General features: G+C 46.5%; 1 protein-coding gene and 1 non-coding gene across 2 annotated transcripts; one reads left to right on the top strand and one right to left on the bottom strand.

Annotated features, from left to right (window-relative positions):
* Positions 1 to 32,670: 32,670 nt before the first annotated feature.
* On the top strand, positions 32,671 to 47,779 carry LOC124103074 (neurotrypsin-like). Its single transcript, XM_046459565.2, has 6 exons — positions 32,671 to 32,777; positions 33,978 to 34,183; positions 37,004 to 37,082; positions 37,704 to 37,826; positions 45,414 to 45,694; positions 47,113 to 47,779. Exons 1-6 carry the CDS (start codon positions 32,671 to 32,673, stop codon positions 47,418 to 47,420), a joined length of 1,104 nt encoding a protein of 367 aa, XP_046315521.1. The 3' UTR covers positions 47,421 to 47,779.
* Positions 47,780 to 50,014: 2,235 nt separating this feature from the next.
* On the bottom strand, positions 50,015 to 50,145 carry LOC124103137 (small nucleolar RNA SNORA24). Its single transcript, XR_006855113.1, has one exon. It is a non-coding gene; the product is annotated as a small nucleolar RNA SNORA24 (small nucleolar RNA).
* Between the last annotated feature and the right edge of the window lie 21,944 nt (positions 50,146 to 72,089).

The following is a 72,089-nucleotide window of genomic DNA, read 5'->3' as shown; positions in this document are numbered from 1 at the left end:
CCCCGGGACTCAGGCAGCCTCTGTGCCTGCCCTTCACGCCTCCTGAGGCGCCTCCGAGCCGCCCCACCCACAGCGGGCCAGGACACGGGGCCAGCCCTCCCTGAGCCAGCACCTTCCTGGAAGGACCCTGACTCTGGGCCACAGGGAATCTCCACCCAGGCCAGGCACGCCAGGCCCTGAATGGGACAAGGCTGTCCACAGGTGAGTGGACAGGCCAAGAGCAAAAGTCCAGGCACCCAGATGCCCTCCTCCACCACATGTGGGTGACAAGTCTCTGACCAAGCCCCAGGCCTCTGCACCACAACCTCAAGCGCATCTGGTCCTCAGAGCACCCATGAGCAGAGGCTGTCAGGCAAGTGGAGGGTCAGTGACGAGGTACCAGGCCAGCCATGGGACAGGGGCACATGTGAGAAGCTCACAACAGCAGCCTCATTAGAGCATAGCCAGCACAGTCACGCCTCGGCACCCTCAGGTGGCTGGTCCCCTCTGAGGGTGGTGGAGTCGCGTACTCGATGGTACACAACCCACAACTTCACATCTTATGCAGATCACCTACCGCCACAGGAAGGCTGTGTAAATCGCTGTGTTCTCTCTGGTTTAGAGAATAATGACAAGAAAGAAGGTGCATACATCTTTCTTAAATACTTTTGATCCGCAGTGGGTTGAATCTGCAGATGCAGCACATTAAAGACGAATCTAAAACAAGACAGCTCAGGAGCCCTCCTCCCCAGCTTTGAGCATCCGTTTTCTTTGATGCATAACAAACACCATTAACCGCAGCTTCCTCCACCAGGCGCCTAGCCTCACAGTCCCAGGGATCAGGACTCTGGTTTGGGCAGCTGGGCTGTCTGCCCAGGGTCTCAGGAGGCTGGAATCGAGGTACCATGGACACACAGCCGTCTTCACTGGGGGAAGCGCCACCTCCCAAACCCCTGGCTGCCGACAGACACACCTCCAGGTGGCTGAACCACGAGGTCCCTGTCAGCTGAGCTCCTAGGGTGGCTCTGGGTCCTGGCTGGAGGGCCTGCAGAGTGGACCACACAGCCCTGGTCCTCCAGGCCAGCAGGAGGCCCTGGAGGAAGCTGGAGTGTTACCCGATAAAACACAGTCACAGCAGTGACTTCCCTGTCACCTTGTCATATGCACGACCCTGTCCAGGAAGGGACTCTCCATGTCACAGTCCTGTTGGCACCAAAAGGAGGGATCCTGCAGGGTGTGTCCCACCCTGGAGCAGGAGTGTGGGGGCCATCCTGGAACCCTACCAGACCCGTCACTTCCCCTGAGGAACGTCGTCCCCAGCCAGGCGCAACAGTGCACTCCTGCAACCCCAGCTGCTCGGAAGGCTGAGCAGAAGGATGGCAGGTTCAAAGCCAGCCCCAGCAACTCAGCGAGGCCCTAAGCGACCTAGTGAGACCCTGTCTCAAAATAAAAAAGGGCCAGGGATGTGGCTCAGTGGTTAAGTGCCCTGCGTTCAATCCCCAATACAAAAGGAAAAGAAAAGAAAAGAAAGAAAACATCTTCCCAGCCGGTAACTGACTTTCCCACCTACCTAGGAAAAATACCTGCCGTGTCCCTCTCTCAGATCACAGTTTGCAGGGTCAAGTTCTCTGCTCACAAGCAACACTCTGCACACAGAAGTCGTTATTCACAAAGTTTCATTTCTTTAAATGGGGACTTGGTGCCATCTCGTCTGGAGAGAGATTTTCCTTCCAAAGGACCCAGGGCCCTTTGAGGAAGCTCTACGGGCTCAGGGCAGGCCGTCATGGAAGGTGACCCTGGTGAGCCAAGGCAGCAACAGGTGTTGGGGATGCTGTGACTTCAGCCAAATTGAATTCTGGGTACTACCGATGTTTTAAGCTTTTAAGAATATCTGTGAAGGGACAGAGGGAGGAAGAGTATAGATCAGGGGGGAACCGTACGCTCAGTGGCCTGCTAACGTGGCTGTGCAGATGTCCCTAGGGTTTCACTCCACAGGGACCAGAGGGTCAGAGCCATGCTCCAGCACAGAGCTTCGGGGCGGGTGCAGTGGAGAGAAGGAAAGCAAATCCCCATTTTAAGAGAGAGAGAGAGAGAGAGAGAGAGAGAGAGAGAGAGAGAGAGAGAGAGAGAGAGAGAGAAAGCTAAATATATTTGGAAAACAAACTTAGAAATTGGTGGCTGACTCTTGTTTGAGTATGTGGTCAGCTCTTTCTTAATTCAATTTTTCTACAAATGAATGAACTCACTGCATCATTTTAGATGAGGAGAAAAGGTTTTCCTCCCTCAGAACTTCCTGAGGCCTGGGGACTTCCCAGGATCCGCCGCCCTCCCTCCCGGTCCCTCCTGTAGGAGTGGAGTGTCCCCCAAATGCTGACCAGGTTTTGGTCAGAGACACCAGCTTTGCTCTCAGGTCCTTGTTTTTGCATCCAATTAAATTGGCGGTTGAAGACTGACAGGCCACAAGTCAATACTATTCATGGGCAGACTTCCCTGAGGACCGGCATGGTGAGCCCAAGCTGGACACCCTGCCAGGGTGTCTGGAGACTCGCTGGCCTCCTCCTCCAAGTTTCCTCTCCTCACTCTGCTCCCTGTGCTGATCCTGGCTCAGAAGACAGTGGACATAGGGAATCTCCAGTGCAGAGCACACAGGACCAGGAAGGTCCCAAGCTCCGCTCTGACCTGCGCTCTCTCAGGCACAGACGCAGGGCCTGGCCTGCCGGGGACCCACAGATACCAGGAGCAGGTGCTCCTGCTCCCTCCTAGGTGTCAAGACAATGGTGCTCAGGAGCTGGTGTGAGCCAAGACCCCCTGGCTCTGACAAAAGAAAAAAGCCCACTGCCCCCCCGGCCTGCGGAGGTCAGCCAGCCTGTGACCTGTGGCTGCGGGCCCTACTGCCGCTCAGCCACCGGGACAGTGAGCTCCACACGCACAGCCACAAGTGCCTGCCTTCTCCCTTAATCTCCACAGATGCGAGCTACACCCTGTGTCTGTGCGTGCACTTCTAATATGGGTTTGCCTGCCTTTCCTCTCTCTTAACTTAAATCAATATTCTCATGTTAAATTTTGGAAGAACTAATTTTTAAGCCATCTCTAGGGATCTTTTGTTTTCTATTTTATGAATTTTGCTTTTGTATTTGTTATAGTCCCTCTTATACTTTATTTGGAATTATTCATTGTTTATTTTCTATTTTTAATTTAAGAATTATTTTAGTAATTACTCATTTAAACGGACACAGGTAAGAATGTGCTTCCACAGCTACTCTGATGAGTATCACATTTATGGTCACACAGAAATGTCACTTTTTCGTCAAATTGGCCTTTAATATGTAGTCTAGATCTGTCCTCAAAATAAAAGCCTATTTCTGTACTATAGGAACAGATCTAAATGAGTGTATCATGAATAAAAAGATACACATCACACGTCTGCCTCTATAATAGATCACAGCCCAGCAACTCAGGAAAAGCACAATGAGGAGTGTCACCATGAGATGACCGTCTCCTGATGCTGACAATCGTCTTCCTGTGTGACCTCATGTGTCCTTACATGTGCGTACGCATACATGCAAACACACACATACTCACACACGCACACACTCATATACATGCCTGAACCTCACGCTGAAAAGGGACCATGTTCCAAGCCCCGTGGTTTCATATGAACGTGAGCTTCATCTCCAAACGCATAGCTTGGGAGTGGCAAAGTAGTTTTTCGACTTTTTTCTATAATTTTACTTTTTACTATTGTCGACAAAGATGATCAGTCTTTAATACATAAATTCTTTGGATTTATGGAGCTCTCGTTTTGATTTAGTCCATAAGCAACACTTTGAACCTTGTACTTGTGATGATCGAGTGCACCCTCTGTCTCTCACTTGCCACTGTGGGTGTGCGCTCGAGACTACCGGTGTCCTTTGCTCTACAACGTCACCAACCTTGTCAACCTCATCTACCAGCTCTGAGCAGCTCCCGGTGGTGACTCCCAGTGTGGCCACTGAGTTTTCAATTTTACTTGTAATCCTCTTGAGTTTTGTCATATATCTTACACAGCTATAAAGTTAGGTGCATACAAGTCTGTGATTGTAGTGAGTTACTTATAGATGATTTCTTTAATCAACCATTTTATCTGTAATAGTCACTAAAATATGATATTATTTATTTATAAATAAAATCAAAATTATTCATGTTAATATTTTCCTGGTATATATTTCTCTGTGACTTTGTCTCCAACCTTGAAGTATAGCCGTGTTTTAAGCATGTGTCATGATGGTACGGAGCAGGATTTTTTAATATTGCCTCTGCCTTTTAATAAATGAATTTTATCTGTTTTCAGTTGAGGTTGCAGATATATTTCTGTCACCTTGTTCTGTATTTTCCAGTTATTATTTTAAATTTTATGTTACTTTGCTCTTCTCTCTTTCATTAGATAAATGGTCTTTTCAACCCGTTTTTCCTCTACTTGCTTAGAAGTCGTATATTCAATTCTATTATTTTGGTAATTATTTTTATACTGTCTAACATGCCTTCCTTGTGTGTTTTCCAACAAAATGCAAAGTTGGACAATTTTCACCTGCTCCTTACAAGCCGACCGTTGTCCTGTGGAGTCCTCTCCCAGGTTCCTGGCTGTTATTGTCCTGCATTTGCAATACACTGGGCTTGGAAATTAGGAAGAAACGCCAACAACAGCCTCACACACCTGACTGGCCGTGTCCTGACCTCCTTCGCTCTCTCTGCCCGGCTCCCGCCCGAGTGCGCTTCTCTGTGCTGAAGTGCATCCTTCAGGGGTTCTTCAGACATGGTCTCTACCTCGGGCGTCTTGGTGTGGCCCTCCCTCTGGATGAGGGTGTGCAGCGTCCCCCGGGCTGTCTCCTGCCCCTCCCCGGTGCCGCGCTGCCCTCCAGCAGTGGTGGTTCTCTTGTAGGTGACAGAGAAGCGACCTCCACTTTTGTCGTCCTGGGTGGGTTGCTTGCGGTTCCTGCTCCTCCCTGCTCAGCTCTCAAGGTCCCCTTTGTCCTCTGTGTATTCTTCAATGTTTTATCAATGCCGCGTAGTTGCACCTCACAGTGGGGTTGGTTTTGACACGTGGAATGCACTCGCTCCACCCCAGTCTGCACTACGCCCCCTCCCCCGGCCCCTCCCCAACCCTGACACTGTACTGCAGTGGACTAGGACATGTGCTTAGCACTCGGGGTTTCCTCGGTGTGAGGACACGTGACCTGGAGCCCCGGCTGCCCTCTGACCTCTGCTCACACCTGTCCTGGACAAGGCCCACTGCCCGCGCCAAGCTGCGGGGAGTGGGTGGGGTTCCAGCACTGTTTAGTGATCCCCATTCCTTACACCACGTGGGACTTAGGGACAAGTTCCGTTGGCCATTATAAAGACGTTCTATGGTCCTGGTCCTGTCCTGGGACACCCACTTTAAAAGGTGCGATTGGGGACAGCTGTTTGGTGGCCAGCTGTGGACCTTTTCACTGTTTCTGTTCCCTACTTGTATTTCATTTGATGTTGGAACAGGAATTCTAAGATCTGTCTTCCCTCCATCATCTTCAACTTAAATCCCCACCTTAGTTTTACAGTCAAAAAACAGCAGTGAGTTATGTCTCCAGGTCCTCTGCTGAGATCCTCCTGGGAAGAGATGCTGTGGCCCATCACCTTGGCATCTTTCCCTGCTGACCTTATGACAGGACCTCCAACAGAGCAGACACCTGAGGAGTGTCATCACCCGGCGGAGCATGCTTAGGACCAGCAGCACCACATCCCTGCACAGCAGCAGCACGTGCAGCAGAGGGCCAGGGCAGTCTGCACTGTGTTCTCTAGGAAGGCACTCCTGCACACACATGCACACGCACACTCACAGACCTGCTCAGGCACACACATGCACACACGCACACACCTACACACATCACACACACACACATCACACACACACACCTGCACACACACACACATATGCACACACAGAGACCTACACACGCACACACATGCACACACACACACCTGCACACACATGCACACACACCTACACACACATGCACATGCACACTCACAGCCCTGCTCAGGCACACATATGCACACACACGCACACACCTACACACACATCACACACACACATATGCACACACAGAGACCTACACACGCACACACATGCACACACACGCCTGCACACACATGCACACACACACCTGCACACACATGCACATGCACACTCACAGACCTGCACAGGCACACACATGCACACACACACTCACACACCTGCACACATATGCACACACAGAGACCTGCACATGCACACACCTGCACACACACACACATATGCACACACAGAGACCTGCATACAGAGAGACCTGCACACACACACACACACAGAGACCTGCACACATTCAAGCACACCTACACACACACCTGTACACACACACCTGCACACACACACACACATGCACACACAGCCTACATTCTCCAGCACACCCGACTCTAGGCAGGAGTTCGTGGCACAGAACTAGAGTGGAGGCCTGAGTGCTCTGAACTACATGGAAGTTCTGTGAGAGGCTGGTGGCCCTGGGTCCTCTCTGCTTGCTAAGGCCAGAGAGATGCACAACCAAAGCTGTCCGTGCCCTTCAAGTCACCGTGCAACCCAGCGCTGCAGTGACCCAGCCGACACGGAGGCAGCCTGTTTGTACCTGTGTTCTACTTGTATGACAGGAGGAAACACCGGTGACACCAGGCCACCGCTGACTTGGCTCTTACGAGGTGGTTTTAGCAGGAAATGCACTTGTTTGGGAGCCAGAGGTCAGTGGTCTTCATCCCACCTCTGGGCTGTGGCTTTCTCATCAGAAAATGAGGTCTTCAGACAAAGTGACCTCTTCGCCCTGCCCAGGGTGCCGCACTCTGAGGCGGCTGATCTGCAGAGATCAGCAAGTCTTATTCCCACCGTCTGAGGTTTGACGTGGAAATCCCCTGGCTATGGAAGACCCCACCTCCCTGTGTCAGTGATGTCCCCTGCCTGCTGTTAACCATTGGTGACAACAGCAGCTCACCCTTGCAGGTGCTAACGGCCTCCACCCTATGCAAACATGTCTAAAAGCAAGTGACGGCAGCACGGGCTGCCCAGCCCACTCCACATGCCCCCGAGCGCCGTCCTCCAGAGCAGTGCAGAGCCACCAGAGGCCCTCTCCCTGCATGGGCATCCACTCGCACCCTCGCCTAGGCCACCCAAGATGACCTGTGGATCTCGAGGGAGCAGCACTCCATGGCCTCCCCAAAGTATCTGCATCTGGACGATAGCTGGACAGTCACCTTACCTTGAAGGAATCACAGTCTGGGAAGGGGGCTCCCGACAGAGGGCACACAGCATGGAACCCCAGAGAGCGCAGAGAGGGGGTCCATGGAGGGCAGGCGGCAGGCTGGGCAGCCTGCAGCCTGAGGTTTGCTGAGAGGCCCCTCGGGAAGGAACCATCCAGCAGAGGTGGAGCGGATCACACCGCCCAGGCGACTCGGAGCCCACGAGGAGGCGTGGGAAGCTCTCCAGGCCGTCAGCAATGAGTGGGGCTCCCCGGCCCGTCCTCAGCAGCCATCGCTCCTGGCCCCAGTATCCGTCCTCAGTAGCCATTGCTCATCGTCGCTCCTGGCCCCAGTGTCCGTCCTCGGCAGCCATTGCTCCTGGCCCCAGTGTCCCATCCTCGGCAGCCGTCGCTCGTGACCCCAGTGTCCGTCCTCGGCAGCCGTCGCTCCTGGCCCCAGTGTCCCGTCCTCGGCAGCCATTGCTCGTGACCCCAGTGTTGTTCCAGGAGAACAGGGAGGTGAGGTGCCTGGAGAGGAAATAAACAATGGCCGCTGGGAGTCTGGGGAGACGTTCCTCAGGCAACTGGTGCAGAAGCCGCAGGAGGAAGAAGGGACGAAGTTCCTGCAAATAGGGAAAAGAGCAGATGGGAAGTGGCTTCCACATTGTTAGCTGTGGCACAAACTATCCAAATCATCAATATTCACAGAAAACTGGAAATAGGCCGTAGCAAGTGTAAATGCACGTTGATATAATCACATTAACACACTCCAAAACCAACAGTGAGCCCTGGGACCCAGAGCCGCAGCAGCGTGGGAGCGAGCGGCGGTAGGATGGGCTCGGGATGGTGCTCTGTCCCCAGGGCCCCGGGAGCTGGGGGCCGTGGGGGCGGCTGCCCCCAGCAGGCTCTTCCCAGCAGGTTCCACATCTGCTTTCCTGTGTGCAAAGCCCTCCTGTTTCAGGAGACTCGTCAACCACGCTGCATCCCCTCTTCCAAGAGCTCTGACACTGCATTGTGTGACATTCATCTTGGACTTGAGGTGTGGCGTAGCGTTAAGTATGTGTGCGATTACCCTGAATCGCAATTAAGTCTGTTTTGAAAACTTGCAGCACCCCTTGGGAGAATCCGAGGCATGGCAGATTCAGGGATCATCTCTCGAGCCCCTGCATTAATTCTGAGAAGATGTGACACGCATCAGAATGCAGCTACGGTCGCTCCACCGCTGGCTCTGGAAACCTGCCCTGCAGTGTCACTAAAGCCCTGCACACGGCACGTGACAACCCCGCTTGTGTGCTCAGGGCACGGCAGCCCTGTCAGACTGGAGGCAGAGGGGAGTGGGCGCCAGATCACCGTGGGGAGGCGGAGAGAGAATTGATGAAAGGGAAGGGGTTGTTTCAGCCTCCGGGCGAAAGGCAGAAAGCACCGATTCTTCACCCAAAGGTTTCATCGCTCATCCCTGAATTCCACAGACCAAAGACACCCAACAAGAGGCAGTGAGTGCCCAACTTTAATAAGCCATTGCTGAGCACCTCATCCCACCAGACGCTGTCCCAGGCCCTGGGCGGAGCACTACTGGGGACACAAAGAGAAGTGAGAGGCGACCGCATCCCTAAGGAGCCCTCTGCCACACACACACGAGTAATCCAAGGCAGAGGACCAGTCAAAGAGGGAGCAGTCTCCACGCCAGCTGGTACAGCAGGGAGGGAGGCATTTCATCTGGACCTCGAAGAAAGGGAGAGGATTTCAACTCCCAGCATGGTGGGAGAGCAGAGCCACAGAACCCAGAGCCGGAGGGCAGAGGGCCTGTCCAGGGCAGTCCTGACCGGAGAGCAGGCAGGTGCCCAGGGCAGTCCTGACCGGAGGGCAGGCAGGTGCGAGGGGACAGGCTGGCTTCTGCCTGCAGCACCCTGCATTCACTCACACACGCTTGCACATGTGAGAATTCCCAGAGACTCACACGCACACACGTGCACATGTAAAAAAGCCACCTACACTTGTGCACACTCATGCTCACACTTGCACACACACAAGTGTACGTAATGTACACTTACACTTATGTCTGCATGTGTGTGCACACATGACTATGCCCACACCCTCACACATGCACACTCAGCTTGCACACTCACACCTCCTTCAGCTGGGGAGCCCCCCACATGGCGGCAGGCTCTCAGCCGCTCTAAGGGTTCCAGACAGCCGCAGAGCAGCCTGAGTGCAGGCAGCCGAAGCTCCCGGGGAATAACCCGGAAACGCGGCTGACGGGAGGGAGGTTACAATCCCAGGCAGCCCTGAAGCCATCGTGGGTAGGGGAGCATCCATCTCCCCTGCAGGTGTCCTCAGAACAGCCTGGTTCCCCAGAGCTGCAGAGACAGGCGCTCAGAAGCAGGAGCGGGTCAGGATTGGCAGGCAGGTCACAGGAGGGCACAGCACCAAGAGACACTGCCTGAAGGGGCAGAGCCTCAGCTCCCGAGTTCCCTGGGCCAGGGGACTCCTGGGCCACAGCCACCTTCCTGTGACTTCCTTCCTCGCCCACATTGCTCTGTGAGGTTTGGACTTGCCACCGGTGGACCCTCATGGACAGCAGGGCTGCACTCTTACTCAAAGTCCTAGATGCTTGCATGGATGCCGATTCAGTACAGAAATGTGTGTTTTACACTCCTCCCCTGGCCTGAGACTCACTAGACAGACCAGGTATAAAAGCCAGCTGTCCAGACATTCAAGGACAGAAAGCACAACCATTAAATACCATGATTTCAGACAGCCAGAAGATGGCAAAGAGAAAAATTAGAAGGGGAAAATACAAGTCCATCTCAAGGGTAAATGCGAAAGAGAAAAAAAAAAAACTGTTGTCAAACTGAATAAACAAATGAACTTAAAGACATCAAACAAGGTTCATACCCATAATGCAAGGATGGTTCTCATTTTTAAAATATTATGGTAACTTACCACATTAATATGTTAAAAGAGAAGAAATCTGCAGTTATCTTAAATGTAAAACAAGTCAATAAGTTTCAAAATCCATTAGTACTTTTTAATTAGCCACATCAATGTTTATAGCAGCTCAATTCACAATAGCTAGACTATGGAACCAACCTAGGTGTCCCTCAGTAGATGAATGGATAAAGAAAATGTGGTATCTATACTCAATGGAATATTACTCAGCTTTAAAGAAGAGTGAAATTATGGCATTTGCCAGTAAATGGATGGAGTTGGAGAATATCCTGCTGAGTGAAATAAGCCAATCCCACAAAAGCAAAGGCCAAATTGTTTCTCTAATATGCAGATGCTAATTCACAATAAGGTGGGGAGGGGGCAATAGAGAAGAATAGAGTTACCTTAGATTAGGGAGTGGGAAGTGATGGGAGGCGAGGGACGCGGATATGGGACAGGAAAGAGAGTGGAATGAGACAGACATTCTTACTGTAGGTATCTATGTGACTGTGTGACCCATGATTCTGCAACATGTGCACTCAGAAAAATGAGAAACTATATCCCATCTATGTGACACGTATCAAAGTGCATAAGTGCATTCCACTGTCACGTATAACTGATGAAAACAAATTTAAATTTTTAAAAGAGAGAAAAAGAAAACTTCTTTAATGGGAAACAGTGTGCCAGTGAGTGACCCAGATGAGTGTGTGGGACACGGGCCCCTCCCCATCAGGGAGGAGGCGCTGGCTCCTTCCCTGACACGGGGGCAGCTTCGTGGAGGAGCCCCTGGCAGCCCATGGGCAGAAGAAAGAGGTCGATGACGGGGAAGGAGGAGATGAAATTGTCACTAGGCAAGGAGTGAGATCATCGACACAGAACACCTAGACCTGCAGACACTGCGTCGGGGCACAGGGAACCCGCGGGACTGCTGGCCAGAAGCCCCCGCAGGGACGTGAAGCGGGTTTTAAAGGTGCCGCCAGGTTCTCAGAACCAATGTGGATATGCAAAACAGACTCAGCACCCCCCAAAGAGGGTCCTGTGGGCTGAATTTCAGGCACTGAGACGTCAGAATGTTAAGCAAGAACAGGTCGTGGTTCTCTAAGTTAGAAAAGAATCTGCTGATCTGCTCTGATATAAAACTCCTTACGAGTGGGAGCCAAGGACTTCGGGCAGAGAATGCTGATGATGTAGGAGAAGAAGGACTACAGTAGCCCCTGGCCTTGTCAGCACGGCAAGGACCACGGATTTTGTGCAGGACGCTGAGACCACGGGGTGAAATGGAGGCGGGGGGGCTAGCCATGTCCCGAGGAACCACCGCGGATCCCTGTTTCATTGCCGGGGGGGGGGGGGGGCACCTTGCTCATGGACACACCTGGAAATGCCACTGAGCCAAAGGACCGATCCCATGTCCCAGCCATGGGACAAGGGGCATCACGTGCCTTGTGACAGGTACAGCAGGGGGACACCACCACCATGCCATGCCCTGTCAAGATGAGCCTAACGATGGGGGAGCACACGGTCCAGGGAAAGTGGGGCACTCCACAGAGCACTTGGCCAGACTCCAAAAATATCTACGACCGTCATGGGAGAACGTGTGGCTCGTGTGGTCGCAGTGCTAGGCTAGGCGTGAGCCCATGACTGAGCTACACTCCCAGGCAATCGCTAGAGTGAAAAGACCAAGGTCACATGACAGTTCACTGTGACGATCTAATCCTCGTTGAGATCCTGAGTTAGATAAAGGGAATAGGCTAAAATCAATACTAGCAATAGGTCATCAGCAATATTTAAACATAGATTGAATATCGGGTGACAGTGGTATATCAGTAATAAATTTCCTGAGTGTGATGATTGTATTGTTTTTGTGTCGTAGAGTAGATTTGTTCTTAGTTGATAGAAATTAAGTCGGCAAAAGTAGTACGCAGCTATGTTTAGATAGACAGGAGGGTGTGTAGGTAGACAGGCAGAGAGGGAGGAAAGGAGGGAGGGAGGGGTGGATGGAAGGATGGAGTAGAAGGATGGATGGATGGATGGTGGAGATGGATGGTAGAGATGGATGATGGAGGTGCACGGTGGAGATGGATGGTAGAGATGGATGATGGAGGTGCATGGTGGAGATGGATGGTAGAGATGGATGGTGGAGGTGCATGGTGGAGATGGATGGTAGAGATGGATGGTGGAGATGGATGGTGGAGATGGATGGTGGAGGTGCATGGTGGAGATGGATGGTGGAGATGGATGATAGAGATGGATGGTGGAGATGGATGGTGGAGATGGATGGTGGAGATGGATGGTGGAGATGGATGGTGGAGGTGCATGGTGGAGGTGCATGGTAGATGGACAAAGCAAATGTGTGTGAAAGACGCTGATAACTGTTGGATGAACCTGGGTGGAGGTCTTGTCAGGGTTCATTGTGTGATTCTAATAACTTTCCTGTAAGGTTTAAATTTTTCAAAAGTAGGGAATGAAATAATATTATTTAAAAGCAAGAAGACATAAGATATCCAGTAAGAAATGTAATGAAACCATCAAGGTCATTATGGGAAAATTATACAGCCTTATCAAAGATACTAAAGACTAAGAGCCAAGAATCCAAGCATGAAAATAGGAGTCTGTAGAAACTGAAGGAAGCAAAACAAACTTACATCCACCCGGTCCAAGAAGATCTCCCTCTCCCTCTGAACCGCCCCCCACCGGTCACGGAGGGCCAGACGCAGACCTGCGAGAGGCTATGATGGGCTATATGATGACCTCCAAGATATCAGGCCCTAATCCACGGGACCTGTGGATGTGACCTTATGTGACAAAAGGAACTTTGCACATGGGATTGAGCTAGGAATCTTGAGATAGCGATCACCCTAGTTTATCCAGGTTGATGGGGACTGAATGGAATCACAGTGTCCCTAGGGAGAGGGACACAGAGAGAAGGCAATGTGAGTCGGCACAGAGAGACATTTAAGGATGCTGACTGTGAAAACAGAGGGTATGCAGCCACAGCCCAAGGACACCTGGGCTGCCGTGGGCAGCTGGAGGAGCAAGTAAGGGCCCCACACCTGCAGAGACGTCAGGCAGAGTGCAGCCCGCAGCACCTTGACCCCTGGCTTTCAGAGTCATGGGGAATGTATTTTCCTTGTTTTGAGTTGCCTGGTTCGTAGTAATTTGCTGCAGCAACCCCAGGAAACCCACACCACATCCAGAGGTGGGCAGGCGTGCACCACTGTGTCTTTGAGTTTTGAAAAATAAAGACAAGGGGACAAAAGTGGATACTATGTTGGCATCCCCAACCTCCTCCCAGAGCAAGGGGGCCAGCAGGCCTGTGTTATCAGCTCCGCATCCACTGGAGCCACGGCAGGTGCACCTTCAAACATGTGCCGAAGAAGGGACAAGTACGATCAGATTGGTGTAAGGTCCTCAGACTTCCCCTGCCTACACCCTGCAAAGGCAGCATCGAGGACAGGCCCTGAGGGAATATGGCCAGCAATTTGGGGGAGGTTGCCAATACACAGAAGCTGCTAGGGACTCTTGTGGGGCACAGAGACAATGGCAACAGGCCCAAGAGTCACCCACAAGAAATGCCGCTCATGATCAGCAGCCAAGAGTGGGCACTGACAGCGCATTCTCACCCAAGCAAAGACAGTGCAAAACAGACGGGGACGTGGCACGGCTGTGGAGCATTCTAGGGTCACCATCACGTGGCTGTGTGGGCACTGACCGTATCCGGCCTGGCCATCATGCATCCGGCCACAGGAAGATCCTGGACAGCATAGAAGTCCCTCACCCTGGGCACACCGAGGTGAGGATCAGCTCCCCAGCCGTGTGCAGGAGAGTAGAAACCAGTTTTCAAGGCAGCAGGGAGTGTGATCACCACTCAGGGACGGCTGCTCAGTGGTCACTAAACAAATCAGGTCTCCTGTGGGTGCCGTGGTGGTGTGCCAGGAATACCCGCACTCCCTGGCCTGGGCGTGAGGCAGGAGGGAGGGAGAGGGAGGGAAAACATTAGGACAAGGAGACCCAACACATTAGGTCCGAGGGAAGTGGGACTGGACCTGGCCACTCTCCTTACAGACCCAGGCACGTCCCCCAGCACGGAGGTTCAGGTGCAAACACGAGCCACTTTGCTCTTCTCCAACCTGATCATCTAAAGGCCTATTATGAAACTCTCACTTCACTTACAGTCACCTTCTCACTGCTGTGACTGAAAGGACCCCACCACAACAATCGTAGGGAGGCAGGTTTATTTGAGGGCTCACGGTTTCAGAGGTCTCAGTCCACACCCAGCAGGCTCCATTCCCTGGGCTCCAGGTGAGGCTGCACGTCATGGCGGAAAAGGGTGGCAGAGGGAAGCAGTTTGCACGACGATCCCGAAGCAGAGAGAGACTCCACTCTCCAGATACAAAATGTATACCCCATAGCCGCACCCCAGGGAGCCGCTTCCTCCAGCCACAGCCCACCTGTCTCCAGTCTCCACACAGCTGATCCCATCAGGGATTAATTAACTGATTAGGTTAAGACTTTCAATCATTTCTCCTCCGAACCTTCTTGTATTGTCTCGTACGTGAGCTTTTGGGGATACCTCACATCTGAACCATAACAACTCCCAAACTGGTGGTGCTTTCTGGAGTCGGTTCTTCCTGGCTGCATCTGAAGTCCAGCTGCTGTGCCCCAGAAGGCCAGCATCTCAAAGCACAGAGTGCAACGGTATTTGGATCTGGCCACCACTCCTCCTGGGTTCCTCTGAGATGTCCTCCCCACAGCCTGGATCTGCAGGGCCAGGATGGGCAAAGGCCGGGGAAGCTCTGGAAGCAGCCGCCGCCTGCAACCTAGACACGTGGGCGGGCACTGCCTCTGTAAGTGTGCTGGCCCTGCCCCTTCAAAGGCATTGCCCAGATGGGCAGAGCATTTCCTGCTCCTCTGGACACGGCCCCTGCACCAGCCTTGTTTCCTGTTTTCCCTGATCTCCTGGACCTGGGCACATCTGGCTGCACTACTTGGGCCTCCAATACCCTCCTTCCTCTGCCCGGTTCCAGGTTTGGGCTGTCGGAGGAGGAAAGCCAGTGAGCATTCCCACGGTGCAGGGCTCAGGGCCAGACAGCTGCAGGACTGAGAGGAGAGGTCAGAATGTCCCACAGGGTGACCTGCACGCCCCCCTGGCAGGGGTGTGGCTGGGGGCCTCAGTCACAGGGATGTGAAGCCCAGCGCCGCGTGCCTTCCTGGGCAGGGAACACAGAGCTCCACCCAGCTCTATCAACCTCGCTGGACGGTCCAAGTGCAGGGACAGACACAGACCTGCAAGACCCCGGGGAGCGGAGGAGTGTGGCTGCCAGCCTTCCGTGCTGAGGGGAACCGTCCCTCCTACGCCAGGGTCTGGGAGGAAGGAGGAGAGCAGCAACCGCAGCAGGAGGGCCGGGTGTGCACCACCGAGCACACTCTTAAAGACAGCGCAGATGGAAAGTGTCTTTCAGAGCAGGGTCCAGAGAAGTCCGTTACTGACCCTGGCTTGGTCCTGGTGGTGTCTCCCAGCCGGGGTACTCAGGAGCTCCGTGGCCACAGGGAATGGACTGCAGGAGAGGGAGGGGCAGAGGAGCAGGTGGCCACCAGAGGAGGCGCCCAGGCGAGGCGCAGGTGAGGAGGCACTCGGTGATGGACAGAGGCTCCAGTAGGAGAAGCTCTTTGCCACCGATGCTAGGCCAGGCCTGGCCTCCCTGTGGCGGCTCCAGCTGGCGCAGTGGTGAGCGGGCACCAGGCCCACCACAGCAGCCTGGGCTGGTGTTGTCAGGGGATTGCGTACGTGGAAACACCGGCTCACGCTGGGTTAAAGCCCACGGCTGCGGGGTTCTCCACGGAGAGATGGGATCCAGGGAACTCAGGACGTCCTTGGAGACGCGGCATAGGGAAGGGCATGAGCGGCCCCTCGGGATGCTGTGCCCAGGCCTCCCTCTGCAGGGCCTGGGGCTGGCACTGGGAGGAATGAGAGGCCAGACTCAGGAGCCAAGTTTAGTGGCCAGGGTCAGAGTCAGGGCCAGGGTCAGGGTCAGGGCCACGGTCAGGGCAGGGTCAGGGCCAGAGTCAGGGCCAGGGCAAGGCAGGGTCAGGGCAGGGCCAGGGTCAGGATCAGGGCCAGGGCCAGGGTCAGGGCAGGGTCAGGGCCAGAGTCAGGGTCAAGGCCAGGGCCAGGGTCAGGGCAGGGTCAGGGCCAGAGTCAGGGCCAGGGCCAGGGCCAGGGTCAGGGCAGGGTCAGGGCCAGGGCTAGGGTCAGGGCCAGAGTCAGGGCCAGGGCAAGGCAGGGTCAGGGCAGGGCCAGGGTCAGGATCAGGGCCAGGGCCAGGGTCAGGGCAGGGTCAGGGCCAGGGCAGGGCAGGGTCAGGGCAGGGTCAGGGCCAGAGTCAGGGCCAGGGTCAGGGTCAGGGCCAGAGTCAGAGCCAGGGTCAGGGTCAGGGTCAGGGTCAGAGCAGGGCCAGGGCCAGGGCCAGGACAGTAGTGACTGTGCGTGAGCCCGTGATCCTGTGTGAGCAGCAGGCTCCAGAGCCCTTCACAAGTCCAGGTTCCCTGATGCTCCAAAGTCAGTATCTGCTCCAAGGCTCAGTGCCCCCACCAGGGCTCCGCCTCGTGTGACCTGCTTCTTTCAGGTAAAACAACACGTAAACCTAATTAAGCACGCTTATTGACTTAGCTAAATGTACTTATGCATATCCTTTCCCGGCCACCTACATAATGTATGTGATTGGAAGGACATTTCCTTCTGTTCTGAGTACGAGACTTTATTAGATCATAATTGCCCAGGACTTATTATTGTAGCCGACTAAGCTCACTAATCTCCACAGCTTTCTCACAGAGGAGGAAACACGCCCTGGAGCAGGATGACAGAGGTAAAAGGAATGTCCAAGGCTGCAGGAGGGGTGGGAATTACAGAGGAGAACTTCCACGTGCTCACAGGAAGGCTGCAAGCTCCCCCAGGCTGGGGTCCTGTCCTGCCTCTTCAGGATTTCTGGGTGTTCAGCCAGGAAGGACAGAGTCTTCCTTACTTTTATCCCAATCGCTGGAACCAAGCCATGGAGTCCTTTCTCTGCTGAACTTTGGCTGAGATTAAAGCCCCGAGGCAATCACTGGAAAGACTAAAATTAAACACCATTTGCATAAACCAGCTCAGTGCTGGCCAGCCCTGCGGCACAGCTGCTCAGTCCTGTCACGGACAGCCTGCTGAGCCCCGCCTTCAGCAGAACAGGACAGTGCAGGGAAACGCACGTTCACAGGGGCTCTAGGGCAGTGGGGGGCACTGGAAAGAGGCTGGATCTCTGGACACAAAATTCCAAATAGAGACAGAATGATCTACCTCAAAGCCCACCCCGTGGTTCAGAATTTAATCTTCAGAATGTGCACTTAGGCCTCTAAAGACATACTTAGTTAAATGAAGATGCGGTCATAGGCCCTTCATCCAACAGGACAGGTGTCCTTGTCAGAGAGGGGAGTTTGTACGCGCACAGGGAGAACGACGTGTGTGCAAAGGTAGTGACTGTGGAGCTGTTTCCAGAAGCCAGGGAGCACTAGAGATTGCTGACCAACAGCAGGAGCTGCAGGGAGTTCAGGGGCAGATTCTCCTTACAGCCTCCAAAGGAACAGCCTTGTCAACACCTGGGCCTCAGAGCTGGGCCTCCACCGCTCTAGAGGATAAGTGCTAAGGTTTTAAACTGCCCGGTTGATGGCCCTTTGCTGCCACAGCCCCTCACCCCAGGAACCCAACACAGCCCTGAGTTCCCGTGGTCTGCAGATCAGTGCATGGACCAAGTTCCCCAGAGACAGCAGAGGGTGAGGGGGGAGGCAAGAGGAGGAAGGCCAGGGCCACCTCTGGGAGGCCTCCTCCTGTTTGGACACTGAGCCCCAACCTCCCTCTGGAGGGAAACTGAGCCAGGGATTCAGGACTTTGGAAAGGGCCAGGAGAAGCAGAAGAGTGACTTCACATGTGGCAGAGGTGGGCACGAGGGCCTGCGTTTGACTCCAGGGCAGAGAAGTGATGCTGGAGGTGGGAGCTCCCAGAGTGCCCGCCGGCACCCTCCGCACCCAGCAGCTCCGCAGCAGAGCTCAGGTCCACATGAGGACCCTGTTCATGCTCCCTGGGGTGGGAGAGTCTTGTTAAATGGCAGAGTCTGTCCTTGTCCCGAGGCCGTGGCACGTGACAGCACCCTTGGGAGGCAGGGGCAGCTTCGTCACTGGCCATGAATGGCAAGATGACCACAGTGAGTCCAGGAGGGCAGCTGTCTCGGTCATGTAATAACAGTCACACTAATGACAATAAGGGTAATAGGTACTAGGTGCCACAGAGGCACATGTGACTCTCGGCAGTTCCCGCATCATTAACTTGGAAGCCGTGTGGCCTGGTTATGTCCTCCCTTTACTGAGTGGAAGACAGGTCACTGGGTTTAGAACCTGCTCCCGGTCAGTAGTGGCAGAGCTGGAGTTTGAGCCCAGGGGGTGCGCACCCTCTGCCAGGGCTCAGACCCGCATGCCCACCTCATATGCAACAACCCTGCCTGGCACTCTTCCCCGTCCTGCTCAGAGCTCTTCAGGAGAACACGGTGGATCGTGGACAGGCTCAGGCAGAAAAAGACATATGCACCTTGTGATTATCATGGTGACCCCGCCGACCTCCACAGCAGGAGATACCCAGGAAGCCCCCGTCTTCTGGGAACTCACAGGTGCACCAGGCAGTAAACCAGGGAAGATGGCGGTGGCCAGCTGGGCAAGCCCTCTGGGAGGACCGAGCAGCTGGATAGAAAAGGCTACCTGCCTAGACCCAGACGAATGTGCCCAACTGGTGTCGACAGGGGAGGGCACCTGGGGAGAAAGAGCTCTTCCAATAGAGGGTGCGCTTCGACACGCATCCGTCTGAATCTCACACCTTCACAAAATGACCTCAAGGGGACCGCCAATCAAGATATTTGTGTAAAACTATACAATTTTATAAAGAAAAAATTGGAGAAAATCTCAAATCTAGGCCTGGGCAAAGCCTTCTTAGATACAGTCCACAAAATGGAACTTCGCTGAGTTGAATCTCATCAGAATTGAAAGCTTTTGCTTTGAGAAACACCCTGTTAAGGGGATGAAAAGACCAGGGACAGATGGGAGGACGTATTTGTAAATCACATCTGACAAAGGACCAGTATCTAAAATATAAAAAGAACTTTCAAAATTCAACAGTAAAAGAAGAAACAATCCAATTAGAAAGTGGGCACGTGAACAGAAGCTCACAGAGTGGAAACGCACACGGCCCAGATGAGCCGGGAGACTGACACACAGCTGCTGGAGTGGCTGAGGCTGGGAAAAACAGACACCAGGCGTGGGTGAGGATGCGGGAAACGGGGTGCTTCCTGCACGGCTGGTAGGGTGCACAGCACTGCGGCCACTCTGAGCTGGAAACGGCTTGGTGGTTCCTAAAGGAGGTGAACATGTGGCCACCAGACGACCCAGCAGTTTCTCTCCAGAGATTTCCCCCTTGAGAAATGGAGACTTGAGGGTTAGATTGTGCTCCCTTCAAAGAAATCCTGGCTCTTGCTTCCTATAGACATGGCTGCAATTGGGAATAGGTCTTTGAAGATGTAGCCAAGTCGAGGTCAGGTCACACTGGCTCAGTGGGACTGGTAGGCATGCAGGACAGACGAGAACATCAGGGGGTCAGAGGCGGAGACTGGGGGACGCAGCAACAAGCCGAGAATGCCCAGGGTCGCAGGCAGCACCAGCAGCTTGGGAAGGGCATAGAAGCCTCTCCCAGAACCCCCCGCAGGAGCCAGCCCCGTCTACACCTGCCAACATGGCAGCTTCTAGCCCCCAGAGCTGGGGAGAGCCCAGTTGTACTGTTTGAGGCCCCTTCCTGGTACTGTGTGAGAGCAGCCCAGGAAGAAACCATCTCCAGACACCACGCCGGTCTTTGAGCTCAGGGCTGCCTGCTGCATGCCTCTGTGGGGGTTGTTTCATTTTCTGTGCACAAGGCTGGAAACAATCTCAGATGCATACGCTGCACATGGCTTTTGTGTCTTGTTCTTTCATTCTCCAACATGACTTAGCCTGAGCTCAGACCAGGGCCATGTGCCCTCCTGGGTGCTGGCCTGTAGCAGTGCACCACACAGACATCGCTCCTGCCCTGTAAAACACATCCTAGTGCTGAAGGAGCACAATAGCAAGTGCACAAACCATGCAGCCCAGGTCACGTCAAGCAGAGTTGGGGACTGCCCACTGTGGCACTGGGGGCCAGGTAGGGCAAGCCACCCTGGTAGGGTCAGGATCTGAGGGGACAGGAGGATGGCAAGGAGCCACTCAGGCAGGAGGAGGATTTAAAAGCCCTTGAGCAGGAGCGAGCCTGCAGAGAGAGGGGAGAGTGGAGCCCAGGAGGAAGAAGGAGAGCGACACAACGGGAGTCCCCGAGTCCCCAGTGAGAGGCCGTCCCTCAACACAGCCGCTGCACTGAGGAGACGCCCTGAGCCGTCCCCAGGAATCCCAAGGCAGGACAGTCTTCAGTCACGTCTCAGAGGCCTCCCCGAGGTGACCCAGTACCTGCAGCCACGTCTCGGACATGGCTTCTTGACAGAGTGTGCTGTTGCTCCTTCCTGTAGCGACTGACTCCAGAGCTGCAGGGATCACTGGGGATGGGCAGGACCGGGGACAGCTACCGTGTCCAGAGAGATCCAGTGGAAGGCCAGGCGGCCACCAGGGCCTGGCGGGCCAGGGTAAGGACTTGGGCTTTTATTCCAAGTGTGAGAGAAGAACACTAGGAGGACTTGAACAGGAGCACTGATGGGAAGTAATCCGCATTTTAAGGAGGATTTGAGTTCCCACCGAGAACAGAGAGGAGACCGCTGGGGGCTGCTCCAGGAGCCCAGGGCCAGCTGATGGTGGTCAGAGGTGAGAGTCGGGCTGGGCCTGGAGGGAAGTGGCCAGATCTGGGCTGTGTCTACAAGTGGGGCCAGCAGAACTGACTTCACACGGAGAAGAGAGACCAGGGGAAAACGGTTTCTATGTTTCCAACCAGATACTCGGTGGATAATGGTGCCAAAAGCCCAGATGTAGGAAATGGGGGACAGTTTGAGCAGGCGGTCAGGCCCGCCATGGACGCTGGTGGAGAGTCACTGGGCACTCAGTGCATGAGACCTGGGGACGGTCAGCAACGACGTCCAGGCAGTCAGGGGCCAGGATGCCCTCCGAAGATTCCCCACAGAGGGGACGGGCGGGAGGCCAGCACCGAACCCAGCTTAGAGTGGGAGACGGGCAGAGTGAGTCCAGGGGAGCAGGGAGGGTGGGGAGAGCCCAGGACAAAGCCACCAAGACGGAGCCTCATCTAGGGGCCCGAGGGGTAAGGGCCACGAAACTACTGAGCTCACGAGGACAGTTAGACGGCACTGTCTCCGATCAACAATAGTCAACACCCCACAAGTTTTAAATTGTCGTATCAAATAATTATGTGCCATAGAACAAAGAAGTGTATTTAATTGTGTGGATTTTGTTAATCTTAAAACTCAGATGATATAGTATAATTTATGGGGCAATTTATTTGATAGTATCATGCATTAATCAAAGAATTATAAAATACTTGTGATTTTCTTAAATTTAGGAATTCCATGGTAATCGCCCTTGAAAAACTTATTACACAGAAAAAGAAGTTAAAATGTGATCAGGGTTTGGCCAGGAGAGATAAAGTGGTCGGAAATCGATGATGTTTTTAATATGTCATTAAATTTCAAATAGCCCCAAAGAATTTATAAATAAGAGAAGTTGAGAATATACACAGAAGAAACAGGGGGGGACAGACAGGGTACAGGTCAAGACCAGGAGGAAGACGACCCTCACGCCGGCTGTCCCTTCAAGCGCCTGGTTGTTCACATTTCCTCCCGAGGGACGTGGGTGGAGAGAAGATCAGGAGGGACGCTGCCTGCAGCTCCTCCTGCCCAGCCTGGCCCAGGTGCCTCTGCTGTCTTCGTCCACGCAGAATCGGGGCCCACTCCGGCTCTCACGGCAACGACAGCCTGCCCTGGATCCTGCTCCCGCTCGCCCGTCTGCCCAGAAGCCAGCCCCACTCAGCACATCCCGGCCCTCGACCCTGTGGCTGGCCACCCTCCTGGGCCCCCGGAGCAGTCCTGACCTCAGCGTGCAGGCCCCTGCTCAGTCCCCTCCTCACCTCCTCACGTCCTGTTGTCCCCTACAGCCCACCCCACTGTCTTCACCTTCTCCTGCCTTTGCCTAGGGCCCTGCACGTGACTCCAAGACCCCCGCGTGGCAGGCCTTCCCTTCTTCCCACCTGCGCTGACAAAGTGACCTTTCCAGAGAGATCATCCCGGCGGTCACTTCTCCTCGTGAAGCCATCCCCACTCCCAGTGCCCAGAGCAGGGGTCAGGGACCCTTTTGGAGAAAGAGCCAGAGCGCAAGATCTTAGGCTTTGCAGGTGGCCTGGGCTCCATGATGGCTGCCTGACCCTGCTGCTGTGGGGGGAGGACAGTGGACAGCGGTCTGGTGTGCTTCCACGAAGCCTCATCTACAAAGAGGCTGTGAGCTGGACCTGGCTCAGGGTCATTGTCTGCCCACCCCAGCCTGAGGACATGGTCTCCTCTTCCCCTCACGGTGCATGAGGCACTGACTGCAGGCCCTGGCTATGGGTGACGGCCACTGACCAGCTGCACGTCAGGGGCACTGTGTGTGTACATGAGAAATCTCGTCGCTCTGGCTGTGAACCTAAAACTGCTCTAAAAGTATTTTTTAAAAGAAGATCTCTCCAGTGTCATGTTACTCCTGTGTGTGACATTCCTACATCAAATAATTTCCCCCTTTCCTGGGTTCTGATTTTCCATGTCTGCCCCCCCACCCCGTCCTTCTACTCTGAACCTTCTGAAGCACGTGGCTGAGCCTGTGACGCCGAGCTCACACATCACAGGGGCACAGCTGGGCTCACTGGGCGATGCCCGGGAGGCATCTGGGAATCCTGGGTGATGGGGCACAGGGAAGGGGTGGGGAAGGTTGTGAGGTGGTGCAGGGGAGATAGGGCCATTCTGAGGGCATTATTGACGCTGCCCCTGATGGGCAGCTGGACTGGTTGTCAGGAAGTGTCCAGTGGAGAAGCTGCATGCCCCAGAGTTGGTGGCTTCCCACGCAGGGGCCTCTCAGCTGCCCGAGTGTGTCCTGGCTCACTCGGATATCCAAGAAAGTGGAGGAGGAGTCCTTCAGAGGCCTGCTGCAGCTGAAGTCAGACAGGAAGACACAGGGACGGGCGGGGCGGGCGGGGCGGGTGGTGTGTCTCCTGGAGCCCCCCCCCCCCCCCCGCTGCCTCACCAGGGCCACATGTGACCACGTCTGCATGGACAAGCGGCAGTGCCCAGAACACTTGGGGCGGCAGGAGTGAGCCGTGTGCTGCTGCAGGAGCTGGCCAGGTCCCTGCTGGACCTCTCCTAGAATTCTCTCCACCTGGCCAGCCCTCCCACGGGTCCCATCAGTTCTTGCCCTGCAGGGTGACCGAGGACTTCTTGCCTGGGGGGTCTGGGCCCTGGGTCACCTTGCCTTTGCAGTGGTCACTGGGATTTCTGGCTCACGACCATGACTTGGTCTTGAAGCACCTGCTGAGCTCCCCAAGACCCAGGGATGACTCAATAGCCCCCCTGGACAGCAGTGGCCTTTGCTCCTCAGGATGACCAGTCAGCCACTCTGCCAATGAGGTAACCCTCCTTCTCCTGCGGTGCCGCAGTCTGGCTGGGCACAATCAGGAGCCACTTGTCAAAAGAAACTAACTTTATTTTTAGAACCACACACGCCAAACAAAACAGCCTCTCAGGAAAAACCCTCAGAGCCTCAACTGCCACCACCGGCTTTCCACAAGCCTCTCTCTCCCACACAAGCTTTTCTCCACCTCCCACAATCCTCCTGCTCTTGAGGCTGATTGGCTGGGTCACGTGGGCGGAGCCAAAAAAGTCCCCCAATGAGCAGCTCCGTGGTCTGAAAGGGCAGGGAAACAGTCCAATGAGCATCACCGCAGAGGAGCCAATCAGCTAGATGTTGCTGGGGCCGAGGAGCCAATCAGCTAGATGTTGCTGGGGCCGCTGTGAGCCAATCATCAGCCGGCAGCTGGAAGTTTGCTGGCAGCTGGAAGTTTGCTGGGGCCCCTTCGGCTGTGGCTCTCAACATCTCCCCCTCTCTGTTTAAATAACAAGCATGTGGCTTAGGGACCGTGTCTGTTAGGCAGTCCAATTCAACATATGGTCCTTACCCGTCATCGGATGAACTGACCTCTAGGCGTCAGCCTCCTGTCTTAGGTTGGTACCACTGCAATTGGATCATACCCGTCACTGACTACCGGTCCAGCATACAGCTATACTTGTGGATAGGTCTTTGTACCAGCGGGGGGGTGAGGTTCTTTGCCTCACCTCTGTTGGCCCCCAAATTTTAGACCATCACTAGTAGAGGAGGATGCAAAATGCCATGACATTAAGCCAATTGAGGGCTCCTTTGAAAAATTGTACCACCGGTGACATCATCAGCAAAAATACCCCAACACTACCACAAGTCGCTGCACCAACAGATAGTTCACAATGCATACAGGTGAGCTCACAATGTGTCCAGGCAAGTTCTGCAAGCAGTTCAGTGATGGCTATTGTAGAAGCTGTAGATTGGTTTTATCTTTGACTTCACCAGCACTGGGATGAAGATAGGAATTCTGGCAATAATGGCTAAAGAAAAAATTATGTAACATTCCAGAAGGCACTAAAAGAAAACAATTTTCTTAACAATTTACATTGTCTTCACCGGCACTGGGATGAAGATAGGAATTCTGGCAATAATGGCTAAAGAAAAAATTATGTAACACTACAGAAGGCACTAAAAGAAAACAATTTTCTTAACAATTTACATTATCTTTAAGAGAATAATTAAATATAATGAAAAGGAAAGGTGAAAGTAAACAAACAGATCTGTTAACCTTCTTTTTTTGTTTACATATTAAAACAATCCTCAACAGTTGTTTACCCAATTTAAATTAAACCATATAAATTTCGTGAAAAAAAAATTTTGGATCCATTTTATCATGAGCGCTCATCATATATGATATATGGACATACGTACATTCAAACATATAACACAAAACACAAGTGTGTACACATAATAGAATACATACAACACATAACATTATAGTAAAGGCCTTTTAACTTTTTACAGGTGAAATCTCCATTGCAATGCTTAAAAACTCTATAGTCAAAAAATAGAACTGATCAGCAAAACATTAACCTAGGTCTGTATGAGCTCAAAAAACAAAATAGAACTTCATGATATGGCAAAGGGCAATAATAAAATAGATATTGAAAAAAGCATCCTGGTTCTGTTGCAGATGTAAGAATAGCCAAAACTGGAGTTTTGGATATCAGTTGTTATGGATTTGAGCCAAATCATCTTCTTTTTGGTCTGTAGAAATCGCTTTAGTTAATCTTTCTGGAATCCAAATCGGCTGCTGTTCTCCCTGTGGAAACACATAAACAGACCCCCGACTCCAGACAATCACTGGGTCAGGACCTTGGTTAATCTCTCTGGAATCCAAATCGGCTGCTGTTCTCCCTGTGGAAACACACAAACAGACCCCCGACTCCAGACAATTACTGGGTCAGGACCTTTCCATTGTCCTGTTAGAATATCCTTCCAAAGTACCTTGGGCTTATGTACATTTTTTGGACACATATGCCTTTCCGCAGCACTAAGTCCTGATGAATCCAAATTTAAAAAGTTTAGAGTAAAAAGGGTTATTTTAAGTTTATCTTTGGGGAATATATACCCCTTCCCAATTCCTTCTTTTTGCTTTAATAAGTACATTTTAATAGTTTGATGAGCTCTTTCAACTATGCCTTGTCCCTGTGGATTGTATGGGATTCCTGTTATATGAGTAATGCCAAATATTGAGCAAAATTGTTTAAAAGAGGTAGAAGTATAACCAGGGGCATTATCTGTTTTTAACTGTTTTGGAACACCCACAGTGGCAAAATTTTGTAAGCAATGAGCTATAACATCTTTAGTTTTTTCTCCGGCATGAAGGGAGCCCATCAAAAATCCAGAAGAGGTATCAACTGTAACATGCAAATATTTTAATTTTCCAAATTCTGGCAAGTGTGTGACGTCCATCTGCCAAATATGGTTAGGTATCAATCCTCTAGGATTGACTCCAAGATTAACTTGTGGTAAAAAGGTCACACAATTTTGACATTGTTTTATTATTTGTCTAGCTTGTTCCTTAGTTATTTTAAAACGCTTTTGTAAAGTATTAGCATTGACATGGAACTTTTTATGAAAATTTATAGCTTCTTCTAGTGTAGAGAAAATATGTATGTCATGTGTAGTTTTATCTGCTAAATCATTGCCCAAACTAAGGGCTCCAGGCAATCCTGTATGTGCCCTGATATGTCCTATAAAGAATGGATCTTTTCTGTCCCAGATTAGACTTTGTATAGTGGAAAGCAGAGAGAAAACAGTAGAAGAAGGGGAAATCCTACCAGCATCTTCAAGAGATACTATAGCATTAACTACATACTGACTATCAGAAAATAAATTAAATACAGAATCTTTAAACATCACAAAAGCTTGTAAAACTGCATTAAGCTCTACCTTTTGAGCTGATTGTTTGGGTACTAAAAATGTAAAAGTTTGATCAGGGGTAACTACTGCTGCTGTACCATTATTTGACCCATCAGTGAATATATTTGGAGCATTCATGGTAGGTGTTTTTCTTGTCATTTTTGGAAAAATTACAGGATGCAATGACCAAAAAGACAATAAAGGATTAGATGGCAAGTGGTTATCAAATGAAACATTAGATTTGCACATGATTATTGCCCAAGTATTTAACTCATTAGCTAACTCATCAATTTGATTCATAGTATATGGAGTAATAATTTTATGGGGAGAAATTCCAAACACTCCCTTTGCTGCTTTTATTCCTTTGAGTATTAATTGTCCTACAGCCTCAGGATACCTAGTAAGAATAGTGTTAGGAGAATAAGATAAATGTATCCATAATAATGGACCTTCTTGCCAAAATACTCCTGTAGGAATATTTTTTTGTTGGTAGTACAATAAATAATAAAGGCAAACTTATATCAATTCTATCCAAATGCATATTTTCCATATATGTTTCAATGATTTTTAATGCCTTTCTTGCTTCAGGCGTTAACATTCGGGGTGAATTTGGATCTGATGGACCTTTTAGGATATCAAATAAAGGTCCCAACTCTCCTGTTGGTATACCTAAATAAGGCCTTATCCAATTTATGTCTCCTAATAACTTTTGAAAGTCATTAAGTGATTTGAGTTGATCTACTCGTATTTGAATTTTTGGTGGACGGACCATGGTTGAGGATAATAGAACTCCTAAATAATTAATTGGAAAATTTAATTGTACTTTATCTATTGCTATCTCTAGATAATAATTTTTTAATAAGTTTGCAAGTGTGGCATAACATTCTAGCAATGTGTTTTTATCTTTGTGTGCTAATAATACATCATCCATATAGTGAAATATTTGTAGTTCAGGATTTTGATTTCTAAGTGGCTGGATTACTTTGTTAACGTAAATTTGACACATAGTTGGGCTGTTAGCCATCCCTTGAGGGAGTACTTTCCATTCATATCTCTGATCAGGACCTTCATGATTCAGTGCAGGGATAGTAAATGCAAAACGTGGACTATCCTCAGGATGAATTGGAATTGAAAAAAAACAATCTTTAATATCTATAACTAAAACATACCAGGTTTTTGGCAAAGCAGACAACTGAGGAATCCCTGATTGAGCAGGTCCCATAATAACCATCTCATTATTAATGGCTCTTAAATCTTGCAATAATCTCCATTTACCAGATTTCTTTTTGATGACAAAAATGGGAGTATTATGGGGAGATACAGAAGGTTGTATATGTCCTTCTGCTAATTGTTGTTTGACCAGGTCATGGGCTGCTTGTATCTTTTCTTTAGTCAGGGGCCACTGAGGAACCCATACTGGTCTTTCTGATTTCCAAGTAATTTTTATTGTCTCAGTGGCCCTTTCTGAAAATCCAACCCATGTCTTTCTGTTCCTTGATCTATTTGTATTGGTGCTGCTATACCTTGTTCTTGTTTTTCTAATCTTTTTCCTTTCCTAAAACCTTGTCTAGTCATAATAGTGGGTGCATTTTGGTTGATGTTATTTGTTAATGTCAAACCTAATTGATCTAGGACATCTCGTCCCCATAAATTTACGGGAAGATGATCCAATACATATGGCTGTATAGTTCCTTCACATCCTTCAGGATCCTTCCAATCTAATACCATTGCACTTCTATGGGGATTAGTTGCCACTCCTAGGCCTCGAAGCGTTTGAGTGGCTTGTTGTAATGGCCAATGTTTTGGCCATTCTTGACGAGAGATGATGCTAAGGTCTGCACCTGTATCCAGTAGCCCATTAAATTCATGTCCTTGAATATTTAGTTTTAGCATGGGGCGAGAATCTAAATTTAAAGAAAGCATAGCCCAATCTACACCTGTGGAGCCTAATCCCTTGGAACCTCTTTCTACAGTACGACTGGAAAATTTATCATGTAGGCTGGGTATTATTAGTAACTGTGCTATTCTATCTCCTGGTGAAATTACTGATATACCCTTTGGAGAACTGGCTATAATTTTTATTTCACCTTCATAATCGGGATCAATTACCCCAGGACTTATCATAAGTCCTTTTAGAGTAGAAGAGCTGCGTCCCAATAATAAGCCTACTGTTCCTTTGGGAAGAGGTCCTTTCACCCCTGTGGGAATGATTTGAACTCCCATCTCTGGAGTTAGTACTGCTCTGGCGGAGGCGCAGATGTCCAACCCTGCGCTCCCTCTGGTTTGTCTGATGAGGGATCTGATGGACAATGTGTCCTGGGCACTACCCTGATGGGGTTGCTGGGTTCCTCCAGTGCTCCGTATATTTGTGGTTTTGGGCCCCGGAGCATTGGGCCCCCCTGTCCATTTTTTGGCAATGGAGCCCGATGCCTTTCTCCACGATATCGTGGATAAACACCTGGTCCTTGTTCGTTTTTTGATAATGGAGTACCCTCTATGGTGGTTTGAGAACGGCATTCATTAGCCCAATGTCTCCCTCTACGGCATCGTGGGCAAATACCTGGTATTCTACTCCTTTGATACCTAGTTTTGTTAAACCCTCCTCCAATGGGGCAATTCCTTTTAAAATGTCCTGTTTGTTCACAATTGTAGCATGTTCTTGGCCTGGCATCTAAAGCCTGTTTTACTGCAGCTGCCACAATTTGCCCTTGTTCATTAATGTCTCTGGCATCTAAAGCCTGTTTTACTGCAGCTGCCACGACTTGCTCTTGTTCATTAATGTCTCTACATAATTTAATATATGTGTTTAAATCTTCATGTTTCCATGGTCTAATGATATCTCTGCACCAACCATTCGCTTGCTCATAAGCCAGGTGTTTTAGTAATGGCATTGCTTGTTCTGTATTCCCAAAAACTCTGGTAGCTGTTTGAATAAGCCTATCTACAAATTCAGCATAAGGTTCATTAGCTCCTTGTATTACCTTAGATAATTGACCTTGTAAACCTCCATGTCCTTGTAAAGTCTTCCATGCCTTAATTGCATCTGCAGCAATTTGTGCGTATACGCCAGGAGCATATGCAATTTGTTGCTGCTGATCCTCATAAGGTCCCTTTCCTAACAACATATCTAGATTTCTCTGAGGATAACCAGCTGCTGCATTTCGCCTAGCCGTCTCCTTGCAAAATTCCTCATTGGCAACCTTCCATAACAGGTATTGTCCTCCATTTAGCACAGCTTTACACATATTAGCCCAATCTGCTGGCGTCATGTTCAAGTTGTTAATGGATTCGACCATGCTTACAGTGAAGGGTGCTTGAGGACCATAGGTTGTTACAGCCTCTTTTAGCTGTTTCACTGTTTTGAAATTTAAAACTTGGTAAAATCGCTGCCCTCCTGCCTCAAATACAGGGCATGTTAATATTTGAGATCTTGTCTCAGGATCCCAACTATCAACTGCGGGGGTTGGGGGCCTCCCAGCATATGGAGGTGGCGCTGTTGGTTGGACACTTACGTCCTCTGGTGATAGAAAGGTGTTAGTAGCAGTCTCCTGTTGTAACTTTCCCCCTGATGGCTTTTTCTGTTTTACACTTTCTTTCTCTGTCTGACTAGCTTGAGAGGCCTTCTCTTTTACTTGAATGTTTTCCTCTGTCTGACTAACTTGAGAGACCTTCTCTTTTACTTGAATCATTATGTCTTCTCCTTTCTCTACCATTGTCTGAACTGAAGGCTTTGGACTAAGCAAACAAGATATGAACGTCCACAATGGCAATGTGCCATCTGGCAGAGTCCCTGGGCTTTTCTTTTCTATTCTTTTTAAATCTTCACCATGATGGTTCCATTGTGATATATTTAACAACTCCTCCTTAAAAAGCCATGGGCTACATTTTTGTATTGTATCAACGTATGCCCTGATTGTTCTTGATTTTACTGAGATGCCTCCTTCCTCTAACAATTTACTTAACACTCTTTCAGTTTGTTTTTTACTAATTTCTGATCCCGTATTTCTACTATAATACAACCCAACAAGATGACGCCAAACAAAACCGAGACAGAATGAAATAAAAAGGGAACAACAAAAAGTCATTATAGCCTTTCTATCCTCCTGACATGGGCATCCGTCCTTTCTCCCTATCTGTTCCTCAGACGTAAATAGTTTTTCCTCAGATGTGAGCGGTTTTTCTTCCGTCTCACTCATCTCCAGGGACAGGCAACTTAAAACAAAAGTGAAGCAAAATAAAAGAGGAATCTTAAAATGGCTACCCATCCTCTCGCCCTGCCCTCAGGGGCGAGCAGTTTCACTTACCCTCAGTCGCTCCCCGTACGGGCCACCAAATGCCGCAGTCTGGCTGGGCACAATCAGGAGCCACTTGTCAAAAGAAACTAACTTTATTTTTAGAACCACACACGCCAAACAAAATAGCCTCTCAGGAAAAACCCTCAGAGCCTCAACTGCCAACACCGGCTTTTCACAAGCCTCTCTCTCCCACACCAGCTTCTCTCCACCTCCCAAAATCCTCCTGCTCTTGAGGCCGATTGGCTGGGTCACGTGGGCGGAGCCAAAAAAGTCCCCCAATGAGCAGCTCTGTGGTCTGAAAGGGCAGGGAAACAGTCCAATGAGCATCACCGCAGAGGAGCCAATCAGCTAGATGTTGCTGGGGCCGAGGAGCCAATCAGCTAGATGTTGCTGGGGCCGCTGTGAGCCAATCATCAGCCGGCAGCTGGAAGTTTGCTGGCAGCTGGAAGTTTGCTGGGGCCCCTTCGGCTGTGGCTCTCAACAGTTTGTTTATTTTTTTTGTAGTTGTAGATGGACAGAATGCCATTATTTTATTTGTGTTTTATTTATATGTGGTGTTGAGGATCGAATCCAGTGTCTCACGCACGCTAGGCAAGCGCTTTGCCACTGAGCTACATACAGCCTGAGCCCTGGGGTGGTATTCTTTAAAAGAATTTTTAAAATGGCATGCCCTTAGCATTTTAGTAGCAATCTAATATTAAATGTCTAATTTGTATCTTACTTGTAAAAACCTGCAAAGGATTTGATTTCTGACATATGTGTATATGACCCTTCAAATAAAAACAGTAACATTGTTCTTTGTAATCCAGTGGAATATAAACATAGTGATTTGATTCTCTTTTCTATCCATTCAAAAATATATAAACAGAAAACACTCTTTGTCCTACAGACATTGTGTAAGGTTATTTTCTCCATGAAATTGGGCAACCCTGCCCCTACTGGTGGCCTAGGAAACAGTATTACTGTACCTTTCAGCTCCACCTGTGCCAGTCCCACCCTCCTCACTTCACCATGCAAAGTAAAAACCGCCTTGAGTTTTTCATAACTTTAGAACAAATTACATCCTTAAATGACAGTTTTGTCTATTTTTAGAAATCTACTCTTGGAAAGTAAGTATTCTCTCTTAGGTTCTTTGGTTACTTGTGATTTCTTTTCAGTATTGCTTTTGAAGTTCATTTCTCTTGATGCAAGTAGCTGTAGTAACTCATAGTTATTTTGTTCTATAATATTTATCAGCCAGACTCTGTGGCGCACGCCTGTAATCCCAGTGGCTTGGGAGGCTAAGGCAGGAGGATTGTGAGTTCAAAGCCAGCCTCAGCAAAAGTGAGGTGCTAAGTAACTCAGTGAGACCCTGTCTCTAAATGAAATACAAAATAGGGCTGGGGATGTGGCTGGGGCAGTGGTTGAGTGCCCCTGAGTTGAATCCCTGGTACCCGCCCCCCTCAAAAAAATTAAATTGTATTGATATCCAGCTTGTTTTTTTATTATATTGATACTGTCTGTTTTCTGTTGATTCACCGAATAATTTATAAAGAAGAAAAGTTCGTTCAGCTCACAGATCTAGAGGCTAGAAAGTAGAAGGGCCTTGCCTGGTGGGGGCCTTCTTGCTGGCGGGAACTATGGAGTTGTGTGGTGGTGCCAGGTGTCCTGTGGAAAGAGTGCTAAAAGAGAGCGCGAAGCTGGCTTTTAAAGCAGTCTCGCTGTTGGATGACCCGTTCACCCATGAGTGGGTTCCTCCGTTCACAGGGGCAGAGTGGCAAGGCCCAGTCATCCCTTAGAAGCCCACTGGAGCCCACTTGACGCAAGGGCATTAACCGGCACTGGAGTTTGAGGAGGATAGTCAAACCCGCAGTACTCTTTCTAGTCTGCTCTGGCTGTGAATACTCATGCGTTTCTTTGATACAATCAGAGCTGGAACTGGTGCCCAGAGGCAGGACCGAAGCTTTTCAGGTCCTCCCCCTCCTTTTCCCTCGGTTTTCATCAGTGAGCGGCATGCCCCTGTGGAGTTGTTCTTGCCTATTGTTCTCTTGGGTGATCGCTTTTCTTATTTTTTAAAGGAGGTCTGGGAGTTCTGTTACAGCAGTGTAGACGTGTGCTAATTTCCTCTCTCAGAAAATATATTCACCAACAAATGCATTAGTAACTGTGTATCATAGGTACAACTTTAAATTAATCTTTCACTTTGCTTAGGGTGGCTTTTAGTAAAGTGGCATCCTTTATTTATTTTGAATTTATCAATATTTTTATATATAGCTTATCCTCTCTCTGTATTGTTTTAATAATTTTTTCCTAAGTTGAGATTTTATGAATAGTTTTCCTGTAATTCAAACTTAAAAAAATCTTTCAACTTTTATAGTTATGTTTATTAATTTATTAGAAATTGAGTTTCAAATATAGTCTTAGTTTAAAATATTTTAGTTTATTAAAAAGTTTTTTGGATTTGTACGTTTTTAAAAAGTAATGTGCCATTAAAACAAAATAGAAATACAACAAAAGTTAAGTTCTCCTTCTACTTCTGATTTCCATTTTCTGTTCTCTGTTAAGAAGAGAAGAACTGTGCTTTTTACTTCTAAAAGAGGCGAAAACTTTGTCCTTGGGTTCCTGCTAATCATTTAATCTTGTGATTCTCTTGGCCATACTTTACCGATTTAAAGAGAATATTATACTCTTAGAAAGGAGGAGATTTTTAGGGTGCTTTTTTTCCTACTTGGTGTTCATGATATCATTTTTGACCTGCCGGTCAGTGTGATTTCCTGAACTGAGTTGGTTGACTTGGAGGTGGCTGGTCCTGTGCACAGCTCTGGGTGCCTGGGTGGGGGAGGCGGAAGTCACCCCTCCTTGAGGAGCTTTGGAGTCCTGCAGTAAGTGCTTCCTGGTGCAGATGCATGTTGTGATCTGTGCTGCTGTGATTCTCCACACCTTCCAGGGGTCCTGCCAGAGCAAGAACCATGGCTTATTTTGGAGAAGGGAAAGGGCCCATCCACATGGACAACGTGAGGTGCACGGGCACAGAGAGGACCTTGGCCAACTGTGTCAAGCGAGACTTCGGGAGACACAACTGTCGACATGGCGAAGACGCAGGGGTTATTTGTGATTACTCTGGCACGAAGACCTCGGGCAGCAGTAGTACAGGTGAGTTTCCTCCTGGGACCCAGAGAGTCCAGTGCCCAGTGCCCACCTCTGACTGCCCAGCACCCTGTCAGCAAAGCCCAGGCAGTGAGGAGGTGTGGTCCCCTGCGCCCTGTGTTGGTGTGTGCAGCATTGGCAGGGGCGGGCCAGGCCCGAGGCGGGGGTGCCCGACAGGCCCTCTGGTCTTGGGTCAGCTTGTAGACTCTCAGCCCTTTTCATGTCACAACTTGTTGACAAAGCTGTCAGCTTGTGACCACCCCCTGAGGGTTCATTTTCTTCTACTTCCTAAGAAGGAAAGAACGGAAAATTGAATGGAAAACTGTGCAGCCTGGACTGGTGTGTCTCTGTGCTTCTTCTTTACAGCCAGGGCTCCTGCAGCACCCGCCTTTACTCCTTAATATTTTAAATATCGGGGCGGGGGGGATTTTTATAACTAACTTCAAAAAGAAAAAAATTGCATCTTGTGGATTCTGTTCTCTGAAATTTAAAAACATAAGGAAAATGAGAAAATATTTCAGTGTTAGTCAAGCACAGTAAGGCCTTGGTACTTCAGAAGTCAAAAGAGACCTGGTATGTTCCACTTTGGTGAGCTGAGGATCTCTGGGAGGGAGGGAGTGAGAAGCCAGCCATTTCAGAGGAATCCCAGGATGTGAGTGAGGAGGAGGGTCAGCTCTCCAGCTGACCGTAGGGCACTCTCTTTATACCTCCAGTAGCTGACGGGGACTGTGCAGCCTGGACTGGTGTGGTCTCTGTGCTTCTTCACAGCCACGGCTCTTGGCGGCAAGTGGTAAGCTCGTCTTACTGCGTGCTGTCCAGTAGTTTAAACCACACTTGCCTGGTTCTTTGCATCATGTCAAATTTCTAAATCAGTTGAAGGAGACATAAAAATCTATGACCCTGGAGCATCCACCTGAGCCCATCCCCGTGGTTCGGCCTGTGGTCTCCTCACTGCTGTATCTGTCTGGGGCCTTCAGGGCCTCCGTGCCTCCTGCAGACAGGGCCCCTGGCTCAGGAACAGATGTTTCCCATATGAGTGAGGTCAGGGAATCGTGGGTCTGGCTCTCATGTCCAGGGCCAGGCCTGGCTTCCCCAGAGACCTGTCAAAAAGTAACACCTCTTGCTCTGTGACAGTGGACAGCTCTCCTGGCATGAGCTTTGAGTTTACTCACTCAGACTCCGCCATTCCTGTCCTTGGCTTGGTCTTGACCCAACTAGGGTGCTCACTATGGGGAATGCATGTTTTTCTACCATATTATGATTCACAGAATCAGCTGCGACTCATTTCTAAGAGCTGAAGGTCAAGGTCTAGACGACATGCCTCTGAGATAACTGGGCAGATTACTCCTCTTGGTACACATTGTTGAACTCTTTCTCTACCAAGAAATAGCTCCTGGGGACTCCCTGTTGGGCTCCCTGTGCCTGGGTGTTGTGGAAGACCTTGCTGTACCCTGACCCTGGCGTAGTTCCTGCCCTTCCCTTATCCACTGAGAACAGCGTGCTGCTGAACTTTATGTTTCTATACTTAACCAAAGAAACAAATAGCCCAGGGTAAATTCTATTTTGTAAGATTATTTTTAAAATCAGCCATACCTCCTGCTAGGTCAAATGGTACACACCTGTAATCCCAGTGACTCAGGAGGCTAAGGCAGGAGGATTGCAAGTTCCATGCCAGCCTCAGCAACTTAGTGAGACCTTGTCTCAAAACAAAAATAACAAAAAAGGCTGTGGGTGTGGCTCAATCCCAGGACCCCCCAATAGTTGTGCCTTGTTATGTCTGCACTTCTTCTGTAGGCCACCTTTCATGTCTTTAACTTGACTCTTGTAAATTCTTGACAGAGGTGGAACGTTTGACTGACACTCATGAATAGTTTACCACTTGAATTCACTCACCAAGCTCTTAGATGCTAATGCAGTTTGTGAGCAAATGTACATTCAGATCAAAAGTCTCTCCGAGTAGAGAGCTTTGCTCCTCTGAGCTACATTTTTATGTGTGGCTGGGATCCGAGCTGTATGTGGGAGCTAATTTAAGCCATGATTGCCTTTGTAGTCCTCCCTGCCCCTAATGTTCCTGAACCAAAGACAACCTCTGTGATCAGAGAGGAGGTGAGCTAGGCAGGTTCACGCTGTTCAGCAGCCCATGCAGTACCGCACAGATGAATGCCAGAGATCCATCAAACTTGTCTGCTTGCACATTACTGTCATTTGTTTAAGTGAGAAAACTTGCTTTTATTATCATAAAAAGTTTCCTATAATTTGCAGAAAAAAGGAATGTTACAATAGAGAAGAAAGTAATAGGGGAATATGTCACGTAGCTTTTTTTTTTTTTTACCCTTTAGCAGTGTGATATCTAATTAATGATCTAATTTGTTAGCTTTTCCACTGCTGCAACCAAAAGACCTGACAAGGAAAAGTTCTTTGGCTCAGAGTTGCAGAGGTCTAAGTCCATAGAGGGCCGGATCCATATTCTGGGCCCTCATGGTAGGAGGTGGTGGAGAAGGAGGGCAGGACAGGGCATGGAAATCAGGAAACAGAGAAAGAGAGAGCTCTGCTCACCAGGGTCGAACTCTACACCCAATGGCAAGCCCCAGTGACCAGCTCCTCCAGACACACCCACCTGCCTATAGCCCGCACCTGGTAACACCTCTCAGGGGATTATGCACTGATTGGGGTCAGACTCTCAAACTCAGGTGTTTCACCCCCAAGCCTTCCTGAACGATCTCACAGGAGCTTTGGGGTCCCCTCATCTAAACCAGAATACCTGCTGGCTTACATGTCTCCCCCTCTCAGCAGCGTGATTGAATTAATGGCCTGTTTCTGCTGCAGAGCCCCTCTCGGCTGTTTGTGGTCTGAGATTGTTGCACCATCGGCAGAAGCGCATCATTGGTGGAAAAAATTCTTTAAGGTAAAAGGTTCTTCAAAGGAGATTCTCCACATTATAGAGTGCAACTTGTGTTCTTCTGCTGTTACATGGGAATTGTTCTATGCATTTTATTTTCTAAACTAAGTACTCTTATACTGTTAACTGCCCTGTCCTTTACCTACATTTGATTGATACAGACCATGTTCTTACATCATTATCCTATGATTTATGTCATAGATGTGTTGCTGAAAAGTGGCATGATAGAAACAAAATAATGTAACAGAGACCTGGGAACAATGTGGAATGCATTTGATTTAGAATAATGTATCTGATTTGGCTCGTTTCATTGTAAATCTTTGGTTGCTGAGTGCAGGCCAGCACTGTGTTGACTAAATAGGTCTTCAGCCTGCTTGGGTTAGGTGGGTGGGGAGAGGACTGTGCTCACACCCCATTGTCCCAGAATGCTGGGTGGCACCTACTACCTGCCTTTGGCACCTCCCCAGGGCTGCTGCTATTTGGAAACCTTCTCCAGGTAGGAGGCAGCTGGCCTCCTGAGTCTCTTTGGAGTCTGCTTCCTCACACCACAGGCCATCAGAGCCATCACTTTGAGGCTTTTCTTTGGATCTTTTGTCTTTTATGCGCATGTGGCTCCCTCTGTTTCAGGGGTGGCTGGCCCTGGCAGGTTTCCCTCCGGCTGAAGTCACCCCATGGAGGTGGCAGGCTCCTGTGCGGGGCAACGCTTCTCAGCAGCTGCTGGGTCCTGACGGCAGCTCACTGCTTCAAGAGGTATGTGTCCATCCTTGCCAGCACCCTCCTGCTTTGGGACCTGGGTGTCAGAGCTGGGCTGTGAGCCTTCTCTGATGGATGCTTCTTCAGCTTGCGGGAGTGAGGGGTGACAGAAGGAGCACCTTGCAGGCTCATGTTACATGAGATCTGGGTCTGGGGAGAAGAGATCATGGGCTTGGCCAGGGAGGCAGCTGTGGCGATGCTTTCCTGAGGTGAATCACAGCTGGTAGATATAAAAGCTGCTTTGTCAATAAAGACACTAAGGAGCAGGCGTGCGGTTCTGGCAGCTTAGACGCTGTTTTCTTCTTGCCAGACCAAACACTCCGCCTTATTCAAGGCTGAGAGAGGATGCTCAGCTGTGGGCAGGCGGCCTCCTCATTGAGTGGCTTCTGTCTTCTTGGTGGTTTGTCTGAGAGTTCTCTGTGTGTACCATCTAGAAAGGCAGGTTGCTTCCATTTTATCCTTGGCTTTCATGCTGGTTTAGTCCTGATTATTTCCTCTTATTTCCAATACTTCATTAGTCAATCCTATCTTCCTGGTTCCAAGGGGAGACCCTGCAGGAAGCCTGCAGGAGGACTGACTCCTCTCCCCTCATCCAGGGCTCTTTGTGGGCTCTAGAGGGTGGCCATTGCCTCAGCATGAACTTTGGGGTGTATTTAAAATACACACTAAACCTGGCAAAACGTGATCACTGAAGCAAGGTGATGTCAATGAGGTGTTTGGTTATACTCTTAACTTTGTGTGTTGGAAAAGTGTCATAATAAAAATCTTCAAAAGAATATGCATTGTATGGTTGATGATTTCTTCCAAGCAAAATTTTGCTTTACATTTTTTTTTTCTTTCACACTGGGGATTGAACCCAGGGGCGCTTACCCACTGAACCCCCCAGCCCTTTTTATTTATCTATTTTTAAATTTTTGAGACAGGGTCTTGCTGAGTTGCTTAAGGCCTCAAAAAATTGCTGAGGCTGGCTTTGAATTTGCAATCCTCCTGCCTCTGCCTCCAGAGCTTCAGGGACTGCAGGTGTGTTCCACTGTGCCCAGCTTACATTCTTTTTCTCACATGCCCTCATAAGGCATGTACCTTTGCAGACTACTGTGTAGATTTTGTTCATTCACTTCAGCTGCCATATGAACTTTCACTTCTGCTGTAAAACTTATCCAGTTTATTGAATCCCCTATGGATGGATAGTTAGGTGATTCCCATTGATTGACTGCTAAAGCACCATTCAGTAGAATACGCAGTATGCTGTGTCTCACCAGGGCGCGCGTGTGGGAGCCTCGTGCTGGGTCCTGAGGTGCCAGGCTCCCTTCAGTTCAGTGAGGCCCTGCCAGGTGTCCTCAAGAGAAACTGGATTCATTCACGACACAGCACTGTGGAAGGTTCTGCCTGATCTTTCCGCTTGAACCTGATACTACCAGAAATTTTAATTTTTGCTAATTTTAGAGATTTGGAGTTTCTTTTAAATTGCATTTCCCTGATTATTGTTTCCCTCTTTCATGAACTCTACTGTTCATGTCCTTTGCCAATTTTCTATTGTATTATCTTTTTTTGTAGTTGACTTAAACATTATTCTGCATATAAAGTCATTTCTGATATGTCCAGAACTTTTCCCAGTCTGGACTATCCCTTTTACTTGTTTATGGTTCTTTTCTTATGAAAATATGTCAATTTTTAAAAAGTCTCATTTTCCTTTAAAGTTTGTAAAAGCTTTACATATCTCATTTTAAAAATCTTTCCCTAGACTCACATTAATAAAGATATTTTTACTTTTTTCTAAAAAATTTATAGTTTTGGGCTGACGTTGTGGCTCAGCAGTAGAGTGCTGGCGCAGCACGTGTTGGGGCCCTGGGTTCAATCCTCAGCACCACATAAAAATAAATAAACAAAATAGGGTATTTGTCCATCATGACTAAAAAAAATTAAAGAATTTATAGTTTTGCTTTTAATATTTAGACTTTCAATCTGTTAAGTTTATTTTTGTGTATGGCATGTGGTGTGAGGAAGGGGCCAACTTTCACATTCTTCTTTGTGGATAGTCTTCCCAACACTTCTTTTTTTTTGAATGTTCCATTGTTTACCCACTAGTTTATGTGAACTATGTCATATATCAAATTCTCATATATTCTTGTTTCTAGGATCTCTAGTCACTTCCACTTATCTGTTTCAATAAATATTTTTGAAGTAATCTATTCAAGGTGTTGCCAAAAATATAAATCTACATTTTATATCATATTTGTCTGGGATATAATTGAGTGTGAGAATGCTGCTATATGCCAGTGGGCTTAACGCATTCCTGTGTTACCTGAGTAGCACAGGTAATAAAGATTATATTTGTTCATTAACTTAAACAATTATTGAGCCCCTGAGGCCCAGTAAACGCTGTGCACTCATGGTGCAGTGGAGACTGAGACAGGTAAAGTTCTGCTATCATGGAGTGTATGAAGTGGCTGCAGAGTCCAGAGGAGGGAGACATCTATGTTGCTTATGACCAGCAAGTGCATAGGGCCCACAAGAGTGCTTTTGTCACTGTGTAGTACTATACATTAGACGTCGAGGTTCCTGGGTGCCTACTGCACAGCCACAGGAGCTCTGGGGCTGGCACTTGATCAGTCATCTCTGGTTCCTTTGGGCTCCAAGGCTAAGAACCGCTTGCTCCATTGATAGACTAGAATATGATCTGGACTTTTGGAGGATGGTGATGGGAAGAATGTTATGGAGCTGACGGATGCTGCCTGTTCAGTACCCCAGTTGCTAGACTGAGAAAGGCTCCCTTGGTAAATTAATTATAGTCTGTGTGCCAGAAGGCTGGGAAAGATGAGTGATATAAATGTCTGAAGACAGGCTCACGGTGCTGCAGATTTGCTAGGCCAATTCTAATAAGCAACGTGGAATAAGGATGAGCACAGTGCCTCCTTCAGTTCATGAAGCTTGGCTTAAATACAGCACATGTGGAAGACCTCTGAGCTTTGACGTCCTGCAGCCCTAATACAAGTCAGCAGTGCAGTGAGTTTGCTGCACGATTAACTCAGCCTGGGCAGCACCCTCAGAGCAGTGCTGCCTGGTCTTACCCTGCTCTAGCTGCTGTGAGGACGTCATATCTCGTAAGGGAGAACTGTGCTCAGTGAGGGGTGCTGCATGGTGAATCTTGAAGGACAGGCAGGTACAGAGGGGAGATTTGTAGTTATTTTGTATTTAACACTAGAACAGTTCAAAGATGGAATGAGCTATATATGTGGGAGGAAAATTATTTTGTTATGGGATCTGTTTTAACAAAGAGGCTGGATTTGTGTAGCAGTAGAGGCTGGTGATGGACAATATCCAATGTTAGAGTGTAGTGGTGAGAGACATGAGCTGCAATGGAAGAAGAGCAGAGTTTGGCACTGGTATTGTGAGTTAGGGTATCAGAACTGGGAAGTATGTGGTATGGTATGGTATGGTACTGTTAGCTAGGTTGTCAGACCTGGGATGTATATAGTGACTTAGAAGAGACAAGGGAAAAGACTTAGGATGTTAAGGCTGTAGATTTCTGTTTCATTCACTAGGCCATGGGAGATCACGGTTTTCTGAACCTTGAAATATGATTAAGAGGTGTTTGTGGAGAAGAGTCATTTGGAGATGTGTGAGACAGGTCTCATGTTGGACAGACATCTAAGGGTGTGACAGTGAGCTTGAAATGATATGAAACATCTTTGCAATGCACTTGTATGCCTTTTTATGCAATGACTCAAATTTGTCTGTTTTACCAAGCAGAAGGCCCACTTCAGTAAGAGCACGAAGGACTGCATGTGAGAGTCCAGGTCTGTGTTTATTCCAAAGGAAGAACAGTGATGAGGCTGTTGTAATAGTGAAGATGAAAGGTAGAAAGCAAAGAGGTTATCCATCCGTAGTAGGTGGCTGCACGAGCCCATCCTCTGTGTTGCATCGCTTAGTTCTTTGAACTGGTTCAGTTTAGTAAATCATCCATCAGGAGGCCAGAGCCTAGGTGGGCTACTAGGATGTTTGAGCATCTCACAACCTGGAGGAAAAGGGAGGTTGTATTTTAAATAGGCAGTCACCAGAAAACTCAAAAGCTTCTGAACACACCCTAATCCAGTGCACACTCAAGGAGAGGTCTTGTGAATAGTGGAAGCCTCACAAGCTTCTGTCAAAAATCGAGGTGAGGGTTGTTAAGCGTATACTTTTCTCTGTAAGCATTTGATGTCAGCATCAAGCGTGTGGAGAGTCGATGAAGCCAGGGTTGCAGTGGCCGGCACAAGGAAAGGACTGTCGTCGTGCAGAGGAGTGACTGTGGGGGTGGACAGCAGGGTCCAGGCAGGCAGGGAGGGAGTCACACAGGGCAGCACTGAGGGGAGCCTGAGTGTGCTGCAGACCCGATGCTCAGTGTGCTGTTGGCTGTGGAGCTATAGAGGGAGGGGCAGCGGGTAGATACGGGACTGGACAGAAAGGTTTAGGAAGCAGGTAGAAAGGGGAGCAGCCGGCAGAACGGGTGTGGGGCTGGCAGGAAGGTTTAAGGAGCAGGTGGGGGGAGGGGTAGATGTGAGCTGCAAGGTGCTGGGACTCTCAGTGAGCAAAGCCAGTGCCCAGGGCACCAAGCAGCATCTGAGCAACATCCTGCTCAATGGGGCTTCTTTCACCCCAGGCGACATCTGACAGTATTTGGAGGCTTTTTTCACAGCAGGGAATAGTGGGTATATGCACTGATGGATCTAGGGAATAGGACCAGGGAAGCTTGTAAACACCCCTCGATGCAGTTGCCTTTACCACAAAGAATTATCTGGCCCAAAATGTGAAGTGTTGGCATCGAGAAATCCTGCTTTAGGTTGATGTGTCAGAATCAAGGTATGTTGATTAAAAAACAGGCTTGATAGTTTTCAATTTAGTGAATTTTGTGTTTCTATTTGAATCAAAGAGCTTTATGGGGAGGCAGCTAGCACCTCATTAGAGGGCTCTTCTCCCTGCTCAGGAGGATGTAAGCCATCTAAGAAATTAAAGTCTAGGATAATTCATAAAGAACAAAGACACAGAGTCAGAAAAAATAGTTTTAAAGGATGGAACCCCTGGTAGGTCCAATCCACACAGGAGCTGGAGGTAGACAACTAGAAAATGGCTCCTGTGGTTTATTTAAGGGGGTACATCAAAGGCAGGGATAAGGTTTCAGAAGTGGAGTCTTGCTTCTGATGTCTTGCCCTCAGCAGGTTGATTGGCATCTTGGCAGATCACACCCATCTCTGAGAGGCTGTGTGGCCAGGTGGTTGTAGCAGGTCACCCTTTCTTGGGTGCTGTGTGGGACTAGGCAGAGTGGAATAGAAATTTACATGTATTTGCGCAATCTCACTCTGTAGGACTCCATGGGAGTTCCGTGTTCCCGAACACCAGCCCATGGATGGCTCTTGACATAGCTTCTCATGGAATAAAGAATGCCCACACCAAAGGTGAACATCCGTCCATTCACAGAATCACCAAACAAGTTGCATTCCTCATTAAGGAGGCATTGATGTTCCAGATGTTTAAGATTTTTCAGTGAATGCCACAGATAAAGATTTCTGACCTGCAATAACTGTTACTTAAGGAAAGATAGAGAATAATAAATATTTTAGAAAATTATTTATTTATGCTGATTTATTATACATGATGGTAGAATGCATTTCAATTCATAGAACACATATAGAACACAGTTTTTTCACATCTCTGGTCGTATAAAGTAGAGTCACACCATTCATGTACTTGGGGTAATGATGTTCATCTCATTCTACCATCCTTCCTACCCCCATGTCTTCCCCTTCCTCCCCCTTTGCCCTATATAAAGTTCCTTCATCCCTCCCATGCTCCCTCACTACACCCATTATGGTTCAGCATCCACATATCAGAGAAAACATTTGGCCTTTGGTGTTTTGGGATTGGCTAACTTAGCATGATATTCTCCAACTCCATCCATTTACCTGCAAAAGTCATGGTTTTATTCTGTTTTAATGCTGAATAATATTCCATTGTGTATATATACCACAGTTTATTTATCCATTCATCTACTGAAGGGCATCTAGGTTGCTTCCACAGTTTAACTATTGTGAATTGTGCTGCTATAAACATTGATATGGCTGTGTCCCTGTAGTATGCTGTTTTTAAGTCCTTTGGATATAGACAGAGGAGTGGGATAGCTGGGTCAAATGGTGGTTCCATTACAAGTTTTCTAAGGAATATACTGCTTTGCATATTGGCTGCACCAATTTGCAGTCCCACCAGCAATGTATGAGTGTGCCTTTTCCCCCACATCCTCTCCGACACTTTATTGTTGTTTGTATTCTTTTTTTTTTAATATTTATTTTTTAGTTTTCGGCGGACACAACATCTTTGTTTGTATGTGGTGCTGAGGATCGAACCCGGGCCGCACACATGCCAGGCGAGCGCGCTACCGCTTGAGCCACATCCCTAGCCTGTTTGTATTCTTAATAGCTGCCACTGTGACTGGAGTGAGAAGAAATCTTAGAGTTAGTTTCGATTTGTATTTCTCTAATTGCTAGAGATGTTGAATATTTTCATTTTATTTTTTTGGTGTTAAGTTTTTTGAGTTCTTTATATAACCTAGAGATTAGTGCTCTATCTAATGTGCGTGTGGTAAAATAGACTTGTAGATGAAAGAAATTAAAGGGATACGGATAGGGATTCCCTATGGTTCAACATTCAGAAATCAATAAATGTAATTCATCACATCAATAGACTTAAAGATAAGAATCATATGATCATCTCAATAGATGCAGAAAAAACATTCAACAAAATACAACACCCATTCATGTTCAAGACTAGAAAAACTAGGAATAACAGGAACATATTTAAACATTGTAAAAGTTGTCTATGCTAAGCCCCAGGCCAACATCACTCTAAATGGAGAAAAATTGAAAGCATTCCCTCTAAAAACTGGAATAAGACAGAGAACAATAAATATAATAAACAGTGAACTACATAGTCTGTCAGAAAGGAAATGGGGAGCCAATTAGGTATACTGTAGTTCAGGGAGTGTGCGGACAAACGTGGGTTGCAGTTTAACATGAGTGTGTCAGGAGGCTTCACTGAGGTGATGTCTCAGTAAAGAAGCTGAGAACATAATGAATGCACCTTGACCTGAAAACACAGGAAAGGCAGTGAACTTATTCTCTTAGTCCTCACTAGGAGTAGGTGGGTGGCACCAAGAGCTCTGAGGGATATCAAGTTAGGTCATGTGTGTTTCTGCTCTATGGAGTTTCAGGATAAACTAAAGATCCTGCAGGGACAGAAGACAAAGGCGGCAAATGCAGGACAATAATTCTGCCCTGTACTCTTCATTTCTGTTTTGTTGATGTTTGGTCTGCATTTCCCACTCATTCTCCACATTTGCTTATTCTCAGAAAATGAGTTACTTGGTGGTAATCTAGATTTCAGGTGAAATGAAGACGGGAGGTGGTGACAGAGAGGGTCAGCAGCAGTGGGTTAAAGGAATGAAAGGAAATGTTGAATTCACAAAAGGGGCTGATGATTTGGAACTGAATTTTACACAACTCCGCTGGCAGTTTTCATGCTGAAAACCAGCTGCTCATTAGCTCTGTCTCTCAGGTATGGCAACAGCTCCAGGAACTATGCTGTTCGGGTTGGGGATTATCATACTCTGGTGCTGGAAGAGTTTGAAGAAGAAATTGGAGTGCAGCAAGTTGTGATGCATCAGCAGTACCGACCAGACAGCAGTGACCATGACATCGCCCTGGTCAGACTGCAAGGACCAGAGGAGCAGTGTGCCAGACTCAGCAGCCATGTTCTGCCAGCCTGTTTGCCACTGCAGAGAGAGCGGCCACAGAAGACAGCCTCCAACTGCTACATAACAGGCTGGGGAGACACAGGTAATATAAGCTCACCGAGAAACAGACAAGAAGGCTGGGCTCGTCTGCTGTTATCCAGTCGGCAGGAAGATCGTAAATGGGTTCAGGCTTAGCTGCTTGGAAATTCTTAGGCGTGAAATGTTTGCATGTAATCTAGATGCATTTTTAAGAGTACTGTTAGTTCCAGTTAGAATTCAAACTGAGAGAACTCAGTTGCTAGTGGGCCTTAGGAGTGGAGAATATCCTTATCTGACTGGAGAGAGGACAAGGGAAGAGATTTCAATACCATACCCCACGATTTAGGCCACATAGTCTATTTTAAAAAGCTCCCCATATGACAATGATGTATTTGGCCTAGCAAAAGGATCTGGTGTTAAATAGTTTCTTTATCAAGCTAAGTATAGATCGGACAAAAGTTGAGGTGCCAAGTGGAGGCTGAGATTAAGGGAAATACACTTTCTCCCTCATCCTTCTTTCCCATTCTCCTCACTTGCAACCACAAAGCAAGAATCGTGTTCAGCTGGATCCTTCTATGAATATAGCCCTTGGCCTTGTCTTGCCTAGAGTTTAGGCACTGTCAGCTAGTGCTTGCTCAGGATAGGCCTTGAAACAGACATCAGTCTCACTAGGGTCAAGATACAGGCCTTCCTAATGTACTGTGCTCATCTCTAAGCACATCACATCACTGAGGACCAGGTCCATTACTTCATAAGGGAATCAGTCCTTTGATATCACATCTGAATTAATAGAAATGACCAAGGAAGTAAATTTTATATAGTGGGTTTTTTTTTTTTTGTGTGTGTGTGTGTATGTGTCCTAGTTATTCCAATTTAGTTAACTGGATAAGAGAATATGAGGAAATCTATATTCAAACTAGGATAACAACGAGGACATTATCTATCATACATTTAAGCTACTGAGCAAAGTAATGAATGGTTTACCAACAAGCAGAGTGCACTGCACCAGGTGTCAACTATGTATGGAGAAGGATGTGTGGTATTTTAGCTGAGTCATCCTTATACAATGCCATATTCCCATTTAGCACCTTATATTTTATATTATTGCATTTATATTTAATCCTCAAATTCAGTGACGTAGGTGATTCTCAAATGTGCCAAAGCAAAATCAGCATGAATTTAGCTTTTTATTGTACAGAATTCAACAACTAAAGCCCACATGAATGTGCTTTCTCCAGGTTACCTTTCTCTGCTACCAAACTCAGAAACGTTACTCATTATTCCTAAAAAATTCAGTATGTGTGAAGGTTAAGTGCTGACAATCAGAAAGGCCTCTAATGACATTACATGCCACTTATAGTTATCACTCACTTTGAACTATACCAATGTCACAACAGGGGTTTGTTTTGGAGACTGAAATGTTCATTAAACTTGATTGGTAGCTGGATCTCCTTGATTAATATGGATATTTGGTCTGAGTAGGACGAGCCTATTCAAGGACACTACAACAAGCAGCCATCCCTGTACTTCCCAAGAGGTTTTGTGAAGAACGGTATAAGGGTCGGTTTACAGGGAGAATGCTCTGTGCTGGAAACCTCCAGGAACACAGACGTGTGGACAGCTGCCAGGGAGACAGCGGGGGACCACTCATGTGCAAGAGGCCTGGAGAAAGCTGGGTTGTGTATGGGGTGACTTCCTGGGGGTATGGCTGTGGAGTCAAGGGCTCCCCTGGTGTTTACACCAAAGTCTCAGCCTTTGTACCTTGGATAAAAAGCATCACTAAACTGTGATTCTGGAAACCTCAGAACAAATAGTATTAAAAGGAACTTATGAAAAACTTTTAACCTCAACCTTTACCTGTAAACCAGATGACAACTGTGAGGGTTTCATGTTCCTTGATATTTGTTTATAGAAATTGTGTACCTTTGCTGATTTTGAGACTTTGTGAAGTTTTGGTTCAGATACCTCAGTGTTATCTTTAGCATTGTTACCTACCCAAATTTTACCGAAGTAAACTTTCTCTTACCTTTTTTTGGTAGCAGGTACTTAACCCAGGGATGCTTAACCACTGAGCCACATCCCTAGCCCTTGAGGCTGGCCTTAAACTTGGCATCCTCCTGCCTCAGCCTCTGTGATTACAGACATGTGTCACCACACCAGTGAGTAACTCTTGTTACTCAGTGAGCAACTCTTAACATTCTCTAGATTATTTTCATTAAAGATGTTTTACATTTGCCTGGACTAAGTCCTTATGAGTCAGCATAATGTATGGAATCAAATTTAAGTACCCACATTTGATCTTAAAGGTACCCTTTACTAGAATGTCCAATGAAGTGATCTGCTACAAAGATACTTTATCTTTGTTAAGAACCAAGCAACAAACACAAGAGGAAAAATGTTCTATATGTAAGCTACTAGCAAATTATGAATTTTGGATAACATGAAAAATACTAGTTGAATATACAACTGATTTACTGGATATGTTAACTCACTCGAACAACCTTTAACAACCACATCAGATCTGTAACTTAGTAAATTGTTTCTCAGCATTAGGCTCAAAGTTTTCTGGATTGTGTTGGAAGAGTGCCACCTACTGGAACTTCCCCAATAATTGGCTTCACCTGTGGGTTTCAAAATTCTGGTACAGTGCAACCTATTAAAAATACACCAATAAAAATGCTTTTCCTACCTATTGTGCTATTAAAAACCTACTTCAATCACACTGCAATTAGTGGCTATACAATAGCTTAAAGACCAATAAGATTTTACAGAGGTCCTCATTTTCATATGAGGAAAACAGGCTGCTGCTAAGATGAACTAGTTGATATGCACTTTGATAAATTCAAAGTGCAAAAATAAAATAAAATCCAGTGCTGCTTTTATCTCAACTAAAGGCAAGTTTCCTGCTAGCTTTCCTGGAGGGTGAGACAGATGTAATGTCCTTATAGGACATTCTTATTAACACCAAATCTTTGCCTACACATAGATATTTCCCTTCTGCAATCAAATCATATGCCCCCTTTTGCAAAAAGGGATGCAAACCTACAGGTACTTAACAACTTTCTAAAAGGTGGTTGGTTTTAAAAACAAAACTTGTACTCGTGAACCATTAAAATGCACAAAACACCCAGGAGCAATTCCAACTCCCGAGCCACATGCCCATCTGCAAACATTACATTAGGGCAATGCCCAGTGCCCTGGCTCCACTTCCAGTCCAGTCTCCAGCACTCTACACAATCAGGTGTCATCTCTGCCTCTCTGGAAGTGGCCCACATTCTACCCTGAATGTTTTCCTAAATAGACCTGTCAGCCTGACTGGCACATTCTGAAACTCTTTACATCTGCTATGCCAAGAATCCCACTGCTTAAGATTCCCCCTCTCTCCAGGACCTTTCTTCAGGGCTAGTTCTTCTGTGATTAACTATACATGGCACACCTTGCACAAAGGCTTAGGACAATGTGCATTACAGCCCAGAAAGTAACCCAATCCTGTAGCGAACCTTTTTAACCACATGCCCTTTGCAAGTAACCTACAATGATTGTGCAAGAAGTTTTAAACAGACAAGGAAACCATAAATTTAGAGCAGTGAACACATGGCCTGCAGTTTGCCCAATTCTGAAGTAGAACCCATGCTGATTTTTTCTTAGGAGAGACTAGCCACAACTCCAACCCCTAAGAAGGATTTTTTTAAAAAAAGTTTTGAGTATTCAGTAAATAAAGCACAAAACATGTACAGTTACCTAAATCTTTTGTGTGATACAAGACACTGACCTCTCTCTTGGGGGTAATCTGGTAATGTTTATGTACAAATTTCCCCCAAACGCTATACCCAGTCTCTGCACAGTAAACAAAGTATTCTATCTCTTCACTGTTATTCAATTCAGTCAAGTAACAGCAAGTAGTCATGTGAACCATTTTATTCAATCATACCAAGGATGCATCTGAAATACAAATTCAAAATAATTCAAGCTCATATTATAAATAGTGCCCTGATAGTTTCCAGAATGTTACTCAAAATACCCATTCCCCAACTAAAATTTAAGTTCGGTGATCCACTGCAAGATGCTGCTTAGGCCTTTACCCACCGTCACTTTGGATTTCTTGACGTCTGCAAGAAAAGAAAACCAGCATTGTAGCAATGAGACAGCAATTCAGGTATTCCTAGTTACTCTCAACGTTATAAAAGGCCAGCAGAACGAGCAAACTTTAGCTTTTCAGCAGCCGCGATAAAGGGTTTCAGATTAACTCGGAAATTCTATAAATGTGAAAGTACCTTGTCACGGTTTCTGCCGCTCATCAGCAGGGCGCCGTTTCCTGCAGGATTTGAACAATGCTTCAGCGAAGCCTGCCTAACAACCCGTCGTCCTCCCGCTTTCTAGTGAAGAATGTCACTTGTGCAAGTCAGAATCTGATACCAATTAAATGGTGACAGCTTTGCCAATAAACAAGAATATGCTCTTCCATGGCTAGGAAGGGAGACTGCCACGGCCGACAGGTCCCAAAGACACATGGAGGTTCGGCGCAGGCCCGCCAGCAGCACCCACCCCAGGCCCTCCGCCGCCGCCTCGCGACTCCCCCACACGCCTCCGCAGACGCGATCCCCCAGCACTCCCACCTCGGCACGAGCTGTGGCCAGTTACGAGCTGGGCGACCAGGACGAGGACGGTACAGCACCCCAGACGACGCCCGACGCAAAAGGGCGAAACTCGCCGCGCACGCGCTCTTATGGAGTCGTGACGCGCCGGAAGTGCCACGGGGGCGGGAGGATGGCCGGATCCCGGTTCCCGTGCGTGCCCGAGAGCAGACGGTTGTCGCGAGACTGTGAAATCCTATCGCGGCTTGCGGTCAGAGAAGGGCCATCGCCGGGTCCAGGCTTATGCGCATGCGCGAGACCAAGACATTCTCGCGATACCATGAAATCCCGCCGCTGAGGAGCGCGGGCTCACCGAATCAAGTGGGGCGAAGGTTTACCGCAGGTGGTTGGTTTAGGAGTCACCTTTGGCCCCAGGATGTCTTATGTGAGGCTAGCTTGCTTTTCGAGGTCCTCTTGTGCGTTTTCCACCACTCTTGCCTCCGCTGGAGTCGCCGTTTCTGGAGCGCCAGCGTCTGGCCCGCGTCCACCCGTCTGTCCCCGGTGGGCGCCCAGCGTCAGGGTGGGAGTTAGCAGAGCTGAGGCCTCCCGCAACCGAGGCGCCGTGAAGACCTGCCCGCCCCCAGCCTGATGGTGGGACCAAGTCAGAAAGGTCCCAGGCACGTGGCTCCGGGCGACGGGCGGGAGTTCCCTGGAGGCTGCGGAAGGGCGCGCTTAGGGCAGGGACTGGCCCGGGGGAGCGGGGCAGCGGCCCCTGCTGCACTCCAGCTTGCCCGGGCACCCCGGGGAGTTGCCGGAGAGCCCGCCAGGCCCGCCTCTCCCGCTGGCCGACGGCAGGCCGCGCTCGGTCCTGGCCGCCTGGGCACCCTGGCCCTGCTGCCGGCTCTGAGCGGACGGCGCTTGCCCGGTTTTGGCTAGAGTTGTCCTTACTCCCTCTGAGCTTGGGGTGGGGCCTGTGCAGTCTCCCACTTCAGGGTAATTGGACGTGTCCAGTAGGCACACGGGCTGCAGGTCACCTGCTTCTTGGAAAAGAAGCACAGCGGGCCCATTTTGTAGATTTATTCCCTTAAATTCTTGTTCTCACCTGTCTGTCACGTATCAGAAGGAGAAAGAGGTATGCAGTGCCCAGAGTCCATCCGTCTGCTGTCTGTCCCTTGTGTGACACCACCCCCAGGTTGGCAGCGCAGGCAGGAAGCCGCCCCCTGTGCCCTTTGCTCTGAGAAGGTTGGGGATCTCAGCATAGGTGGGGCGCAGAGAAAGGGTCATCAGCCTGGGACCACTGTTGTACTGGATGTGAGCTTACCGAATTGTACTATTTTCCATCTTATTTTTCTCTGACAGAAAGCACAAAAGAGGATCATTTGAGGCAGCACATGGCAGCACTGGCTGGCAGGGAAAAGGGTTCAATAACTAGGAGAGTCCCCTAGCGATCTGCAGAAACTTCCATGCGGTCCCTGCCTTACCATGTGGGGAAAGAATTCAGTCAGCCAAAACTGCTTTTAAAGTAAGGGTCAGAATAGACAAATTTAGCTAAATTTTACCTTGAATGCACTGCCTATAAGGTTCACTGCATTTCACCCTTACTTTCTCTGACTTCATCTTCACTCACCTCATCTTGCTAATGAGCTGAAAGAACTCTTCAATAACAAGGCTTAAATACTGCATCGAAATGAATGCTGCACTTTGCAAGTTTTGCTAGATTTCATCTTATTTAGATTCCAAATAACAATTCACATGAGTTTGCTAGGGTTTTCCTAATAAAGTACCACAGAATGGGGGTTTAAAGGACCAAAACTTAGGAGGATGCTGGGAGCCCAAGACCAGGTTTCCATGTTTCTCCTGAGGCCTCTGTCCCTGGCACATAGATGTAGTCTTCTCCCCCTGTCTTCAGATGGTTTTCTTTTTGTGTCTCTCTGCTTGAGTCAACTTTTCTTAAAAACCACTGGTCATATTTGATGAGGGCCCACACTAATGGTGTCATCGACCCTTAATTACCTCTTTAGGACCTTGTCTTTAAACACAGTCATATTCAGAGGTAGTAGGAGGTTAGGATTTCAAAATAGGGGTTTTGGAGAGCCTGATTAGCCATAACATTATACATTTGTGATAAACCATAAAGTTCTTAACTGAATATTTTAAGTGAATGTTTCCCTTGGGTCAGGTGTCCATATATGTGCATGTATGGCACACGTCCAGACTTTGGACTAAAGCTTATGTTTTGTCTGAAATTGAACTTTAAAAAATCTGCCCTTTTCTACCCCCATATTTTGAATATGCTAATTTCTCCATCTTCTGTGCCTTTCTGTCTATTCTCATCTGTCCAGATTCTGTTCTACTTTTAGTGCTTTGCCCAAAGATTGCTTTTCTTTGAAAATATTCACTATTCCACATGAATTTATTTTTTACTTTTTTGGTATATGGTAGCACTTGCATTTTCTTGTATGTTTACCATGAACTTGTTGTGGTGCTTAGCATATACATATATGAAATTTTTAAAAAATTACTTTTCATCTTGAAAAATAAATCATTTTTACCTAGAAGGTGGAATTTAATCCCCCTTCCCTGTAACACCACCTTGAGTGTGGTCTGTGCTTTGTAAATCTCAAAGGGTATAATGAGAAAAAAGGAAGGAAGCATAACATTACAGTGGAGGAAAATGACACATACCACTTGGTGATCAGTGCTGACATCAGTGGTAAGTTGTGGTGATGGTGTGTCCTCTGATGTGATGTGAGAACACTTCACCTTTCTCTTTTTTATTCTTCCTCAAAGTTCATACCCTAGCCTAAACTGTGAGAAGAAATCAGGATTATTGATGGACATTTTATAAGTTATCTAATCATCATTCAACACAAAAAAAGACAAGAAAAATAGGAAGGTGCTGGGCATGGTGGTGCACACCTGCAATCCTAGTGGCTCCAGAGGCTGAGGCAGGAGGATCGTGAGTTCAGAGCCAGCCTCAGCAATGGCAAGGTGCTAAGCAACTCGGTGAGACCCTGTCTGTAAATAAAATACAATATAGGACTGGGGATGTGGCTCAGTGATCAAGTGCCCCTGAGTTAAATCCCTAGTACCTCCCCTTTCAAAAAAGTAGGATGTTGTCACACCAAAGGGAGTGATATCTAGCAACTAAATGTAGTATCTTGGCTGAAATCCTCAAACAGAAATGATGTTAATGATAAACTAGTGAAATCTGAATAAAGTGTGGAATTTACTTAAAAGTAGTGTGCCAATGTTGATTTCATAGTTTTGACAGGTATGGTGTACTATTATAAGATATTAACAGTAGAACAAATTGGATAAGGGTGTTAGATTAGGCAGAAGGACATTAGCAGGAGGGTCTGAAAGGTAAGAAGACAGATTGAAAGGTATACATGGCTGCTGGGCAAGGGGAAGAGCTCATCTTTGAGGCCCTCATCCTGCTCTGTTGGAACTCGTACCTTCCTTTCAAAGTAGAGGGAATGGGTGATTGTGCAGGGTTATAACCTTGACCCTAATGGATTTTTCAAACCGGACCACCTTATCTAATAAATCCCTCAGTCTCTACAATGATACTTATAAAAGGTTCCATGAAACTTGCCACTTTGATGGGATAGCTGTTACTTAATTTGCAAAAGGTAATTCATGGACAAGGGACTTTCCAGGACTATAAAGGAAGTTTGTCAATCATATCACCTTTGGGCTCAAATTATCCATTAAATATCAGACTTCTTTCCCTTATTCCACTGTACAGTGCTGAGGAACTTACCCAGGGGTGGGCTGGCAAGTAGACACTACCTATTTACCCTCTTGCAAAGGACATTAATTCCTACTGGTTTGAGGATCCCTTCACAAAATGGATGGGAACTCTTCAACTCAAATGGAGCATGTCCTGAAGATCAAGTCTTCCAAAGTGATAATGGACCCTCTTTCATATCTCAGATCACTCAACAAATGACCGGAGTCCTGGGCATTAAATAACTATCTTCATTCTTCCTGGGTAATTGTCAGGAAACTTTCATGTCTTGGGCGGAAATCCTCCCTGTGGCTCTTCCATGTTCCCAAGGCCTATCTTTAACTCTGTCCCTTTGAAATGCCATGTGGCAGAACTTTCCTATTCTCTGACCTATTAAACTTGAAACCATCAATATAACACAATATACAACTTCCCTAAATCAATTCTAATAGATCATCCAGGACTGTGGACACCAGGAAGATGGAAGGGAATAGTCATGTGCCCCTGCCTTATGCACACTTGGGAATCGAGTTCTAGATCTCCAGATGTCAGTTAATTCCTTGCAAGGGCCCTTTGATTGTTCTTTCTACCCCTGCAGCAATAAAGGTGCCTGGTGTTGCTAGCTAGATTCATTACTCTTGAGTCAAGTCCACACTGAGGACAGCTTACCCAGAGGAGGTGTGGATCCACAAAAGGGGAGTTGTGAACAAATAGGGGACCTAAAATACATCTTCAAGAGGAGGCCCATGGATGAGCAGCTCCCAAGCTAGTTATCTCCTCTCTTGATGACCTATTAATCTTGATTTTTCTCAGATGAGTAATGTGTGGACACCAGTACAGAATTTTACCATAATACCAGTGCCCCCCCCCCCATTCAAGAATCCTACTTAGACTTTTTTTTTTTTTTTAACAATTATGGCTTTACATCTTATCTATCATCCCCAAACCTAAAATGTTCCTTTATAGATCTGTTTTTTCTCTATGCAGGTAACTTCTCAAGCAGGGATACCTACCCACCCTACCTGCCAACTGTGGAGGAGAGCTTAAAACTCTTAAGTAAACTTTATTCCTTTATAGTCTTTTGTGCTTGTAGGATATGGGCCCATTGATTTCCCAGCCTCTCCTGTATTCTGGGGGATGCTTCTCACTTGTATGGCATATAAAATTATATATACAGATGGCTAGAACCCACCTAGGTCTCAAAATGGTATAAATATGGAACTTCTGACAAATGTTCAACCACCCATGAATATGTCTGGGGAACAGCCTTTTCTCAGGTGCAACTCAGTGTACTGCTTCCCTTCTGCCTCAGGTCTCAGCCACAGGGACAGTCAAGGGGCTCCATCAGCACTTATTGGTGAAACCAACCCTAACTCTTGATTCACCACAGAGTTAGGCCATGGTTCTGGAAGATTATCCTGGGGTTGAATGGTAGAACTCCCGAATCTCACATTGTAAGGTACAGAGTTGTCCTACATAAGCACTACAATCTGCCTGTTCACCAAAAAAAATCACAGTTTCTGGGCCCAACTTTAAAATTAAAAAGTAGAAAATTGCAAATAATCTTTCCTGTGGTGGGGGTAGGGTGAAATTCTGGTCACCAACTCAGTTGGGCTCAAAATACATCTCAGTCTCTCCCGCCCACTCAGCCTACATCATCCCCTCCTGAAATTGACCCCATCCTGTATCTTCCTGGGGGTCATGGCTGTCTTTGCATGCCTCCCACTGGAAAGTCCCACCTTGTCTTCTTTTGATACCTCTACCTATTTGTTATGCATCAGCTGGATGGATGTTTGCACCTTGATACACATTCTTTTTTTATTAGAATGATCAACCTCTGGCATCTCTCTCCCCATTTTTACTACACTTCTGTTGCTAGTGAGCTGTCATTAACCTGGACCAAACATGCCTTTCCACAATGTCAGAATTTGCTGAATGATAGTAAATTCATGGGCTGTACCACTTTCAGCAGTGGCAGTTCTCTGAATACTTGTGGGTCACCTGAGAGACATAAGCCAGGCAAGCACAAATTCTTTCATTCCATTACAAACTTAAATTCTAATACTGGTAATACTCCAGTCACACATACTTCACATGGTGATACGTAACTAGGTCACAGAAAGACTGAAAAAGGGAAAGGGGCTGTAGGGTTACAGGATGCTGAGCCAAGAGCACAGACAGAAATGCAGAGTCCAAGAATCACTGTAGGTGGTTGGATAAGGATTTTATAGAACCAGTTCCTCAGAGTTATCAAAGCAGAGGGTGCAGACAGACTGGCAGCAGTGTCAGTTTCACAGTGCTCCAGGTGTCATGCGTGGTCATCACAGGCAGGAGAAACTGCTTTTCTGAAGTCCAAAAGAGACAGGAAATTGGCAGTTAATTGCAATTGTGATTTTCCTGGAATGACCGACCAGGTGATGGGGTCAAGGTGCTGTTGTGTTCATTCTGGGGCCAGGGATCCTCCTTTATTTTTGGTTCTCTAGTGAGAGAAGGGTTCTCATCTGGTAGGGTCGATAAACCCTATATTTGCTATTTCTGATACAATTTGTCATGTCCAGGTGCTCCTGATTTAGTTTGACAAGTTGGCACATATAAGTTATTTATCAATTTGTGCCTTATGGTGGTGCTGGGCAGATGGTGGTTGTTGACTCAACCACCTTGTTGTTTATATAACAAGGTGTGGAGTCATCCTAACTTGACACATATACTCAAAATGGAGTAACTCAGTCTTCAGCCTGAAAACTGCTGTTCTATACATCAAAGAGTAATTCAGAGTGGAGCACAGCCTTCTCTCCACACCATGGTCCCAAGTCCCTATCTCTGTGCTTAGTGGTATTTACAACAAGATCATTCCTAGCTACTTTCCCAGTACAAGCAGGGATAAAAAATGCTTGTGTAACCCTAGGGGTCTCTGGAAGGCCACAGAATTCTTAATAATTTTATCTTGGAATTTGTATTTCCTAAGTGAAGTTTAACAAGACAGTTGGTACTTGAATTCTTGTCTCACAGCGGGGCTGCCCTTCCATTCCCTCCCCACTTCCCAAGACATATTCTTGGTCTTCCTCTCCTCACCCCTGTCCCATGACCATGGCTGTTCTCTGCTTAGAATATTTGGGAGTAAGGGCGGGTGTCACTTAGTCTCTTCTTGCCAAAAGGGTTCATTTAGTCTCTTCGTGCCCAAAGGGATCCTGACATGGCAAGAAGAGAGCCAAACATCATGTATCTGGGCCAAGGCAAAGGCCATCCAACCACACCAAGGCTAGCAGCACAAGATGGCCAAGATGATTGAGAAGGCCAGAGAATAGAGCTTTGAGCAGCACCCTGCAAGGAGGTCAGGATCCCTTGGTATCTGCCTGTTCACCAGTGTGGGGCAGCAGGCCATGGGAAAGAGGGGTTGACTTCCCCGCTTCTGGCTAGGGCTCAGATTTTCTTTTTGCACTGGGTCTGAAAATTTTGCAGACAACACTAGTAGATTTCATGTGGAAGGATATCCCTGTTCAGTACATAGAGAGTGCTGTTCAGTGTCAGGTGGAAGGATTCAAACAGCCCTGGTCCACTTTCAGCACAGAGAGAGGGCTGTTCATCTAAAATGTGGAAGGGTTCACGCAGCCTGGTCTGTGTTCAGCAGAGAAGTGCTGGTCGTGTGACATGCAGAAGGATTCAAACAGTCCTGGTCCACGTTCAGCACGGAGAGGGAGAGCTGGTCATGTGACATGTAAAAGGATCCAAGCAGCCCGGGTCCACATTCAGCACAGAGAACGCTGGTCAGCTGACATGTGGAAGAATTGTCCATGTTCAGTAGAGAGAATACCAGTCATCTGACATGTTAAAGAATACAAACATTCCTGGTCTACATTCAGAATGGAGAGCACTGTTTATGTGACCCACGGAAGGATTTAAGAGGCCTTGGTCTATATTTAGCATTGAGAGAGCGCAGTTCATGTGATATGTGGAAGGATTCAAACACTCCTGATACATGTTCTGCACAGATAGAGTCCTGCTCATATGTCACATGGAAGGATGCCAACAACCCTGGTCCATGTTCATCATGGAGAATTCATTAGACATGTGACATGAGGAAGGATGCCAACAACTCTGGTCCATGTTCATCATGGAGAAATCACTAGACATGTGACATGAGGAAGGATCCAAGCAGCCTCAGTCCATGTTCAGAACAGAGAGAGGGTTGGTCACCTGACACATGGAATGATTCACGCAGCCCTGGTACATGTTCCTCAGAAAGCAAGTCCTGGTCATCTCACACATGGAAGGATTCAAACATTTATTATCAAAGTTTCACACAGAGCCCTGGTCATGTGACACATGGAAAGATTCAAGCAACCCTGGCCCATGCTCAGCACAGAGATAGTGCTGGTCATGTGACACCTGAAAGGATACCAGCAGCACTTATCCATGTTCAGCACACAGAGACTGATGGCCATCTGATAGGCAAAAGTACCAAAGAGCTCTGAACCACTTTCAGAAAGAGAGAGCTGGTTATCTGACACGTGGAAATATTCAAACAGCCCTAGTCCACATTCCACACAGAGATAGCACTGGTAATGTGACAAGTGGAAGGGTCCAAAAGGCCCTAGTCTATGTATAGCACACAGAGAACCCTAGTCATCAGACTGGCAGCAGGACCAAAGAGCCACTTTGAGCAAACAGAGTGCTCATCATCTGACACATGGAAGGATTCAAATAGGCCTGGCCCATGTTCAGTGCAAATAACACATGGAAGGATGTCAGCAGCCCTCATCCACATTAAGCACACAGAGAGTGTTGGACATGTGAAACATGGAAGGATTCAAGCAGTCAAGATTGACTGTCAGCACCAACAGACGTTGGTCTCCTGCCACATGGGGAAGGATTCACATACTCCTTATCCACATTCAACACAGAGAGATGCTGGTCATCTGTCACATGGAAGGATCCACACAACCCTGTTCCATGTTCAGCAGAGAGAAAGTCTTGGTCATCTGATACATGAAAGGATCCAAACTTCTGTGGTCCACGTTCCACCCAGAGAGAGTCCTAGTTATGTGACACATGAAAGGATTCATCAGCATGGTCCAAGTTCAGCCCAGAATGATCACTAGTCGTATGGCACACAAAAGCATTCAAGCACTCCTGGTTCGCTTTCAGCACAGAGAGTGCTGGTCATGTGACACATGGAATTATACCAACAGCCCTGGTTCATATTCACAACAGAGAGCACTGGACATGTGACACATGGAAGTATCCAAGCAGCCCTGGTCCACATTTTGCCCAAAGAGAGCTTTGGTCATCTGACACATGAAAGATTCAAACTTCCCTTGTCTATGTTCTACTGAGAGCAAGCCCTAGTCATGTGACACATGGAAGGATTCATAAGCCTTGTTCAAGTTCAGCACAGAGAGAGTCCTGGACCTGTGACATGAATATCTAAGCAGCTCTGGTACATGTTCAGCACACAGAGTGCTGGTCATCTGACAGGGAGAGATAGCAAAGAGCCCTATTTCAGTTTCAACAAAAAGAGAAAGCTGGTCATCCTGATACATGGAAATATTCAAAGAGCCCTGGCTCATGTTCAGTACAGAAGAATACTGATCATGTGACACATGCAAGTATTCCAAAAGCCCTGGTATCCATCTGGCCACAGAGAGCTTTGGTCATGTGACATGTGGAAAGACTAACACGACACTTGGTCAGCATAGAGAAAATGTATGACATAAGGAAGTATAAAAAGAGCCCAGGTCCATGTTCAGCATACAGAGAGCCCGGTCATCTGATAGGTGGCAGGAGCAAAGGGCCCTGCTCCAATTTCAGCAATGGTAAGTGATGCTCATCTGACAAGTGGAAGGATTCAGGCTGCCCTGGTCAACCTTCAGCACTGAGAGAGCACTGGTTATTTGATACACAGAAGGATCAAATAGCCTTGGTCACAGTACAGATGTGTATGTATATATATATATATATATATATATATATATATATATATATATATATATATATATAAAATTTTTCACATAAAGCAAAGTTTATAGCAAATATATATTTGAAAATCTCTTCCAAAGAAGTGACTCTCTAATTGGGGGAGGACATGTCAATTATTATGGTGAGATATGAATTTTCAGAAGGCAAATTTTATTGTTTGTAGAAGTTGGAACTAGTTAGTCCAAGATCAGTAAAAATAAATGTTCCGTGGCCGGGTTGTGGCTCAGTAGTAGAGCGCTTGCCTAGCATGCATGAGGCACTGGGTTCAATCTATGGGACCACGTTAAAAAAAAATAGTAAGGGTTTTGTGTCCATCTACAACTAAAAAAAAAAAAAAAAAAATTACATGTTCCGGCATACATTATATGGTGTGAAAATGAGGCTTATTTTCCTCCATGGGTGCAGATTATAGCATTGCCCTTGTTGAGAATGAGGGCTCCACTCTTTGTGCATAGGGACTGAGATCTAGCCCCTCAGATCATGATGGTCTTGGGGGTTACCTTGTGTTGTCATATGAATCAAGTTCAATTTGGGAGTCAGGAATCTACCTGAAAGTCTTGGTTACATGAGTGATTTAAAAATAATGCTTTGGAATATACCATGTTTTGGAAATTAGGCTCTATTTTCTTTATGGTTAGATATTTAGCATTACAATGCAGTAGAGGTCATTTCCTGGTCATTGGCCATTCTCTTGAGGTTATTTGTGACCGTAGGTTAGTCACAACCTATGATCTCTAATAACACATCTCAATTTCCTGGATAATGTTCTAAGTAGAAATATCTTTTCTGTTAGTAAAGGGTCTGTCTTTTCTCAGGCTCAAGCTGCTAATAATGCAATAAGAATAAAAATCAAATGACTTTTGAGGCATGTGTAAGTCAAGAAAGGTTTACTTCAACACAAGCACAGAAATACCATGACAGTCAATCTCATAACAAGGATGATGAATAGAAACAAACAGGAAGGTATTGTATAAACAGTATATAAACTGTGGGAGTGCTGGAGAAAGCACTGACTCATACCCCGGGTAGGATGGGGTGGGATGGGTAAGATTTCATCATGCTACTCAGAACATTGTGCAATTTAAAACTAATATATTGCTGTTTCTGGAACTTTCTATAGCTAACAGACGTCTGAGATTGGGAACTATTGTAGTGAAATTGTTGAAGGACAAATAGGTAATATTGAGAGTGGTAAGAGAGAAACTATTATATATAAGACTGCATCTAAAATTATGTGATAGGTTTTCAGAATCCATGGAGATTGGAAGGAAGTTGCACAACTTGACTAAATTTCTTAAAAATTTTTTTTTATCAACTGTTAAACCACAACACAAAGAAAAGATCACTGACTCCAATTTTAAATCAAATTAAAGCAAACTTATATTGTGTACATAAGAGAGCTGGCCAGTGGCTGTCTCACCCAAAGTGGGGCTAGAGAACAGCCCTGATCAAAGGGCAGAGACCTTTTTATAACAAAAATTTATGAAAGTGAGTATCTTCGGAAACTTACAGCTAACAGGGTTCTAGCAAATGTAATACAACGGCAGATAGCAGATTAATGATCTACATGGCTTGATATTTCAAGTTAGGGAGTAAATTCAGATCCCAACATCAGAGTTTACGAGGCACTACTGAGGTTTCAGAGAGGGTTGTTATCTGGTCAGGGAAAGCCTGGATTTATGAGGTGCTACTGAGGTGCCACCTTGTCAAGGAGAGTCAGGCATGGGTAAATTCAGAGCATGGGCAGGAATTCCAAACAAGTTTTTAAAACATCAGGGGACAGTCTCAAAGTATGGTCAAGCCAAATAGAAATCTTAGTATTTTACAGTAAAACAGAAATGTGCTTTTCATAACTTTGTGACAAGATGGCTCCCAATCGTAAGATTGCATTAGGGGGCTGGGGTTGTAGCTCAGGGGTAGAGTACTCACCTAGCACGTGCGAGACCCTGGGTCCGATCCTCTGCACCATATAAAAATAAGTAAAATAAAGGTATTGTGTTCAACTACAACTAAAAAATAAAATATTTTAAAAAAAGATTGAATTAGACTGGGTTCATCATCAACTGATAATTTTATTCCTGGAAAAACTGTGCTTCAGAAGATAAGCAAAAAAAGATTTATATACTGAAAAGTTTGTTGTAAGTCAACAACTCCTCAAAAACTGTTACCAGAGCCATTAAACTGAAATAAAATGAGAAGACAATACCATGAGTGCATAAGAAATAATAAGAAACAATAGTAACTACAGCTATGCAAGTAAATACACAATTTATTGCCACTGAGATTCTAGTTTTCTATTTATAGTTCTCATTTCTATTTGTTTTAAAAATTTAAGTAGTACAAAAATGTTTACAAATTTAAGTTGAATAACATTCTAAAAATCCATTTTCTGTTGCTATCAGAAAATATCCATGCTGGTTACTTTATAATAAAAGTCATTTCCTCAGAATTTTAAGAGGCTGAAAATCGAGGATCAAGAGGTTCCATCAGTTTGGACTCTGGTGAGTACACACTTTGCTATGTGACAACATGATGTCTGACGTCATGTTGGGAGCATGGGTAAGAGGAAAAATTATATGGCCAGACATAAAGCCAGAAAGCAGAGGGGAAATTATATAGCAGGGTGACCAAATGCACTATGTATTCAAAGACAAAAGTCTTCTCAATATTTTCTCCATAGTAATGAAAAACATTAAGGTGAATGATGATGATTACTGATTAGATTGTATACTACATACATATATTTATTACATTAAAGCATTTCACATGTGTGTAGCTGCTGAATTTGGCAGGTCAGATCCAATAGACAATAAAGACACTCTTTACATGAGATTATATTTCTTTTATTAATAATATGGAAGCAAGAGCAAAAGCAAAAGTGATAGGCAAGAGAGATAGAGAAGAAAATACATCATCATATCAGGGGAACACCAACACCTGAAGCCATGTAGCTGGGGAGTCCAGAGACAGCTTTTCAGTATCCTGGCTGGGAAATCCCCAGCAAAGCATTGTCTTTACAGGTGAGACTCCAAAGTCTTGTTCACAGTGGGGCTCTTTAAATAGAAGTTAGAACAAAGAAAACTCTTCCACCATGCGGCCTGCGCAATGGTTTCATTAATGAGGTTCTTGGCATAAAGTTAGCTAGAAGAGATCGAAATAAAACACACAGACTCAGTTACCTTATTTCTATTGCCAGGTCCCAGACGGCTCCCCTCTCTGGCTCCAACCTCTATCCGCCCAGCAGGGCAGCAAGGATTACTCAGGGCTAGCAGGAGAGAGAGAGAGTGAACACGCCTGGGAGTAGCCTTTTATTGGGGAACAAGAAATTCAGGGGATAATTCCATCCAATGAAGGTTGAGGGGGGACTGCACTCCAAGGTCAGGGTCAGTGATTGGGCCCCCGGGGTCAGTGGTCAGTCACACCCCCACACGGACGGGTTCTCTCATCAGGAAAGGGCCGGGAAAATTCCGACACAGCCAGAAGCCTCAGACCCAAACCGGGAGTCACCCAGTCACGCGTGAGAATGGCTTCCCACAAACTCTGTTCTAACAATGTGCATGACATAGTGATCCCCACCAAGGACACTTCTTTCCCACAGCACTGATCGCTAAAGAGAGGGGTGATAGCCTTGAGACTAGTGCATGACTGGGTTCTCATAAATAAGCCAGTGAGCCAAACCCACAGAGAAGTCAGCATTCTTTAGATGTTCCATCAAAGATGTACAAAATTCCTGAAGCACATGGAGAGGGAAGATTTTAATATTTTTTCTTAGACATTTTGTTTTGAAACTTCCCTCTGAACATTATAAATAGTTAAATTCTTACATGTAAAAAAGTTTCCCGTGTGAGATTGATATCTCCCATTACCAGCGACGAGTTCTGTTCCCTCACATGTTGGAGTATAACATTAGAGAAACATGGCACGGCAAGCATATAAAGCAGAGTTTATTTTAACAAAGGGGTAACAGACTTCTTCCAGGAGGGAGAAGGGGGTGTAGCTGGTATCCTGGTATCCTATAAAGGGAAGGTGTTTTTGCCTTTTTGTGCATCCTAGGCTTCCTTTGTTCTCCTGCTACCTTTCTCTTATCTCTCTCCTTCCTGCATATGTGACTAGGCCCAGGAGATGCTTAGTACACATTAATTAACAACTTTTATAACTCCCTGTAGACCTGGGACAGATTACCTTAGCAGTTTGGAGCAAGGGCACATTCTTGATAAGAGTGGAGGAAGGGCTCTGAAGGATACCATTTCAATCTCTCCATTCTCTGGATCTGACTCTTGCCTATTTGCCTATCTAATTCTGGCTTCAAGATGACATGGAGTGGAGATAAGCATGAGAGTTGGAGCCAAACCCCTTGGAATGACAGGGAATGGATGCGATGACCACATAGCAGAAAAAGAAATTCAAGAATCACAATACATTGTCACTGTTTTCACAGTTCTCTTACCCCTAAAAGTTATCATTACATTGCAATATTTATATAACCAAATCAATTTAAATGAAACCAATGTTTGTGGGTTCTTTTCTGACCTAAAGGGAGAGAGAGGGAGAAAATAAAGGGTAATTTGAGTCCTGTTCGATTTTGAACAAGACTTGTAGATAGTATAGTAGATCACTTGAATAAAAATGTTGTTTTTCTTTGTGTATGGCATTTGCTCTTGTAAGACCTAAAAAGGAACAGGTTTAGTTTATAGTATCTTATAAGAAAGGAGTTGTAGAATAGTTTTGGGAGACCATGCCATATACTATCTGTCCTACAATCCAAAAAGAATAAAAACTAGAGGCATCTGAAGTCAAAAGATATCTAATAAAATAAATTATGTGGGTAGTTGAAATGTTCTTTGAGCATGTCCCCACCTTTCATGCTTGTTCAGATTATACTTCCCTGTGGGGTGTTTAAGACTAACCAGGTAGTCTTATATTGGGCTGTTTTTCGAAATTGTTGGAGGTCAGTCAAGTCTCTTCAAGGGTTAATCTTGGGGAGTTCATGAGGAGCTACTTGGCTTCTTCAGTCTTTTTTTTCCCCTCTACCAGACTTGCCAAGAGCCAGGAGAGGTCAGTGTTCTACTGATCACATCACTTCCTAATAAAGCAGTTTCCCTCTTCAGTGACCCTCCTTTTCACAGAATATGTGTAGTTGACTCCTAGACTTTGGGGTGTTCATAATCCCCCTGCTTGGTACATTGAATTTCCAGGGTTATAGGGCCTTTAAGAATACTGTCACTGTATAAGGTAAGATGTTGAAGTTGTAATTCAAGATATAGAAATCTGGTGCTTATTTTCATATCCCCATATTGTTCTTAAAATTGCAGAGACATATTTTCAATGTCATGTTTAGGAATTCAGAGTACCTGTCCTCTGCTCACTGTTCTGCACTCCTCTACTTTACTGGGAAGGGTGTCAGACTTTCTGCCTTCTTCTCACTGGTCTACCCTCCTTTATTGTGCAGAATTTTTGGCTGGTGCTTTATTTTTATTTGGTTTTGAAAACATGCAGTTTCCTATTTTACATTATTGCTATTGAATTATCAGTTAATAGTCTAACTGTCTCTCCTTTTCCCATCCTTCTGGCTAGGTTATGTATTTATTCAGATTCTTATATGGGGAATTTAAAATATGCTCCAAATCAGAACATGCTTTCAAACTACCTCTTGACTTTATAGTTAGCATTTGCAGTATTCCTGTCACCCATGCATGGAGACCCTTGTGTTCTAATTTCATTATTTTATTTCTTTGTGTAGTATTTTATAGCAAAACCAAGATTCATATAATGCCTATTCACCTGTAGACCCCTGGTATGTGTGTTGGGCTGACAACACTTCATTAACATGAACATGATGCTCTGGTTTGAATGTGTCCCTTCCAAATTTACATGCTGAATCCTCATCACCAGTGTGTGGGTTCAGGAGGTGGGCCTTTGACTTGTGACTCAGTCAAAGGTTGGCATCCTCTTGAACAGGATAAGTGCCCTGATAAACAGACCCCAGAGCTTCTGTGCCACCCAGAATGTGAGGCACAACATGTGGTCTTCTTGATCTAGGAGCCCACACCTTGTGCTCCCAGTTTCCAGAGCAGTAAAAAGTAAACTTCCGTTGTTTATGAATTTTCATTTTTGGTTTGTTTTAGAGTAACCAGGACAGACTGAAACAGATTCCATTATCACACCCAATGCCGTTGACAAGGGCAACTCAATATTTTTTTAATATCCATCCTCTGCTCAAACTTCCCTCTCAACCCTCTCAACCCAAAGATGCTTTCAATTGCTTTGTGGGGATCAGGATCCAAACAGGCTACATGTTACTTTGGTACTTATTTCTCTCAATATTATTTTGTTATAAGTTTACTTTTTTACAAAAATATTTATTTTTCAGTTGTAGTTGGACACAATATCTTTTTTTTTAAAGAGAGAGAGAGAGAATTTTTTAATATTTATTTTTTAGTTTTCAGCAGACACAACATCTTTAGTTGTATGTGGTGCTGAGGATTGAACCCAGCGCTGCGAACATGCCAGGAGAGCGCACTAACACTTGAGCCACATCCCCAGCCCCAACACAATGTCTTTATTTTATTTATTTATTTTTATGTGGTGCTGAGGATTGAATCCAGGACCTCGCAAGTCCTAGGCAAGCGCTCTACCACTGTGCCACAATCCCAGCCCTTTTGTTTACTTTTTAATTTCTTGCTACTGATTTGCCAGAAATATCAGATAATTCTTTTGAATTATTATGATTTAGATATAAGGTGTCCCCTAAAAGCTCATGTGTGAAACATTGCAAAGAAGTTTAGAGGTAAAAATATTGGGTTGTTTAGGCAGGAAAAGGGATTAAAATAAACAGGCAGGGGCCTTGGGCTCCCTTAAGGCCAGTTTTCTATTCAGGGCTGAGAAACTGCTGACACAAACCAGGCTTCATCCAGGTCAGGTGACTCCTATATGGGCAGAAAAAAACTGCCAGTGGGGCATCCTCTATCTTGTACCCAAACCACCATCAAAAATGGTGGGGAACAGTAACTTGTTTGGACCAAACAGTGCATGAAGATCTTGTGGATATTGAGAATCTTCCCAGGATTGGGTGGGGCTACTTCCCTTACTCCTGTAGACTCATGTAAACCTTATGCAAGCCACTCTTCCATATTCCTCCTGCTTTGGGAGCTCTCGCTTTCTTTTTTTCTGTTACTCTAATAAATCCTGTTACTTTACTCTCATCCTTGTATCCATGGATTTCATTCTTCAAATTCACAAGACAACCCAATCCCAGGCCCCATGCTCTATTATAACAGCCTTAACCTAATCAGTGCATTAAAATTCTGCTGATGGGGATTAACTGGGTGGTACCTGTAGGCAGGTAGGGTGTGGCTGGAGGAGGTGGGTCAATGGGAATGTGCCTTTGGGATATATATTTTGTTGTGGTGAGGAGAGCTCGCTCTCTTTCCAAGTGTAATGTCCTGAGCTGCTTTCGTCCTCCACATCCATCCACCATGATGTTCTTCCTTCCCTCTGGCCCTGAGTAATGGAGTCAGCTGTCTATGAACTGAAACCTGTGAAACTGTGAGTCCTAAATAAACATTTCTCCTCTAAAATTGTTCTTGTTGGGTCTTTTGGCCATAATCATGAAAAAGCTGACCACCAGAAATGATCTACATTCTGGATCTGGCTTTCTCATGTTGACTGATTTTTTTTTTTTCATGAATCTATGAAGTGGCAGTCAGAATCCGAGATTGGACTGGGCTCAGGGTAGATCTACTTTATGCAAGGGTATTTCCTCAGTCCTTCCATCAGCAATGCTGTGACTGATGGGTGGGTTCAAATGGTGCTAGCTGATACCTCCATTGTGGAGCTTCCCTTGCACCTTCCACCTAAGCTTCCAACACCAGGACTGTCCCTTGGATCCGTCACCTCATTAGATGCTGAAAATGGTGAGTTTGCATCTATTAGCTATGTCTTCTAAAAATGTTTCTTTCTCTGACTGTTTAGTCTCCGAAAATATGGCTCATATGGGAAAAACAGGACTGATGCTTGTTTTAAAAAATAAATCTTTTTTAAAATTTTCAGGATAATGAGTTGTTGTCAAAGTAATTTCTGAAAGTAATTGGCTTTTCATAGTGATTCCAGTATTATTTTTAAAAGCCAGCTTTATTGAGGTACAATGTACATCTAATAAAATTCATCCATTTTCAGCACAAAGTATGAAGATTCATGCAAACAAAAGCATAAAAAATATTTCTAGGACGTTTTCTCTCATCCTTTAAGACTTGGATGTAGACTGGAACTGTGTCTTCTATGCTGTCTGCCTTACCCATAAACACCACTGATCTGCATTTTATATCCCTTCAAGTTTACATGTTCTAGAGCTCACTGTGTTTGATACCAGGAAGCATGCATCTTTGCTTCAGCAGAATGCTCTGAGATCTAGGCTCATAGCCTGTATCAGTACTCTTATTCTTTTTACTGCCTAGTAGCTTCTTATTGTATAAATGTACTAGGATCTGTTTATTTCTCCCCAAGGTTGTTGGAGATTTTTCCCTTGCATCAGCAAATCAGTACTCAGCTGAGACTCAGAGAGAGCCCTCTGCAGTTCTCTGCGACTTTCTCATTCTCACTCTGTGTGTGTGTGTGTGTGTGTGTACACATGTGCACACTGGCTTCCTGATACTCTGTTCTGCAGACTCCAGCCACTTCTACCTATCAGACTCAATTCTCTGGCTCCTTACTCTGGCTGCTCAACAGCTGGGCTCTATTTTGTTCCTTTCTTCATGCATCAGAGCCTGAAAACTTCTAGATGCTAACTTGGGAAACTGCAGAGCTCATTTTGTTTGTATCTTATGTGTTAGGGATCACAAACCCCATTGCCTCCATTCCAATGTCTGAAAACACTGAGTTGGATGCTTTGTTGTGTTTTCTAAAAAGGAATCAAGCATCAGTCCTGTTTTTCCTATATGAACTATATTTTCAGGAGACTAAACAGTCAGAGAGAGAAACATTTTTAGAAGACATAGCTAATAGATGCAAACTCACCATTTTCAGCATCTAATGAGGTGACGGATCCAAGGGACAGTCCTGGTGTTGGAAGCTTAGGTGGAAGGTGCAAGGGAAGCTCCACAATGGAGGTATCAGCTAGCACCATTTGAACCCAACCATCAGACACAGCATTGCTGAAGGAAGGACTGAGGAAATGCCCTTACATAAAGTAGATCTACCCTAGTTTCTAGTTTGCAAGGCAGGAAGACAACTGCCAGAGGTAGCAATTCTTCACATGCAAGCAGAAGCTTCTGACACAACAAAATTAGGCTGTTTTTTTCCAATCAACTTTACTGAGTTATATTTTATACACAGTAAAATCTGTAGTTCCAGTCTACAGGTTATTGGTTTTCACAAACAGCATGTAGTCCCCACCTCTCTCTCCCTAGAAATTCCGTCATTCCTCTCTGCAGTCGGTCTTCATCTGTACCTTTCAACTCGGGTGACTGCTGGCTGACCTCTAGCACCTCTAGATGAAGTGTGCCTGTTGTATTATTTTGAACATATGGACTGGGATTCTCTTTGGTGTATAGTTTCTTTCGCAGCACAGACACTGTAAGACCTGACATGCTGTTGTACATCTTGAGTTTGGCCTTTTATATTGCTGAGTAGAATTCCATGGCATGAAGGAACCACATTTGGCTATCAATTCATTTGTTCATGGTCATTCAGGTTTTTATAACTTGGAACTGTTATGAATAGCGCTTATATGAACACTGATATGCAAATCCTGTTATTGACATGTTTTTATTTCTGTTGGAGTTGTATTGCTGAGTCATAGGGAAGCATATGTTGAATTTCATAAGAAGTTGCCAAATGCTTTTCCCAATGGTCATGGCTATTTTATATTCACAAAAATCAGTGTATAAAAGTTTCAGTTGATCCATAATCTCACTAACCAATTTTTAAACTATTCTTAGTTGACTTTGTGGATTTTCTTTGGAGCGCCCAATACTTAACCACTTTGAGTACATAAATATCTGCTTATTGGCGATTTGTGTATGCTTTTAGGGCATCTGTTCACGTCTTGTCGTATGTTTGAACAGGTTTGTTTGTGTTGTTGTGCCGTATATGGGTATTATGAATACAGGTCCTTCATAAAAGAGAGGTTGATATATTCTTACAGGCTCTTAGTTACCACTTCTTTTCTCAAGTGGGTCATTTGAAAAACAATCAGTTGTAATTTTATTAAGTTACTTATCTTTTTTTTTTTTGTAGTTTGGGTTTTTTTTCCTCTAAGAAATCTTTGCCTAACCCAAGTTTACAAAGATATTTTCTTCTGGAAGCATTTTGTTTTAGCCTTGAAATTAAGATTTACAATCCATTTTTAAATTAGTTTTTCATATGGTGTAATGTAAGAATTGAGATTTAATTTTTCCACATGGATACCCCATTGTGTCAACACCATGGAAAGAATATTTTTGCCTCCATTGAATTATGTTGATGCTTCTATCAAAAATGAGCTGATCAGATGTGTGGGTCTACTTCTAAAGTCTCTTTTATTTTTTATTTTAGTTATACACGAACACAATATCTTTATTTTCTTTATTTATTTTTATGTGGTGCTGAGGATCGAACCCAGGGTCTTACATGTGCGAGGCGAGCACTCTACTGCTTAGCCACAACTCCAGCCCCTAAAGTCTCTTTTCTATTGTATTGGTTTAACATATTTCTCTTTACACCAACAAGATGCAATGTTAACATATTTCTCATATTAACATATTTCTCTTGATGCCAACAAGATGCAATGTTATAAACCGTGGCTTTAGAGGAAGTCTTCAAGTTGTGTTCTCTTTGTTCTTCCTTTTTAAAATAATTTGGGCACTCTTCCCTTGATTGCTAGTTGGATTTTGGAGTTAGCTTCTCAATGTTTGCCAGGAAAAAAGCATGTGATTGTGATTGATCCTGTAATCTTGAGACAAACTTGACAGTCTAAAGTGCTCAGCATGGTTGGTGTACATTCCCGGTTATTCAGGTCGTCTTCAATTTCTCTCTGAAATATTTCAGTGTTCTACTTTCTATTAAATTTATTCCTGAACTTGTTATGATTCACTACTGTGTTAAATTTTGTCATTGTAAGTGGTGTTTTTATTGTGGACTTGCTTTTACTCTTCTCATGTATGTCTAGACCCGCGTCTGCTTGCTGACCTGCTGCAGGAGACTGGTGAAGTCTTGGATGTTGAGAGGCCTCGCAGTCCCTGCACAGAGTGCAAGTGCTCTTGAATGACGTCACTGGCACCTTCCTGGACATTGTGTGTCCCTCCCTGCCTCCCTATCCCAGTAATTCCTGTAGGGCTCTGTTGAGCAGCGGGAGCAGACTACCCAGCCTGGTATCGAAGCCTTTGGCAGTAAGATCTGATGGACGCTGAAGAGAAGAAGAGCTGGAGGATGCGCTCTTCTGTGCCTCATCATGGAAAAAAGCAGTGGATTTCATGCGGGGTTTTCTCTTCAACTCAGGTGATTAGTACCACTCATCCTTTGAGCAACTAGGTAGTGTCTTCTACTTCTGTATCTATTTATAAAGTATACCTTTCAGGGTTAATTTTTTCCCTCAACAGTCCATTTTCTTTTACTATGAAAAGACAGATACAAAGCCTTTATATTTAGCATTTCCGTTGCTCTTCATTTCTTTCTGCACCTCCCTTGTGTCTTCAGTTCTAATATACTCCTGCCTGGGTTGAAGATAAAGGTGGGATCTGAACCATAGTTCTTCAGTGTTGCCACTGCAGTCCTCATGCTGAGGCATTGTTGTCCCTCCCTGTCTGCTTCTGCTCCATGTGTTCCTGATAGCCTCTGCTTTTAGGTTGTGTGGTTTTCTTGAGAAAGTTCACCTTCACTCAGATCTCCTCTGTCTCTCCCTTTCTCTGGCCTTGCCTGTGGTTTCATTTCCTCTCTGGCTGGAACAGTACCTCCCAGTGACAGGAATGCATGATGCTGTTTTGGTTTCTGCTGCTCCCAAAATCCCTGTGACAAATCCCAGGGAATGTGGAGCCAGAATCTCTGCAGCACTTCCACTAGCATGGGTCTGGCCAACATGGTCTTCCTAGGCACACCTCGTGAGAGTTCTCCCTGCCCTCCAGCAATGGGTGTTTCTGTAGGCCTCTCCTCTTCAGCTCTCCACAACATGGCAGGAAATAGGCTTTCCAGTGGCCCATGTGGGA

Source organism: Marmota monax, unplaced genomic scaffold, assembly GCF_021218885.2.
Source record: "Marmota monax isolate L192 unplaced genomic scaffold, Marmota_monax_Labrador192_F-V1.1 WCK01_AAM20220418_F8-fsc00039, whole genome shotgun sequence".
NCBI lineage: Eukaryota > Metazoa > Chordata > Mammalia > Rodentia > Sciuridae > Marmota > Marmota monax.
This window is presented reverse-complemented; position numbering and strand designations above follow the sequence as displayed.

Excerpts from the sequence above, each read along its gene's own strand:
- LOC124103074 (XM_046459565.2), top strand. The coding sequence starts at position 32,671 with ATGGAGTTGTGTGGTGGTGCCAGGTGTCCTGTGGAAAGAGTGCTAAAA. Across the intron at positions 34,184-37,003 it reads CTCGGGCAGCAGTAGTACAG|AGCCCCTCTCGGCTGTTTGT; the intron begins GTGAGTTTCCTC and ends TTTCTGCTGCAG. Across the intron at positions 37,827-45,413 it reads GCAGCTCACTGCTTCAAGAG|GTATGGCAACAGCTCCAGGA; the intron begins GTATGTGTCCAT and ends TCTGTCTCTCAG.